This window comes from Schistocerca gregaria, chromosome 5 (genome assembly GCF_023897955.1).
Source record: "Schistocerca gregaria isolate iqSchGreg1 chromosome 5, iqSchGreg1.2, whole genome shotgun sequence".
Taxonomy (NCBI): Eukaryota; Metazoa; Arthropoda; class Insecta; order Orthoptera; family Acrididae; genus Schistocerca; species Schistocerca gregaria.
In genome coordinates this window covers 284,386,635-284,446,526 of record NC_064924.1, presented here as the reverse complement: position 1 = coordinate 284,446,526, position 59,892 = coordinate 284,386,635, and the positions used below count along the sequence as shown (strand labels likewise).

The 59,892-nt window shown below is 42.7% G+C and overlaps 1 protein-coding gene across 3 annotated transcripts; it reads right to left on the bottom strand.

Moving 5' to 3' along the window:
* Nucleotides 1-1,650: 1,650 nt before the first annotated feature.
* On the bottom strand, nt 1,651-55,120 carry LOC126272426 (uncharacterized). Of its 3 annotated transcripts, none has more exons than XM_049975278.1 (9): nt 54,956-55,120; nt 52,015-52,115; nt 44,223-44,273; nt 31,979-32,263; nt 24,842-24,969; nt 23,547-23,636; nt 22,036-22,128; nt 9,302-9,421; nt 1,651-2,264 (listed from the first exon to the last, which is right to left on the bottom strand). In XM_049975278.1, exons 2-9 carry the CDS (start codon nt 52,109-52,111, stop codon nt 1,962-1,964), a joined length of 1,167 nt encoding a protein of 388 aa, XP_049831235.1. In that variant the 5' UTR covers nt 52,112-52,115; nt 54,956-55,120; the 3' UTR covers nt 1,651-1,961. The 3 variants fall into 3 exon arrangements, with proteins under 3 accessions (XP_049831235.1, XP_049831236.1, XP_049831237.1); XM_049975279.1 differs by lacking the exon at nt 54,956-55,120 and adding an exon at nt 54,873-54,932; XM_049975280.1 differs by lacking the exon at nt 54,956-55,120 and adding an exon at nt 54,308-54,407.
* Nucleotides 55,121-59,892: the final 4,772 nt, after the last annotated feature.

The following is a 59,892-nucleotide window of genomic DNA, read 5'->3' as shown; positions in this document are numbered from 1 at the left end:
TATCGATATATCGAAATATATCGACTGGGTTACAAAATGTCGGCTGCACATTTTAAATAAACTGCCTGTTTTAGGGCTGTATGTTTAAGTATTCAATTATTATTGGGTATTGTATACATCAAACCAGTAGACTGCCTATCCTCTTTAGAGCAAGAATTTAAAAGACAATGCACGTTCACGCTTGGCGGTAGCGACGTTGCGGTAGCTGTACGTGGGTGGCCCAATGAAATATGTCTGATGGTTCCGTCGTTCGGTTACGCCACATACCTCATCCGTCCGAAACACTTCGTATCAGCTTTCCTCTTTCTTTCCTGTTAACGCCAGCAAACTAGCAGTTTTAGGGTCAAAACTACGTTATGAAGTTCTAGGTTCAAGTTACTGTTGATAGCACGTGGTGCCGATTACGTCGGCATTTCCACCTCGCAGGTGTCCGCCTACCGCAAAGACCAATCTTGTTATTTAAATTTCGGTTGCTCATTTCCAGTAACTTTTGAAGAATGCCGATGCGAGGAAATAGCACAGTAGTTGTGTTAATTATTTTTTAAACAAATCTGGCGTGCCATGTCTTCCCCCGCTCAGTGCAATCTGGCCACTGCTTTGTGCTAGTAGTAAGTATCCTTCACACATTGAAAGTAAAATTACGTTCTACGACGTAAGAGCAGTTTCAAATATTTACCCGAATTTGCGAAAAATATATTCAATAAAAATGTCGACACTATATTGCATTCGATAACGTTCTATCGATATGCCGCTGAAAGCAATATCGCGAATACATATAATGGTTCAAATGGCTCTAAGCTCTGAGGTGATCAGTCGCCTAGAACATAGAACTAATTTAACCTAACTGAAGGACATCACACACATTCATGCCGAGGCAGGATTCGAACCTGTGACCGTAGTGGAATACGTATAGATACCTTTTGGAAGAAGTCGCTATATCGATATTTTGTCAGCCACATTAGAATACAGTATATTTTATTTACAATGAGGGTCGAATTTGCCTTAGTTTGTCTACAGTGAACGCCGTCACTTGCTATTTAGCAGTTATGTTTTTACCGTTGTGCTGTGAAACCTGTGCAGCTAAGTGCACTTTTTCAATTTATCGTTCTCCATCTATAAAATAATTCTTTTCAGCGCAAGTAAAGAATTTTACAGAAAATCCTCAGAATAGGCGTGGACGTAAGAAGAAATTACTTCCTGTTGAAGGTTAATTTTCGTGTAATTACGCTGAAAATATGTTTCTGAATGAACGATAAATTGAAAAATGCACTTATCTACACAAGTTTCGACACGGAATGGAAGAAAGATGCAAAGTGACCGACGGTCACTGCTGAAGGCCAGGGCACGGACTGACTAGACTCCGCTCCCTCACAGTAAACAAAGCGGACCAGACCAGACTTGACCCGCCTACCGTTCCCCGAACTACAGCGCCTGGAGACTCCGGGGCACCGAATGTGTTAGTCGGCTTAACCCCACCAAGTTTCATTCATTGTGCGTCAGGAGTTTATTTTAGTGTAGAGGATACACAAAGCGGATTCTAACAGGACATACCGTATGTAACCTTGGTGCACGTGATATTCGAAAAGTTCACACCAGACACTAAATGTCTGCGTGGGGTGGGGGGAGGATAAAATGGTTTAAGCCCTCAGATTTGCTCCTGGGACTAGAGTTTATTTATTGACTGCCGATTTTAACAGGAAAACTGCAATACATCAAATGCGTACTGCACAATAAAAGTATTTTAAAATTTACATTTCCTTGGTTTACCCAAATTCGAAATCTAGCTTGCGTATGAAACTACAATATCCAAGCATAGACATTTCTGAACATGTATTTGGTATATTAAAATTTATTTCCATAAACCTTAAGATTATTATTTCTGAATATTGTGTTCTAGTCGGAAGCTATTACAATCTTATTTACACTTTCCCACTAACACCGGCATAATTGTATACAAAGATTTAAAATATCTTTGGCCCGAACAGATTGAAGAGAAGCGACGCCTTCGGGGCTTTGGAGCTTGCTTTCCTCCTCTTTCTCCTGCTCACGCCAGGCTCGGACGCAGAATCGCCCTCGGCAGCCAGCAGCTCCACTGAGGACACAGATGGGACCGCTGGTTGTGGTGCAGGAACCACGGCCATGACCGCCCTCTCCGATACCTCAGCAGACAGCAGGTGTTCCGGAGGGGCCGACGGCTGTGGCTGTACTGCGGTCCTCGCTGCCCGTTCTGCTTCCTCTGCAGCGATCGCTGGCGGTTCTTCAGCCTGAAGACAGTTTTACATCACGTATGGCTTAATGTCTCAGAGCTAAAGTGTCAGTTAAAGCAGCTCTTCTGCGTTCAGAAGTAATTTGTGCAAACAGCCATTATCTGGTTGCGATGTAGCTCAAGAAAAGCTTTACTGTAGTTCTGAAATGATGAATGAATTTTAACATGCCTGTAATTATGATTGCTCTTCAACACTTAAGTGCCAAAGAAACTGGTGTAGGCAAGCGTATTCAAATACAGTGATGTAGAAACGGCAAAATAAAGCGCTGCGGCCGGCTAACGCCCCTGCAGGATTCATGGTGGCTTTCCCTCCAGCACTACTTCAGACATTAGTCGAGTCCATGCCACGTCTTGCTCGCGGAAGTCTTACACGATACTATGCAGGTGTACCAGTTTCTTTGGCTTTTTAGTGTTTACAGTTTCTAAAATTTTCAAACGCTAGCATCTGGAATTATTGGAGCCTCAGCTCATCAAAACCATGCCGAGCTACGAAATTTACATGGAGACTTATGTCTGTTCAGTCATCAAATGACCAAATAGTCGAGCGTTGGCGATTATCATTTATTCTGACACGCTGAACTTTATCAAGAAGCTTTGTAAATGAAATAACAATGACAGAACTTGTCGGAGAATGGAAGCTAGTATAATGTAGAGCCACCTGTACCGGATCATCGTGTATCTACACTCCCAGAAATTGAAATAAGAACACCGTGAATTCATTGTCCCAGGAAAGGGAAACTGACACATTCCTGGGGTCAGATACATCACATGATCACACTAACAGAACCACAGGCACATAGACACAGGCAACAGAGCATGCACAATGTCGGCACTAGTACAGTGTATATCCACCTTTCGCAGCAATGCAGGCCACTATTCTCCCATGGAGACGATCGTTGAGATGCTGGATGTAGTCCTGTGGAACGGCTTGCCATGCCATTTCCACCTGGCGCCTCAGTTGGACCAGCGTTCGTGCTGGACGTGCAGACCGCGTAAGACGACGCTTCATCCAGTCCCAAACATGCTCAATGGAGGACAGATCCGGAGATCTTGCTGGCCAGGGTAGTTGACATACACCTAGAGCACGTTGGGTGGCGCGGGATACATGCGGACGTGCATTGTCCTGTTGGAACAGCAAGTTCCCTTGCCGGTCTAAGAATGGTAGAACGATGGGTTCGATGACGGTTTGGATGTACCGTCCACTATTCAGTGTCCCCTCGACGATCACCAGAGGTGTACGGCCAGTGTAAGAGATCGCTCCCCACACCATGATGCCGGGTGTTGGCCCTGTGTGCCTCGGTCGTATGCAGTCCTGATTGTGGCGCTCACCTGCACGGCGCCAAACACGCATACGACCATCATTGGCACCAAGGCAGAAGCGACTCTCATCGCTGAAGACGACACGTCTCCATTTGTCCCTCCATTCACGCCTGTCGCGACACCACTGGAGGCGGGCTGCACGATGTTGGGGCGTGAGCGGAAGACGGCCTAACGGTGTGCGGGACCGTAGCCCAGCTTCATGGAGACGGTTGCGATTGGTCCTCGCCGATACCTCAGGAATAACAGTGTCCCTAATTTGCTGGGAAGTGGCGGTGCGGTCTCCTACGGCACTGCGTAGGATCCTACGGTTTTTGCGTGCATCCGTGCGTCGCTGCGGTCCGGTCCCAGGTCGACGGGCACGTGCACCTTCCGCCGACCATTGGCGACATCATCGATGTACTGTGGACACCTCACGCCCCACGTGTTGAGCAATTCGGCGGTACGTCCACCCGGCCTCCCGCATGCCCACTATACGCCCTCGCTCAAAGTCCGTCAACTGCACATACGGTTCACGTCCACGCTGTCGCGGCATGCTATCAGTGTTAGACTGCGATGGAGCTCCGTATGCCACGGCAAACTGGCCGACACTGACGGCGGCGGTGCAGAAATGCTGCGCAGCTAGCGCCATTCGACGGCCAACACCGCGGTTCCTGGTGTGTCCGCTGTGCCGTGCGTGTGATCATTGCTTGTACAGCCCTCTCGCAATGTCCGGAGCAAGTATGGTGGGTCCGACACACCGGTGTCAATGTGTTCTTTTTCCATTTCCAGGAGTGTAAATTCACAGGCAACTGTGGGCATAAAATGGCAGCCTAACAGTGACGAGCGTGTTAATGCTACTAACTAGCAACTGTCGAACAGTGGAGGTACTGCTTTAAGTGTTTTTAAAATGAAACTGGTTAGAGCTAGGCTGTGTAATATCTACAGCCTCTTACGTTAGGCACGGTTTTCTTGTGACTTACCTGGCAAAGTGTGGCCAGATGGAAACACTAGTTAAGTATCTTAGTTTAACTGATTTGTTAATATGTAATGCAATAAAAAAAATTAGGACTGCAGTAAAAAGTCGACCCGTACGGGAGTCAAGTTTGCAGTTTTTAATAATTAAATCTGAATACAATTCTTTGTCACTAAGGTAAGAAGATACTGTTTATATTGCCAGGTCAGTAAAGTAACATTCACTAAATAATTTGAAAGATTTTGTTGCTGAAATAGAAAATACTCTGTTGAAAAGCTCGCTAGAATGTACACGACCACGAAACGTAGTGCACTAGCTCTTTAAGTGTGTACTTTGCCACATTTGTACAACTGGCTGCCATTTTACACAGGCCCATAATATTGCTTTTCCAGCCTACAGTGAGACTGATTTTGCTCGGGTCACGTTACTTCTCTGCATCTTCGTGAAAACAAAAAATAATTTTGAAACTTCTCTCTGAAGAAAATAAATTCCTTGTGTCTGTAACACGTATTTTAGAATGCACCATATTCTGTCATAGCTGAACAGCCATCGTCTATAAACCTGTCTATTGTATAATCACTTTTCTATAATTTTATCTAGAACCTTCACTCTAAATGACTCAATGTAAAATGTCTTTCCACGTTGGGGGTGAGTAATTTTTGCAATTGTGCATTACAGTATTTTTAGCTGTGAAGTTGACCTGCTCTACAAAATCCGAAAGCTATCTGGACCTGACCTCGCTCAGCCATACACTGATGAACCGAAACGTCATGACCGCTGCCTACAGCGAGGTTGAATGCCTCCTGATCGTGTTGAGGGCACGTGACGCAGCAAGGAAAGAAGGTAAGTGGAAGACAGAGGAATGAGTCATAGCGAAAATATGGGCCGCAAACGTGGAAATTCACTGATATAATCGTGTTTGACAAAGGGCACGGTGTCATGGCCCTGCGACTGGAAACGAGAATCAAACGGCGAAGCTGGTCGCCCGGTAGCTTACTGCTGTCGTGAGCAGCTACAGATATTGAAGGATGGTGAAATACTCCTTAAGCCGTATGGTATTTGACGACTATGTCATTTCAAAACGTGTAGGTCGGACAGTCCCCTGCTGCGTAATGCAGGATAGGCAGATATCTGTTTTGTTTTAGGGCGCAAAAGCAACTAAGGTCATACGCGCCCATGACAGAACCTTAGAACAGAAATAAGAAAAAGAGTTGAAAACGATTACTCGTCAAGGCCAGAAGATGGGAGGAAAGAGACCTAAGAACAAGGATTTCCTCTTTGAGAAAAGAGTCCATAAAATACGTCATATTGACGACGGACGCTCCGAAGATTAAATGTCCTTAGCCGTGTTACTACGACGTATAGAGTGGAACTTATGTAATAGTTCACTAAAACGGACGATAACTCAGATGGCAAACATACATTAGAATGAAAGTGGTAAGGGGACTGTTAGGTGACTACGAACCCTCAAAGGTTAATATTGGGCACAAAAAAAGGTAGCGATCACCATTTAACAAATGGCAGTTGTTAAACGACAGCGCCCAATGCGCGACCTAGCTAAACTGATCTCGCGGCGAGAGGGCCGAGAGGAGGTCGGGCCAAGACGCTGAGAGGTTTAATTCCCTGAGGTTGTTCCTATGAAGTCAAGACCAGTGGAGATGGCAAAGTGACACCACCTGCTGGCAGACGGCAACAGAGAGATCAGAGGGAACGTAAGAACTGGCGAGACGGGGTAGGACTACTGCAGCCTTGGCAGCTGCGTTGAAATGAAATGTCGACGACGGCCTCCCGTTCGCCTGCTGCAAGTCTTTCGATTTGACGCCACTTCGGCGACTTGCGCGTCGATGGGGATGAAATGATGATGATGATTAGGACAACGCAATACCCAGTCCCTGAGCGGAGAAAATTTCCGAGCCAGCCGGGAATCGAACCCGGGCCCTTTGGATTGACAATGTCGCGCTGACCACTCAGCTACCGGGGACGGACAAGCAGCTGTGGTAACAACCTCGTTTAACATCAGACCGACGCGACCAGGAACCCACGAACATTACAGTGGCTCCCTCAGAACTGAGCAAGTGGAAGCTTTATTGGGCCCGTTGCATTAAGGGCTCTGACGAAGTCTGAGCAGATGACAATTTAAAAGCCTGTGTCGCCAGATGTACTTCGTGGCCTTGTACAGGCGAAAGAGCTCCACTGTAAATACTGAGCAGTGTCCTGGAATCCAAACCGGAAATAGGTTGTGCCAATTTTTAACTACCACTTAATGTTCGGATTTTTATTTCATATTACAAATGGATTTACAACAAATTATATAATGAACCCTTCAACTCAATTGTTTAGATGAAAGAACCACAGCCTTTTCCCTACCTTAGGCAAACCACAGTGGTGTGTTATCAGCGAGAGTGGTTTGCAGCTCACTTGAAATAACGATTTAACCGTTTGCTTGAAAATTCGGCCACAGAAGTATTAATTGGTTGCTTCTACATTAGTACAAACCGTCCATTAATGGGACCTATCTTGATATTCAGCAGAATTTTAGGAAGAGAAGTTGTGTAGAGTTGTTGGTCATCAAAAAGGAGATGATTGATACCTCCCTATATGGAGGTACGAACCCATTAACTTGACGTAACATTCTAGATTTACAGTAACCACTAAAATTACTCCAAAATTTTAAGCTCGGCACTGAAACGTGTTTCGTGCAGCTATTAGAACAACACCTCTAAGTCATTACAACTCACACTGTTGGCTTCAGAACTGACTTTTTGAAGCATATTCTACATTTCCACTTATCAATGGACTGGTTTGCTGAAATTATGAACAGAGGCAGAGTATTATTACGCTACTCCGTCAGCACATTGTGAGCACCGTCCTGCTGTCGGTATAAACCAGTCCAGGCGATAGCAGCCTCACCTAGACAGGGTTGATTACTAGCTACACACACGCATTGTGTAAGTGCTATCAGAGATAGTGCTGACCATGTGTAGAACGGGAAAGGCGCACGATCTGAACTTAACTGAGGGTAGATTATCATGGCCCCGAGGCTCGGCACTATAATTTCAAAAACTGCACGACTTGTCGGGTGTTGGAGAAGTACTATGGGGTGTAACATGCTCCGGAACCAGGGTGAATCCACGTCCAGGCATTGGGCGGCCACCTCTCATTACCGATGTGTGACGTCGTAGGCTAGGCAGACTGCTAAAACAGACACTGCGAACCACGGCGAAACTAACAGACTAATGCTCGGCAGAGCACAAATGTGTCTCAACACAAAGGGCACCCAACACTCCTAACGACTGGGCTACGCAGCCGACGGCCCACGCATGTGGCGACGTTAACACCACATCGGTAACTACAACTGAAATGGTCACGTGACCGTAGGCACTGGACGTCGGCGCAGTGGTAGAGCGTTGCATGGGCTGATGAATCTCAATACTGTTTTCATCAAGCCGATGGAAGGACACAAATTCGTCTTCCAAGGGAACAGCTCCTTGACACCTGTACTGCGGGTCTGAGAATCTGCCGGCAGTTCCATTGTGTTCTGCAGAATATTCTCATGGGCATCCGTGGGTCCAGTGAAGCTCGTGCAAGGCACCGTGAAGGCCAAGGAGTATGACGATCATGTTTCACGACGGCAGTGGCGCTTTTCAACAAGATAATGAGCTATGTCAAAAGTCTTTAGTGTTGGAGAATGGTTCAAGGAACATTGTGGCGTGTTACAATTGATGTGCTGGCTCCCAACTCGCCAGATCTGAACCCGACCGAAGACATCTAGGGTGCGATTGAACGTGGCATCTGAATTCATCGCGCACTCCCAGATTTTACATAAAGTAGGTGGCGCGAGCGCTTTGTGTGTGTGTGTGTGTGTGTGTGTGTGTGTGTGTGTGTGTGTGTGTGTGTGTGTTTGTTTTTTTGCCAGTTTCCTCCAGCGACCCACCGAAGTCTCATTGCTTCCATGCCAGTCTGCGTAGCCTCTTGCTATCCATGCCAAAGGCGGACATACCTGCTATTAGGTAAGTGTTCATTACGTTCTGGATGATCAGTGCATTTACTATACTGGCAATTTTAAATGCACACTATAACGGCTTTTTTCTTAACACTCAGCCATTCACTGTTTGGTGTAAGAACTTTGCCATCGAAACGTATAATTCTCTTGTATATAGGATCACTGACTTAGATGCCAGTGAGCAAAGACATCAGGATGGGTGACATCGTGTATGGGTAAGTGGTAATTTAGTTATTTACCATCTATTCAGAGATGGTGCTGAGACAGGGCACATAAATACTAAATATGAATTATAAACTTACTATTTAAAGGTATGATACTATCCACGAGAATGGATGCAGATAAATGAAATGAAATGAACTTCGTAATAATTCACGTGGCCGTTTTTTGGTCTTCGGGACTGTCGGATTTCACAGAATATAAGGCTTTCTTCAAGCCTACTACCTCGTTAGAGTTTCCTATATAATGGAAGCCAGGTGTGGATAAGCATCCAAACAGTAATTACTTGTTACACTTGTTACCTCTACTAACAAGCTAGAGAATGTTACACGGTTAATAAATGAGTTACTTCCTGCTTAAATCTTTATAATGAGCATTTAATGTATAAAGAAGACAAACAGTCCCGAAGGATATTACAGCCCAAGTGTCTCCCTATTTTTAGGTTGGTTTTACTGTGCTACTCATTTATTGCTGATGGAACTGATTTTTACTCAATTTCTTTCTAGAAATAGTTATCCTGGCAATAAGAATCTGTACTAACCTCGCTAGAGCTGGGTGCTGCGTGTTCCTCTGTCTTAATATGGGTCAACGTATGTGACCGGGAACAGCTCTCTACAGGTTCCTGAGGAGGCACAGGTGTTGATTCGGCTTCCGAAGGTTGCTGGAACATACATGCAGAAAGTTCAGTCTGGAACCTTTGATTTGTATTTTCCCCTTAAGTAATTTATGGTAAGTACATGTTACACTGCAAACTATCTTTAAGGTTTCTCCAGTCAGTCCTAAGCCAAGTGCAACTAGGGTCATTTGCCGTGTACCGATCAGAATTACAGAGAGGGAGAGGATCCTGTCAACACTATGGCACACCCCCTTGAGAACTCAGCAGTATGACTTCTCCGAGGAGAGGTAACATTGTTCTGACAACATACCAAGATGTTGCAAGATTGAGTAGATATTCCATAAGAACGCGTTTCAGCCCAGTGACTAGGTGGAACACCGAGCTGAAGCGCTGAAAGCTACTGTTCTGACACCTAAGTGTGACGAAGGATGCTGGCAAGACTAGAAAATGGAACAAATGCCCTCATCCCCATTAAAACATAACGTTATTGCCTCGGATGGACAAGCTTCAAAGCCCATATCCGTTTCTGTTACAATAAACCAGCGACGATGCCAGCCAACACAGGGTGATTTACTGCGTATCATTCGGTAGGTGTCTACTTCCAAGATTGTTGCTTGCCCTGTATGTTGAACCTTGTCGCTGTGAGCTGCCAACATCTCATCCATTCATGTTAAGTCTTCAGAGCTTGTATCTATGGCTTGCTGAGAGCCGAGGTCATGGTGTGTGTACTGTCAACCTGTTGCTGTATCCATGATGTACAGTAAAGGCTGCTGACGTCGATTTGCATCTCTGAGCAGGTACCAGCACCATAGCCTATCTCTGGTGGAGAGGTCGTGACGTAACTGTTCCTAACTATCTGACTCACGTGCAGAGTTACTGGAGTTTGCCATATCACACCCCTTTATCATTCATGAGAGTGCCTGCCCTAGCAATAAGCACTGTACAAGTCATGTCTGACCTGTATGGATTAGCTTTATTAGGTGAGCATTTGCTGTGGAGATAACGGCCTTGAAACCCGTATAGTACGAGTCAGCATGTTCCAAGGCTGTGTGCTGCATACACTGTCTTGCCTTGGGTGCAGAGAAGATTTAGCTGTAACATGTATGTCCTATTAATGCTGTTTCATTAGTGCGCAGAGTGCCAACTGGCCTTCACCACCATACTTCAAGCTTTGCTGTCCCGAAACCTTAAGGGTGTTACCCCAGACTCCAGTAGCTGAATGGTCAGCATGACAATGTCAATCTTAAGGGGACGGGTTCGATTCCGGGCTGGTTTGGAGATTTTCTCCGCTCAGGGACTGGGTGTTCTGTTGCCCTAATCATCATTTCACCCTATCGACGCGCAAGTCTTCGAAGTGGCGTCAAATCGAAAGACTTGCACCCGGCGAACGGTATACCGAGAGGAGGCCCTAGTCACACGACTTTACGTCAGACCATTATCTATGGAGAAAGGTATGAACTTTAGTAATTTCTGAAGTAGTTAGGAACAGTATCTACCAAATGCTATTCCAGATTTTACCCTCTGCATGTCAAGAGGCTTACCTGGGCCATGGCGACGGATCCTTATCGCTTCTTCGCAGCTTTCTGTAGTCATGTGCGCATGGCTCCAATTTCCTCTGTGTATCGATTCTCCGTGCGAAAACGTCTGGCGCCAGGACTACCAGTGGCAGCTGCATTTCTCAGGTGCTTGTTTTGGTCACGCCCTTAGCATTTCTCGCCTGCTGCAATTCTGGGGGGGGGGGGGGGAGGGGGGGGAGGGCGACCGATTATATCAGTTCTATCAGTCTTTACGTCTCTTGGTCTGACACGCTCCACATCATTACGAAGTGTCGCATTCATGATCAGTGGAACAAGTATTAATCTAATTCAGGCGATTCAATGATGCGTGTGACTGGGTATTTAATGCTGTCCTGACAATATTCAACTTGCCTTTGCGTTTTGCACCTCTAATACGCAGTGGTCTTACTACGAGAGCTTCTGCCTTTGCTTGCTCTTGGTGGTTTCCTGATGGGCTGGATTTAATGTGATTCTAATTGAGCTCCACTTTTTATTTATTAATTTTTTAAAATTGTGTTTTTGTGCCTTTCAGTGCCACTCTAAGGACCGTTTTCTGCGTTATTTATTGCATGTGTAATTTGGTCGCTTAAGTCCAACTACAGGAGATTTAAACATTTTATGTTAATACATACGCAGTGAAGGCAGTTATGTAATGTTATCTTTTTACAGTATGATTACTTTCAAGATTGCCCTGCTTTATTTGAATGTTGGTAGCCAACATTTTTTAATACGAGTTTCGTTAATTTAATTTTAGTCCAATATTCTTTAAACAATTTTGTGATGTAATTGGACAGCTTTCTTATGCCCCAGATTGAGAGCTTCGGTAAAGATGGAAGGTAGGAGACGAGATACTGGTAGAAGTAAAGCTGTGACGACGGGGCGTGAGTCGCTTGGGTAGCTAAGATGGTAGAGAACTTGCCCACCAAGAGCGAAGGTCCCGAGTTCGAGTCTCTATCCAGGACAGAGTTTTAATCAGCCAGGAAGTTTTAGTTTGCTTATGGATGCCTACGTGAAATTCTGACTGAAATGTTAAGTTTTATTAGCCACATGAACACCTGAGTAAAGTGAATCAAATTTACTAGTTGTATTTTCTGCTGCTGGTTATCTTAGCAGTTGCTTCTATTTTTTATTGTGGGAGTGGATTTAAACCGGATGTGTCTAATATATATGCAAATTGTGTTATAGATTTCCTTGTTTAAAGTGTTGCGTAAGCAGCTAATGGGGTGAGAATCTGGTTAATTGCAATTCTGGAGAGGTAAGCTCGTTCGTTCTCGCGTTATTTATAATATACGCAAGAAAAGGGGCTTGGTGGCCTGACAGTTATCAGCTGTATTTGTGTCTGTGCCTCTGATGACAATTTTGACTAGTAAGCTGATTAAGCTTGAGGCTGCCTTCAATTCTGATGTTCCTATTTCTCGAATGGAGTTATTTGTTACGAGCGTGAAAGGTAAGTTGCTTCTCTTTGGTATATTCTTGTAAGGGTTCCATTAATAATTGTTAAACCACTTTTTTGGCACTCATGCATGTCTCTTGTTAACAGCACTAAGCAAACTCAGCTTGCGGCTGACTTCTTTGAGCCTAACGGGCGCGGGGACCCGTTGAGGTTACGCGCCGCCGCCTTGTTAACTTGTGTCGTCGTGTGGACGGTTGACCCGGACGTACGAATTTAGGCCGTCTGTAGGAGCGGCGTAAGTTCTTATATTTTACGCCATGTATTCTTATTCGAAGTTTTATCCCTTCTCTCGCAACATTTTGCTTATCAGAATTTTATATTTAAGTAACAGCTTTCTCTCAACCATTAGTGATTCATAATTAATTTGAAGGAGTTTCTCTTAAATGGCTTTATCCAGAGCTGCCATTGCATTGCTTTCACCTATCTTCTAAAGGTGCTGTAGTGTAATTTTAAAAAGTTACAAGATGGGGAAACATTCTGCTCGAGCAGTATGTTCGCTTCTTTTCTTGGTGTAAGGCACTGTTAATGCTACTATGAAATTACCTGTGGCCGTATATGAAATTACCTATTGTACTATAAATTTCAGGAGTTTCTGCGATTAGCGACTCAGCTTGGATGATTGCAGAAAATGCCGAAATAGGCCCCCAGGCCTCATTTTTACCGATTTTTTAAACGTGAAATGCTACTCTTTACTTTGTGTAAATGTCTGTTACACATTTTCGTCCTTTGGCTGTTACGAGGGAGTGATCGTTTTGTTAGTATGATTTTATTTGTAGAAATGTAATCAAACGACAAATGACATTTATACTCCGGGTTGCCCCCTCTTTTCATATTGTGTGAACGGGTAAAAACGATCTATATATTTTTTAACAAAAATAGCATCCACACAATCCTGAAAACAGCGAGGGCATTTGTTAAGCTCAGTTTGACGGCTGAAGTGTACAGGTTGCTGACAAAGAATACGCAGAAGTACGAAAAAGAAAAATATAGGAGTGGCGAGGTTATCTTTCCTAAATGTAAGCTGATAGGCACGGAGTAATAGGCAGTTCTTACGTCATTCTTGCTAGTAGAAACGAACTTGAAGGAACGTCTAGACTCGTTCATAGGGTTTACTCATCTCGAAACAGCGTTGTAAAAGGCAGAATGGTGCTAGATATTCGAAATTATGACGAAAGGAGTGAGTCATAGGGAAAGACGTAATACACTATGTTCAAGAACCAAGAGGAAACATTAAGAATGGAAGACCAAGAATTAAGTGCTTATTAACGGGGAGGACGGAGTTGGGTTGGAAAAAAATTGTCTTCATTTACAGAGTAATCTGTTGTGTATAAATTATCTTGATCGCAGCGTTATAAATAAAATATGGAAATTATTAAATCTGCACTGTCAGCTACATCCACCTTTCAGATGTTTAGGGAAGTCGCAATGGGAACTTCTTTCAGAGTTGTAATAGATAATCCAGGTAATTAAAGATGAAGATAATCAAGTAATAAATAATCCAACAGTTAAGTCGGCTGTATCCAAAAAGAGACTTGGTGGTAGGCTTCATTGCTTGCCGAAGAGGAAATAAACTCTTTAGGATGGAAAACGACTGGGAGGAAAAGGCAACCTTACTCTTAAATTCATTCTCTTCAGTTTTATTGTTGGAGAGAGAATGAGGTGTGCTGTGCTGGCAAAATTACTTTCACAAGCTATCCACCACCAAGAAAGGCATCGTCTGCGACTGGAAGAGGATTGATTTAAGTCCATTGGAAGAAATGCAACACTCTCGCAGAACGTGTTACGAATGTTATTGAGACGACATTCAGATTTTTGCAAACCATGAACTACTTACGAATTGTAGTCATGGAAAAGTAGGGAGTGAAAGGTATCCTCAATTTACTAGAAATGTTTGTATTAAATGTTAAAGTACATCGTGCAGATTTAAAGTACTAAAAATTGATGCAGTTTTATATTTCACGGAGGGAAATCCTAGCAGAACTGAAGTGCTAAAGAGTTGGTGTAAAATGCTTCTGCAGTAAACATTTGCAGTTACACAATCGGTCGGAGCGATATTATCGCTGGATCTATGAATAAAGCCCAGATGAGTAGAAAGGTAGAGATGAGATACGTTGAGGATAAGTGTCAGTATGAAGGATTTTGAAACACAAAGGTTTTAAAATGCTGAAATATATTATCTGAATCTTTGAACTACATTTATGGTTTACATTCTTTAAATTAGTACTAATAGAGTTGCATTGATAAAATTCGTAAACCCAAAGTTTACTTAGATGCCGGTGTCCAAATGTAACACCGGATGTTTTCCGCAGTAAGCGTATCAGTCGACCATAATATTATTGCACCTGGGAATTAGAAGGCATCAGTCAGCTTATACTGATTTAGTACGTAATCGGGATTGACAGTATTATGCGCATCTTATCTGAAACCATTAACAGTTCGATTCGTTTTTCTTAGTCACCACTGTACTTATTTACCCTAAAATCACAGAGTGCTTCCGGTAATGGTCAAGTTCAATAATATCGAGGTTGAGTAGTTACAGTTAACTGGTGTTGACATAAACGAATCACATACGATTTTGCTGTTTTAGATTGTCCGTTAACTGCTCTTGTGTACATTTAGGTGCCTTTGTTGGACGACAGTAAGGATACTCGTGTTTTTGTAGTAAACGGCAGCTCTAAAATTTCGATAAATTCAGTGCAATGCTTATACTGACCAGAAAACACAGTATCTGGCTACAATAGTTGAGGACGAATATAGGATCACGTCATTTAAGACTATAGGACAATGGAGGAACTACGCTGAATTTTTGGAAGAGTCCTGGGAAATACCTAAGTATCTCAAGGAACTAGTATGACGAATTTCTAATTATTTCTGTGTTCAGAGAATGATTATTCAGAGAATGATTATTCAGATTGTGGGGCGCCCAACGGCGTGATTATCGGCGCCCGTACAAATTCCGAATCTCTTCACTTTTCAGTCTCGCCAGTTCCTGAATGATGAAATGATGGCAACACCCAGTTTCTGGGAGACGAAAATCCCAACCCTGCCGGGAATTGATCCGGTACCCCTCGATTCGGAGGCGACAACATTACCACTAGACCACGAGCTGAGGACTTGTTCAGAGTCCTTATCAAGTACACATACCAGTAGACGCACTTCCCAGATTTCAGCCAGTGTAAGCCTGTGCGCCCTACAAACGTTCAGCATACTTACAATGTCTGTTCAAAAAATACCGGAACTTTGAGCACAAATTTTTTCTGCTCTTATTTATTGTACATGGTCTCCTTCCAAATACTCTTTTCCTCAATTGATACATCGCTCGCAACACCGTTTCCATTTCTGCAAGTAGTCTGTACGTCTGTTGCTGGATTGCGCGAAGCGTCGTCAGAGTTTTCTTTTATCTAATAAATCTTCACAAATTACGTCTTTTCAACGGGATTTTCAACTTTGGAAATCAAGGTGGTCTGCAGGTGCCAGGTACTGTCGAGTATAGACGATGAGGCAGCAGTGATTTCGATTGTTGTGCAGTAGTCTCGCACCAACAGGGATTAATCTGCGGGTACGTTATCGTAATGCAAGAACCATGAACTGCCTCGCCACATTTCAGGCCGATTCCTTCTCATTTTCTCATATGGGTCTCGATAGTACCGTAGATTAACCGTCTGTCCCTGTGGAACGAATTCAAGGTGAAACTGATCCTTCGAAGTCAAACTATCAGCATGGCTTTGACATGTGATCTGACCTGACGAGCTTTCCCGACACATTGAGAAGATTGGTCTCATCATAACCGTAGACCCACGTCTTGTCACCAGTTATGATTGTCGTAAGGAACATCTCGTTCTTATTTGCGCGTGCCAAAAGCTCTTCTCAGATTGGGAGGCGAAGGTCTTTCTAGTCTTGAATCGCGAGCCATGGGACGAAACTAGCCACAACACGATGCGTTCCAATACGCTGCGTCACATTTAACGACAAGATCCAACTGAAATCTTACATTCTTGTGAAACTTGACAGTCTTCGATTGGCACTCAATTTCGTTAATTTTCCTAAAATGAACGTCGTTAAACGTCGAAGGGCGACGATTATCTGTAACTTCCGTCTGGCCATTTTTAAACTGTGTTAACCGATCGCAATACCGAGAACGGCTTAGTCGCTCATCACCGTATACGTCCTGCCTCATTTGATATATCTCTATGGGTTTTCTTGAGTTTTACGCGAAATTTAATGCTGACGCGGTAGTATCACTTCATAACGTGTAATGCGAACTCTGACATCTAAATACTGAGAGCTACGACTGCCCGAAAAACATTTTCTAACAAAATTTTGTTTACCTACCACTGTAATACTGTACAATTGTCGACTTGGTAGAAAAGAAGTATGTTATTGTATTATGAAACATTATGAAACGGAAGTATCGGAGAAAGTTGTAAACAAATGAAATTATCGCTTCCGCCTGCTAGAGCGAAGCATTGTAAGTAACATTGTTGGCTTGTTAGCGTTCCGTGATTAACAAACTTGTTTATTCCGTGACTACTAATGTTTTCTTATAGTAGGCACGAATAAGGAAGGACGTATTTTAAAAGGAGGTGTACTATTGTTAAATGAACTATAGCCGCAATTTCTGAGAAATATCAAAATATTTTTGCCAATGTTGTTGTGGTCTTCAGCTTTGAGACTGGTTTGATGCAGCTCTCAATGATACTCAACTGTGCAAGCTTCATTATCTCCCAGTACCTACTGCAGTCTACATCCTTCTGAATCTGCTTAGTGTATTCAACTCTTGGTCTACCTCTACGATTTTTACCATCCACGCTGCCCTCCAGTAGTAAATTGGTGATCATTGCTGCTCCAGAGTATGTCCTACCAACCGATTCCTTCTTCTAGTCAAGTTGTGCCAAAAACTCTTTTCCCAGTTCTATTCAATACCTCATTAGTTATGTGATCTACCCATCTGATTTTCAGCATTCTGTAGCACCACATTTCGAAAGCTTCTATTCTCTTGTCTAAACTATTTATCGTCCGTGTTTCACTTCCATACATGGCTACACTCAATACAAATACTTTCAGAAACGACTTCCTGACACTTAAATCTATACTCTATGTTTAATTTCTCTTCAGAAACGCTTTCCTTGCCATTGCCAGTCTACATTCTGTATCTTCTATTTCGACCATCGTCAGCTATTTTGCTCCCCAAATAGCAAAACTCGTTTATTACTTTAAGTGATATTTCCTGATCTAATTCCTCAGCATCACCCGATTTGACTACATTTAATTATCCTCGTTTTGCTTTTGTTGGTTATCTTATATCCTCCTTCCAAGACACTGTCCATTCCGTTCAACTGCTCGTTTAAGTCCTTTGGTGTCTGACAATTACTATGTCATCGGCGAACCTTAAAGTTTTATTTCTTCTCCATGGATTTTAGTACCTACTCCGAATTTTTCTTCTGTTTCCTTCACTGCTTGCTCAATATGCAGATTGAATAACATCGGGGAGAGGCTACAACCCTGTCTCACTCCCTTCCCAACCGGTGCTTCCCTTTTATGTCCCTCGACTATTGTAACTGCCATCTCATTTCTGTACAATTTGTAAATAGCCTTTCGCTCCCTGTATTTTACCCCCGACACCTTTAGAATTTGAAAGTATTCCAGTCAACGTTGTCAAAAGCTTTCTCTAAGTCTACAAATGCTAGAAACATAGGTTTGCCCTTCTTTAATTTAGCTTCTAAGATAAGTCGTAGGGTCAGTATTGCCTCACGTGTTCCAACATTTCTATGGAGTCCAAACTGATCTTCCCCGAGGTTGGCTTCTACCAGTTTTTCCATTCGTCTGTACGGAATTCACGTTAGTATTTTGCAGCTGTGACAAACTGATAGTTCGGTAATTTTCACATCAGTGAACAACTGCTTTCTTTGGGCTTTATTATGTTGTTCTTGAAGCCTGAGGGAATTTCGCCTGTTTCACATCTTGCTCACCAGATGGTAGAGTTTTGTCAGGACTGGCTCTCCCAAGGCTGTCAGTAGTTCTAATGGAATATTGTCTACTCCCGGGGCCTTGTTTCGACTTAAATTTTTCAGTGCTCTGTCGAACTCTTCACACAGTATCTTATCTCCCATTTGATCTACCTCTTCCATTTCCAGAATATTGTCCAAGAACATCGACCCTGTATAGACAATCTATATACTCCTTCCACCTTTCTGCTTTCCCTTCTTTGCTTAGAACTGGGTTTTCATCTGAGCTCTTGATATTCATGGAAATGGTTCTCTTTTCTCCAAGGAGTCCTTAATTTTCCTGTAGGCAGTATATCTCACCCCTCATGAGATAAGCCTCTACATGCTTGCATTTGTCTTCTAGCCATCCCTGCTTAGCCATTTTGCACTTCCTGCCGATCTCATTTTTGAGACGTTTGTATTCCGTTTTGCCTGCTTCACTTACATTTTTGTATTTTCTCCTTTCATCAATTAAATTCAGTATTTCTTCTGTTACCCAAGAATTTTTACTAGCCCTCTTCTTTACCTACTTGATCCTCTGCTGCCTTCACTACTTCATCCCTCAAAGGTACCCATTCTTCTTCTTCTGTATTTCTTTCCCCCTTTTCCTGTCAATTGTTCTCTTATGCTCTCCCTGAAACTGTACAACCCCTGGTTCTTTCAGTTTATCAATGTCCCATCTCCTTAAATTCCCACCTTTTTGCAGTTTTTTCAGTTTTAATCTGCAGGTCATAACCAATAGATTGTGGTCAGAGTCCACATCTGCCCCTGGTAATGTCTTACAATTTAAAACCTGGTTCCTAAATCTGTCACCGTTCTATAATCTTTCTGAAACCTTTTAGTATCTCCAGGGTTCTTCCATGTATACAACCTTCCTTGGTGATTCTTGAACCCAGTGTTAGCTATGGTTAAGTTACGCTCTGTGCAACATTCTACCAGGCGGCTTCCTCTCATTTTTTTGCCCCAATCCCTAATCACCTATGTTTCCTTCTCTCCCTTTTCCTACACTCTAATTCCAGTCACCCATGACTATTACATTTTCGTCTCCCTTCACTACCTGAATAATTTCTTTTATTTTATCATGCATTTCATCAATTTCTTTATGTGCAGAGCCAGTTGGCATATAAACTTTTACTACTGTAGTAGCTTTGGGCTTTGTGTTTATCTTGGCCAAAATAATGCGTTCACTGTGCTGTTTGTAGTAGCTTACCCGCACTCCTATTTTTTATTTGTTATTAAACCTACTCCTGCATTACCCCTATTTGATTTTGTATTTATAACCCTGTATTCACCTGATCAAAAGTCGGGTTCCTCCTGCCACCGAACTTCTAATTTCCACTAACTTTAACCTATCCAGTTCCCTTTTTAAATTTTCTAGCCTACCTGCCCGATTCAGGGATCTGGCATTCCACGCTCCGACCCGTAGAACGCCAGTTTTCTTTCTCCTGATAACCACATCCTCTTGAGTAACCCGAATGGGGACTATTTTACCTCCGGAATATTTTAGCCAAGAGGACGCCATCATTTCATCATACAGTAAAGCTGCATGCCCTCGGGAAAAATTACCGCTGTAGTTTCCCCTTGCATTCAGCCGTTCGCAGTACCACAACAGCAAGGCCGTTTTGGTTAGTGTTGTAGGGTCAGATCAGTCAAAAATCCTGACTTGCCCTTGCAACCACTGAAATGGCTGCTGCCCCTCTTCAGGAACCACACGTTTGTCTGGCCTCTTAACAGATACCCCTCCGTTGTGGTAGCACCTACGGTACGGCTATCTGTATCGTTGAGGCACGCATGCGCCTCCAACGTCAAGGTCCATGGTTTGTGTTTTTTTTGCTAATATACGCTCTTATAAGAAGCTGAATATATACTATAATAGTTTAACACAGAACAATGTTTTTATGAAAACTTATCTTAAAAGGTAAAATTGCTCTCATTTTTTAAGTGAATGTTATGCTCATCTTTCCTCTCCTAGTAATTATGATACAAAATGCAAGCGAGCAGAAGAATTGAATGCTAAGTAGTGTTATGCGATGCCTGTTTAATAACACGGTCTTTTTGAATGATAGGGTTTTACTTTGTGAAAAGCAAAAATTTGTGGAACTTGCCCTACCGATCAGACTCTCATAGTTGTTCAGAATCTTATCTGACTCTCTCCAGTAACAGCGTCAAGAATTTTTTTAGAGCTACATTACGACGCAGATCTAGGAAAGCTGTTTCTTACGCTGGCTGGTAAGGAGAACTAATCTCGGGTGCGCTCAATTGCACTCTGGAGAAGCCACGCATTACTGCAAAATTAATAATTTTCCTCTATTCAGCCAAGACTAAGATCCACAGCACGAAGTATTTTACTTTTGATGAAATCAATTTCAATTTTCATATTCAAAAGTAACACCACAGGACAGATTTATTTATATCATTTAGAATTAGGAAGGATAGAGTACCTGGTAAGAGTAGGAAATAGTAGTTACAATCAATGTTGCAGCGGAAAGTTTCAGGGCTGCCTACCTGTTTTTGCTCTGACCAGGAATAGTTTTTCCAGTGGCCAAGGGAGGGCCATTGGAACGCGTTGCTCCTGTAACTCTACCATCTCTTAATTCGCCTACTGTGCGACACAGCATTCTACCAAATTCAGCGTTGACTAATAACCGACAGACGTACAATGAAACTTCGGGCAGTTACAAATTAAACATCGGCTTGTGCAGGGGTGCCAATTGTATTTCGCTCCAACACACCATTGGCGCTATTTCCCATAGTCCCGACAGTTACGTTATACATTGTAATGCTGCACGCTACAATTGTGTCCTGCAGTGGGGGAGGATTGCAACTTGAGTCAGGAAGCTGGAAAGTCTACCGAGTAATATGCGTGTCATTTAATACCTCAACCGATATTACAGAATAGAAAATTCGGAATCACTGGTTTTTCATCATGGACTTTCACTATCAAGAGTTATTAGGACGCCTACCAAGAGACAAATTTCTCCTAAACCATCATATCAACAGACGAAGACCGGAAATTGCTAATATTATGGAGTACACTTTCAGGGTCTGTACAGCAGCTTGCTGTGAATGTACATGGTTTTTAGCTCCGTTACATTCTTCGAGTCTGTGTCTTTCTTTCAAGGGGTGGCGGGATGCCCTTCCTGCCGCCACCCATACCCCTAGGACGCAGGTAGTTTACCCCAGCTGTCTGCGTTTAGTGTAAATCGTGAAGTAGTGTGAATGTGTTTCAAATGTCTGCGAGTCGTGTAACTGAGGCGGGACGTGGGGACCAGCCCGGTATTCACCTAGTACGATGCGGAAAACCACAGAAACCACATCCAGGCTGACGGGCACATCTGCCGTGTCCTTAATCTGCCGGGCGGATTCTACACGGGGCCGGCGCGCCTACCCGAGTCCAGAAAGCAGCGCATTAGCGCTCTCTGCTACCCTGGCGGGTTTTCAACGAACACTAATAACAGTAATTTTTATTCGACATCTGACGAGAGCACTATACTTGGGAACTGAATCAGTTTTTTGCTGAATTCGTTCCCTTAAAACTTGTCTAGAACCTTGGCACGCAGCGCCATATTTGTACGTCCCAAGGTGTTACCACCAACTGAAACGCCATTGTGTTGGAAGCACGTATTTTTGGAAGGGGCTGTTTTTTAGTAGGGTTACGGTACCTACCTGATCAGCTCTCACCGGTACGATTCCAAGTAGATGCGCTGCGCTGTTTACGATGTTAAAGGGCCACGTGTTCATCAAACTCTGCTCGGGGACCTGCAGCAGAAATTTAACATTTGTGTCATACAGAATGACTTCAGTAGTTCATATACCAGAAACCGTTTTAGTGTTGACTACATAAAAACCTGGCGAGAGTATGTAAGTTACCTAGAAGCCGTTTCTCAGCACATTTGAGCGCTGACGTAATCATCCTGACGCATACTGAACACACCTGCAATATTGGCAGGTACCGAGACTGCAGTCGCTTGACTTGTCATCGAGGTCTTGGGGGTAGAGTATTCAACTAATTAGAATGTCATAGGTCCTAGGTTACATATCGGCCACTGCTCATCTTATCAATAAAAACGATCAATGACGGCCGAAGGTTTCTGCTTAACTACTGCTTCTGCCAGCGGCCTTGTCTGGGAGGGTGGAGGAGCAGGAGGCGGCTCAGGGCACTGTAGCCCTTGGCGTGGGAAACTGCCCCTAGACTGGGGTATGCAGGAGGCAACGGAAAATGATACCTAATTAAATTATTTTCAGATTCCAAATTAAGACATCTGTTCCACAGCAGCGTATTTAAATCGTCGCACCATTAGCGAACATGTTTGTTATTGATTACACACTTTCATTTCCATATGTGAATGTAAAATCAGAGTAAGTGATGCATGCAACCATGTATTCTCAGATGCATCTGTGTACAATGAAATAATGAATACATATGAATAATGACAGCGAACATTATACTCTAAATCGTTGTACAGTGCAGGGAAGCTGAGTCAGACGTTCTATTTACAGTTCCACTGGAGACACTAGTAACGTCCAATATTTATTGTACCTTTGAAAAGATCTGATGCAAGACCTTTCTTTTGACAATTCGGTGCATACTATTCTCTCTTGTGTGGTGGAATAATGTTAGTATCGCACTCCTGAGGATAACCTTGTGAGGCAGTTTTCACCTCTTTCTTCTAACCCATGTGTGGCATACAGCAAACCAGTGCTTAACATTATCAGTTAAAAAGTCTCGGTTGCAATTTTAGTTTATTTTTCAACGACGCGTTTCGCCTTATTTAGGCATCTTCAGGTTATCTTTTCTCGATGGATGCCGGAGGCACCAAGATTTGCATAACGCGTTCCCTTTCACAGGAGCGAGTAACAGAGTGAGATAGGGTTCAAATGGTTCAAATGGCTCTGAGCAGTAAGGGACTTTACTTCTGAGGCCATCAGTCCCATAGAACTTAGAACTACTTAAACCTAACTAATCTAAGAACATCACACAACACCCAGCCATCACAAGGCAGAGAAAATCCCTGACCCCGCCGGGAATCGAACCCGGGAACGCTACCGCACGACCAACCATTTCATATCTCGCAGTTTTAGTTACGTGATACTCCACCCCAGCAGGTTACAGCTTTCCACGACAGTTACACAATTTCAGGAAGTTGTTCGTGGATACTGCTAGAGGAGTAACTTACACCTTCGTTGACGCACTGGGTGCGAATGTTCCCCATTGTTGAAGTCTGAAGTTGTTCCAGGTGGTTGCGCTGTGTTTCAAGCCAGATCACCTGTGGAATAGAAAATTCAGGCATTTAACATTAACAATCATTCGATTATCAAACCGTGCTGTTTTTACCCTCCGTTGCTCCTAGTGCCAAAGCTAACGTCTAAATATATACCACCCGACATACAGCCTGTATTACTACACACACATTTAAATGGAAATATTTGATTCTATCGATAACATTTGGAAAATAATCTGTTGCCTAGTAAATCAGAAATCGTGTAAAAATATCCACTGATGTATTTAGACTAATATTTTCTAGGACGAAACTATCTCTAATCCAAGGAAATCTAAATACTCAACACGACTAGAAAAGTTGGCGAACGCTAAAGATCTTAATCTTAATGCATTACTATCTACCAAAATACATAAGAAACGTAGGAATACAGGTGTGTCTTAATTTCTGAAAGATTTTCTTACTGACCACAGAGTGCTGCGCAGTCAAAATTGCTTCATACAGTAATATTTTCGACACTGTTGGCTCCCTAAGAGACACTCATTCGGCTGATGAGTCAAGCCTCCGAATCGTGTTACTAATGAAACTTCACTGGCTGGGTACGCTACGCTACGTGTATTTTAACCAGCCATCACGGAAATATCTTGAACATGCTTACATGTAAACCTTTATACCTGTATGCCTTGCAGATATCCCACAACTTTTCTCCCTCGTAAGGGTCTTCAACATACTTCTTGCACCTTCATTACTTCACATAGTACTGTCATATGACTGCAGTGTATGGTGCTACTGTGATTGGGGTATAGATGAATGCTCTCCAACACATTACAACAGAATCTATTGGAAATTACTGAACAGAAACTAAGGCACGTAGTACTGTTACGATCCCGCACGTAATTGAAGCGCAACAAACTTTAGGTGAGAGGCATCCGTCAATGGCAAGTCTTATGGGAGGTGCAAGTGTTGAACAAACAGAAACCAAGTTAGAATATGCTACTTAAGTGACAATGTTTTAAATATTTTCATCTCTTTAATGTATACATTTGAGACGTTAGCGAACATAAACTTCCAATGTTTAAGAACCCAGCAGCACTTTTGATAATTAGTTCCTTCAAAAATCAATTTTGAATCAATTCTTTACTCAAACTCTCGAAAATACTTAGCAGAAAATTAAGCTTCATTGGGGCAGAACCTTGAATGAGCCTCTACTTTGCACAAGTCAGTAGAAAGTGTGTGGGCGTTTACAGCCTTACCAGTGCCCTGTTGTCCGGAATCTGGACGTCGAGGTACCTTTCTGCGACGGAAGCTCCGGTCCTGATGACAACCAGCATCGTAACTATAGGCATCATGAGGTACCACGCGAAAGGTACTGGCTGACGATCTGAAACAATTTGTGACATTGCGTTTTGTTTTATTTTTGAAGTTTGTAATTTTAGATTAACCCCACAACATGGGGCACAATGCAGAGCTGATACATGAAATAAGTTACTAGGTCTGTGGTCATAATGTTATGACTGATCAGTGTATGCAGATGTAGCTATAGATGTACACTTTTAGGCCATGATAATATAACCGTTTAACAAAAGCACATACCGAACTCTAATGCTGAACATTGACAGGCTGATATCTTTATAAAATTTTATTTTTATGGTATGATACATTCTATTTCTTAAGAAACCGAAAACTAGGGAGCACGTTGGGAACCACAAGACATTTTCAGTCACTTGTCAAATGACATGGCGAATGGTTTCATTTGTAATATATAGGTACTTCCGAAGTGGTGCTGCGGTTGGGGCCTGACTGCATAGTCGAGATTCAGGTGGACGTTCTGATATGCTGCATTTTGAAATCTAAGTATCTTTTGCAAGTAGTGATGTTCATCGAGAGCAATTCCCTTACTGGTTCTGTAGTCTTTTGGGTCATTCATTGGTAACTGCAATCCTGTAATTAGCATTGCTTAAATCAGTTTTTATGCATGTACGTACGTACCGTTATAGATCTAGAAAGTACGCTGAAAGTTGACTTAACTGTATATCAAATTACACGATATGAAACAATAACGACACATACGCAAGGAATTATTACGTTTCGCTTTAAGGCATTTGTTTCGCAGTAATTTGCCCAAGCCCCGTGTGTCATTAGCGGAAGTCATAATGCCGCCTGGGAAACAGGACTCTACTAATCAGTCAGTTCCCAACTACAGCAATACTCCACTCGTCACTGAAATGTGCGGGATACGGTATTTCTCCCTGTATCCTACCTTTCTTCCTGTTCCATTCGCATATGGACCACTGAAAAATGATTACTTGCAGCCAATGTCCAGGCTGGAACTAGACTTACCTTGTCCTCGCAGTCACTATGAGTATGTTACCTAGGACTTCAGCACACGCATGTAACCTCAGTACTGGCCCTTTAAGGGAGACGTTTAACAAAACACGTGCTGCCATTTAAACATAGATATTTACTACATACAAATGTCTTAAATCTTGACACTTGTACAAAATAGTGCACATGATATTCTATGTGGTTTTTGTTTATGTTAACACATTTTATAAGGATTTGAATTTTTAATTACGAATGTACATATTATCAACACTTTCTCGAACTGAGAATTAAAGCTGAAAATTTATAGCTTACACCTGCATAAAAGGATGGTGAAACCTATGCAACCGATTTTTGTTTAAACTCAGTTACTTTCAAATTAACTTTTTCCGTTTTATGCTAACCCTAGCTGCTTTAATTCTTCTGTCAAAAAAAAAAAAGACTACGTGCTGCACAGGATTATTCAGAAAGTGAGAAGAATTCTGCCAAATTTCAGGACGTTATCTTTTATAGTTCCTGAGAAAAGGTACATTATTTTCGCCAAATCTTATTTGTCATTTCTATTTTTAACAGTATTGCCATACCGCTGGTGATTACTACTGTCAATATCCACAACCTCCATGATGATCTTTGTCTTCCTGGAGTATTCCCTTCGCCTGTCTGCCTAGCCAACTTTCCGATGTTCTCGTATTATCTTCCTCTGGGATTTGTCAAGATGTGCTTCATCCATGCTTCTCAGTATCCTCAGTGCGAATGCACTTGGATGGAAGTCTAATCTCTGAAGACACTTTATCCTGACTACATTTCCACTGTTAAACGCTAGACAGCTGGCATGCACAGATATCTTCAAAATATTTGACGACACGCTGTGTTCGGACAACGCATCCATATGAAGTGATTGTAGCTCTAATTCATGTTTCATGTTTTCACATGTACACATTTTTCAGCGGTTTAGGGTTGGCTAGGTATCAGTGTTGGCTTCATATTTGAAACACTAAGTGGCAAACCATTTTATGGGTTTATGACTTAACACTGGCTTCTGCCTGGAGACATTTGCACCACGATGTGTCACAATGGAAGTGACGAGGGTTCTCATCTGTGGAAAGATTATACAACACTATCTGCCACACTGCTTGCTTCATTTTCGCACTATGTACATTGTCCCTAATGGATTTTCCGTTATGTATTGGCAGAGTGTGGGTTTTTAGTGATCTGTTAGCAGCTCCTAGTGATTTTTCCATCTTCTGATTCCTTGCCCTTCATTCCTTTCTGAGACTACTACACACATCTGCAGTCGTTTCGATGTGAGACTGAAAATTAACACAAAATAATGTCTGATGTAGAGTAGGTGTATGGCAGATGGAAAGGCAGGCGCGGAGGCAAAAGAAAATTTTTGAAACAAATATTTCTAAGCATATTTCAATAGTGAAATTGATGTCTTTCTTAAAGTATGAGTCTAATAAATTAAGCATTAAAAATTAATGTTTTTTGTTCTTTTGCGCTAGATCTGCCCTTTACTTTGAAAGTTTCCGTGCCCTAAGTGGCGTCTATGCCTCTGCCAGTTCAGGTTTCCAGAGTCTCCATGACAGTTTCAATAAACTTTTTACTACGGCTGCTACCCCTTCTCGCAGTGATTCCCTTTTGGTATAGGGTCTCTCACCCTTAAGCAATATTCTATTATTTGTCATGAAGTTTACTTTTAAGTAATATCCTTCATAAAATTTCACCTCATTATTACAGTTGACCCATTCCAATTCGACTAAGTGGCGACTAAGTGGCATTATAGTCGTAATGTACTTTTCGCATTGTGAAGTTGACATTTTTATGTTTCTGAAGATTTGAAGCTAGCAGCCAATCTGTGCACGACTTATGAAGATTGGAAAGTATTTGGGTAGTTTTTTCTGGCTATACTTCATTATAGGCAACCGCATTATCTTCAGGAAGTTAAGGGTATTAATACTATGGAAGTCTGCAGGTTCTCGTGACTTGTTGATAAAATCTGGGTCTTTAGGTCAAATTTTGTTCCTTATGAAACAACAGAACGTTCTGATCTCGCTATCAGGACCATCACGACTCTTCTGGTGTATTTGGCTGACCACTTGGTACATCCGAGGCGAAACCATTCATGTCGTTCAAGAACCCACAATATTTTACCTACTACTAATGTCGCCTGCCCAGTTAATTTATCGTAAGCTCGGCAAGACTGCAGTTGAATCTCACCGCCTGCCAAAGGAGCATGTTGGCTAAGTACCTTTGAGCCAAGCAAAAACCATTGACTCTTGCGGATGACGAAAACTGGGGTCAAACATCATACGCTTAACTGCAGGAACTATCGTAGAAGGGCGTTAAGTGAATCACAAGAATAGACGTTTCGGACTGCATGCTATATACTTGGTGTAGCTGGGTCAAAAGTAAGACGTGTGCCCCGTACTGAAAGAAGCCAAAGGAAGGAGAACTGTCGCGCGACACCCTACTCTTCCGCATTCAAACAACGTTTTTGCTGGAATGGCGGAGGTGCCGTCACTGGGTACAACACGCACTATCAAGTAAGAAAAATTAGTAGTCTAAGCACACTCAGTCCCGACGCTGACGAAGCAGAAGTAGTGCGACAACGCCTCTACCAAATTGAGCAATACTACAGCTCTGGCAAGGCTCCTTTAGGAGCTGGCTAACGAGAGAGTTTATTTTGGTCATCAGTCTACTGACTGGTTTGATGCGGCCCGCCACGAATTCCTTTCCTGTGCTAACCTCTTCATCTCAGAGTAGCACTTGCAACCTACGTCCTCAATTATTTGCTTGACGTATTCCAATCTCTGTCTTCCTCTACAGTTTTTGCCCTCTACAGCTCCCTCTAGTACCATGGAAGTAATTCCCTCGTGTCTTAGATGTCCTATCATCCTGTCCCTTCTCCTTATCAGTGTTTTCCACATATTCCTTTCCTCTCCGACTGCGTAGAACCTCATTCCTTACCTCATCAGTCCACCTAATTTTCAACATTCGTCTGTAGCACCACATCTCAAATGCTTCGATTCTCTTCTGTTCCGGTTTTCCCACAGTCCATGTTTCACTACCATACAATGCTGTCCTCTAGACGTACATCCTCAGAAATTTCTTCCTCAAATTGAGGCCGGTATTTGATATTAGTAGACTTCTCTTGGCCAGAAATGCCTTTTTTGCCATAGCGAGTCTGCTTTTGATGTCCTCCTTGCTCCGTCCGTCATTGGTTATTTTACTGCCTAGGTAGCAGAATTCCTTAACTTCATTGACTTCGTTACCATCAATCCTGATGTTAAGTTTCTCGCTGTTCTCATTTCTACTACTTCTCATTACCTTCGTCTTTCTCCGATTTACTCTCAAACCATACTGTGTACTCATTAGACTTCATTCCGTACAGCAGATCATTTAATTCTTCTTCACTTTCACTCAGGATAGCAATATCAGCGAATCGTATCATTGATATCCTTTCACCTTGTATTTTAATTCCACTCCTGAACCTTTCTTTTATTTCCATCATTGCTTCCTCGATGTACTGATTGAAGAGTAGGGGCGAAAGGCCACAGCCTTGTCTTACACCCTTCTTAATACGAGCACTTCGTTCTTGATCGTCCACTCTTATTATTCCCTCTTGGAGGTTGTACATATTGTATATGACCCGTCTCTCCTTATAGATTACCCCTACTTTTCTCAGAATCTTTAACAGCTTGCACCATTTTATATTGTCTAACGCTTTTTCCAAGTCGACAAACCCCATGAAGGTGTCTTTATTTTTCTTTAGCCTTGCTTCCATTATCAGCCGTATCGTCAGAATTGCCTCTCGTCCCTTTACTTTTCCTAAAGCCAAACTGATCGTCACCTAGCGCATTCTCAATTTCCTTTTCCATTTTTCTGTATATTATTCTTGTAACCAGCCTCGATGCATGAACTGTCAAGCTGATTGTGCGATAATTATCGCACTTGTCAGGTCTTGCCGTCTTCGGAATTGTGTGGATGATGCTTTTCCGAATGTCAGATGGTATGTCGCCAGACTCATTCTACACACCAACGTGAATAGTCGTTTTGTTGCCACTTCCCCTAATGATTTTAGAAATTCTGATGGAATGTTATCTATCCCTTCTGCCTTATTTGACCGTTAAGTCCTCCAAAGCTCAAATTCCGATTCTAATACTGGATCCCTATCTCTTCTAAATCGACTCCTGTTTCTTCTATCACATCAGCCAAATCTTCTTCACCCTCAGAGGCTTTCAATGTATTCTTTCCACCTATCTGCTCTCTCCTCTGCATTTAACAGTGGAATTCCCGTTGCACTCTTAATGTTACCATCGTTGCTTTTAATGTCAGCAAAGGTTGTTTTGACTTTCCTGTATGCTGAGTCTGTCCTTCCGACAATCATATCTTTCGATGTCTTCACATTTTTCCTGCAGAAATTTCGTCTTACCTTCCCTGAACTTCCTATCTATTTCATTCCTCAGCGACTTTTATTTCTGTATTCCTGATTTCACCCGGAACATGTTTGTACTTCCTCCTTTCATCAATGAACTGCAGTATTTCTTGTTACCCATGGTTTCTTCGCAGCTACCTTCTTTGTATCTGTGTTTTCCTTCCCAACTTCTGTGACGGCCCTTTTTAGAGACGTCAATTCCTCTTCAACTGTGTTGCCTACTGCGCTATTCCTTATTGCTGTATCTATAGCGTTAGAGAACTTCAAACGTATCTCGTAGAATTAATGAAGTCATCGCAGAGCAATCGGTATACCCTACTACCAGTAAATGTTTTACATAATGTGGATGCTGTCTAGGTACAGGCAAATCGACTCGTCTGAACCAGTGCTACAGACGAATGTTGAAAATTATGTGGACTGATAAGGTAAGGAATGAGGAGGTTCTACGCAGAATCATAGAGGAAAGGAATACGTGAAAAAACTGATGAGAAGGGACAGGCTGACAGGACATCTGTTAAGACGTCAGGGACTGACTTCCATGGTACCAGAGAGATGGAGAGGGCAAATACTGTAGAGAAAGATTGGAACACTTGGAGCCGACAATTGAGGACTGTTTGCAACTGCTACTCAGAGATGAAGAGGTTGGCACTGGAGGGAAATTCGTGGAAGGCCAGCCTCAAGGATGATGGAATAGGAAAGAAAAAGAGTCACATGGACGCTATTCTGCAAAGTTTTGAAGATGGAAGAGGTATGAAGTCAAATGAGCACAATTTTTTTCATTACCACCTCCGGTTTCAGTTACCAATGTCGGTATCTAAGGAACTCTTCGAAATTAAGTACCATAGAATAATACATGAAAACAAGATTAATGAAATACTGTCGTATAACTCTTCCGCCAAGCTCATGAAAGTAGCACGATTAATATTCTACACTAACTTTACCGCAAAACATTATGAGTTTAGACAGTTTTACAGCCATGTTTTGATGCTCGTTGCTTCTTTCTTTCACATTGAACTTCCACAGTACGTACCTTGTTTTGAATATTGTTCAGGTAACTAATGGAAAATGGTCTTGGCCGAAAGCAGTCATAATGAAGAATAAGTAAGTGGATTTGATGCTGTCATTTCGTTCCAAATAATACTATAGTGAGGGAACTTTCACCATTGTCCCATACACACGAGAAAAAATTCGAGTGAAGATAGTTCTCCCAATACTAAGTTATTTGCTGTATCGTGGTAAAACATTTCGCTCACTGAGGGGATTCCTGGCAAAAAAGTGACAGCTGACTAACACCTGATCTAGCCCCTTCGTATTTTCTCCTCGTCCCAATACTAAATTAAAGTGGCAGCGTTTTTGACTCCATAGAAGAGTGTCATGTGTAATCTTAGGAAATTTTGAAACTGTTCAGCAAGCAAGCGCTGGAAGCAGCGCTAGAAGTATTGCGTATCAACTTTAGGGGACTGCTTTGAATGAGACTGGAAATTTAGAAATAAGCTAAATATTCCGATTATGGGATGATTCTCTGAATTTTTGTATTACCTGATTCACTGAAGGGCATGAGATATCTCCGTGACTGTAGCAGGCACGTCCCAGCACAGGAACGTCACAGTGGTACGGAACGGAGCCTCACCTGCGAAGTCAGCCGTGGCAGAGCCAGCCCAGATGGTGGCCCGTTCAGCAGCCCACATAGCGTTGCCCACAGCGTGCAGCGCTCGCTGCCCCAGCGGCCGCTCGGCGAACATCTCTAGCAGCCTGGCCACCATGCGCCGGCACAGCCGCAGCGCCCGCAGGCTCACCCGACGCATGGGGGGCGGCGACAGTTGGAGGCGGTGGGGGCGGCGGCGATGGAGGCGGTGGGGGCGGAGCCTCTCCTGTGGGGAGGCTCGCGCCGTCTGCTGCTGCTCCTGGACCGAAGCTGCAACGACTGTACCAGTTAGACTCGTTTCACACTTTCAGGATCCGTAACTAGTGAAACTGCGTTTAAAGTACCTTACTGTTACACTCGTTTCTGATAAAGAATTTGTTGACATCGAGTATATATTTAAGTGTCAGGAAGTCGTTTCTGAAAGTTTTTGTATGGAGTTTAGCCAAGTATGGAAGCGAAACATGGACAATAAATAGTTTAGGTAAGAAAAGAATAGACACTTCCGAAATGTGGTGCTACAGAAGAATGCTGAAGATTAGATGGGTAGATCACGTAACTAATGAGGTATTCAATAGAATTGGGGAGAAGAGTGTCGCACAACTTGACTAGAAGAAGGGATCGGCTGGTAGGACACGTTCTGAGGCATCAAGGGAATACCAATTTAGTATTAGAGGGCAGCGTGGAGGGTAAAAATCTTAGAGGGAGACCAAGAGGTGATTAAGCAGATTCACAAGGATGTACGTTGCAGCAGCTGGCTTACTCGTTCGACCTATACTTTAGTATTGCTCACCAGTGTGGAATCCGTACCAGGTCTGGTTGACAGAGGAAATAGAGAAGATGCAAAGAAGAGCGGCGCGTTGTCACGGGGTTATTTGGTAACCGTGATAGTGTTACGGAGATTTTTAGCAAACTCAAGTGGCAGACTCCGCAAGAGAGGCACTCTGCATCGCAGTTTAGCTTGCTGTCCAGGTTTCGAGAGGGTGCGTTTCTGGATGAGGTATCGAATACATTGCTTCCCCCTAAATTATACCTCCCGAGGAGATCACGAATGTAAAATTAGAGAGATTCGAGCGAGCACCGAGGCTTTCTGGCTGTCTTTCTTCCCGCGAACCATACGCGACTGGAATAGGAAAGGGAGGTAATGACAGTGGCACGTGAAGTGCCCTCCGCCACACACCGTTGGGTGGCTTGCGGAGTATAAATGTAGATGTAGATATGAAGCAGCTTTAACATGATAGAATAGCATGGAGAGCTTCATCAAACCAGTCTCAGGACTGAAGACCTCAACAACTACTGTTACACTGCTACATGTTAAATGCTAAACCTGGTCAATTTTATTCCACTGCCAACTACAGTAAAGTCGAGACAACGTTTTAAAATGAATTATTTCAGACTTTCAGTGACTGTTTTACACATCATAATGAAACAGTCTGACATGAACACAGTGGCATCGAATTACCTGTCACTCTGGTATGATGTAGTTCGGGAAATCATCAAAGTTCATTAATGCTATGTAGCACTAAAACTTACAGTACTGGATCATATTTTCACATCAAGTTGGATAATATGCACGGGGGTTCTAGTACTTTAACAGAGGCTCAATGTTTTCTACAGTGTTTTCAAAATTTAGGATTTTATTAGCATTGTTGAAGTAGTAAGCATTCCGTTAACATTTCTTGCTGAACTGTAGTTTATTATAAATAATGTGTTAATATGTATCATCACGGTTTTACTGAATTCTTTTATTTCAAAAACACGTGAGGCCACAGTTATACTACGTATGCTTTAACTGTTTTGTTTAACACTAAACTTTGTGCGCTGTCAGCCGGAAATCAATACTCTGTACTTAAGAAATTCTATGAACTTTAGAAGCCACGACGTGCTGCATCCAACGCCAGACTGATGATATTCATATACAACGTTTAACTTACGCAATATAACATTTGAACTAGACGGTCAGCCATCATTTTCAGTTCCAGCACTTAGCACATACGAGAGGGAGCGTGGGGGGGGGGGGGCAAGTTTCTCCCTGAAGATTTTTTATTGAAAAAGTCTACTGGGGCACCCGAATACGATAATATTCATGTAAACTAAAATGGAACTAGTAAATGATATTGTAGACGATGTATGTCTCCGATAGGTTTTTCGGCTGGAAGCATAGTTGTAGGTAGCTGTGAGCTAAAGACGATGGAGAAGGCAGTTTTTGTAATGTGCTTTGTGAAGCCACCATCTGTTATATTAATGAAGGAATTACGAGAGCATGGAAGCAGAGGTCTTCACACAACAAGGTAAAGATGTTAATTAGGACTTTCCGTTTTGCCATCTATACAGATGAATTGGCTGATCATTTATAATTTTTGAGTAACCCAAAATGTTCCTAAACTGATTTGATGAAGTCACTAGTTCGATATTTCGCTTTTGTAATGTTTCTAAGATTTGCTAAGAGAGCTCTATGTAATTTGATGATTTACATTTATCCTGGTATAGTGACGTTAGATAATACTTGCTGTATAAATCTCATTGTTCGTGAATCAGTAAATATGATTTATTTCTTTGAATAATGCAACTGACATGCTTATTAAAAGAAATTTAGCTTGCAATGTAATCACCAAAAATCTCAGTGCTACTAATTCACCACAATCAGTACCGCCTCTGTCCAGGTCACACATTTTCCGAAATAATTTCATTTTCTTAAATGTTCTCGTTTATCAGCCAAAGGATTTTTATTTGTATTTTAAGTATTATGGCCAGTATTGGACACTGCTGAGCCTGTAGCTAGCTTTTTTATTTTTCATGAAGGACCAGAATATATCGCGTTCCACTGTTGCTGCTTTAGAGGTCATATAATTTGTTGTTCTGTGCACTGGAACCAAAGGTATCAGTTTTCAACAGGGGCAGAGGATTCAGTGCCTAAGGGGGCTGAATGTATTTTGCAGTAACTATATTGGGAGTTGCATTGCCCAAACTGTGCATATAAAGTTTTGCTAACAGTGACAACACTTGCAGTTAGAACATGCTACACGGTAAGCCCAGTTATGTATCCAGTCTACATCCACGCAATCTTTCAGAGTTGTTTTAAAAAGAACATTACCTTACTTTTATTACAATGGCTTTCTTACAAAAACACCTCTACATTTGAATGATTTGGACAGCCATCTTTACAGTTTTTCAGTGTTTTTATTGCATCCATTAATATCAACACATTCTTCAAAGTGGGTGCCAGAACTCTTCATGAGCACTGCTGTCTCTCAGGGGTGAGATTTTTACCTCCTGAAAATCTGCAGTGAGTTGGTCTCTGTTGCGAGACCAAGGTTGTTTGGTGACTATCCTGTGTTATTGCCTACAGATATTCAATAGGGTTTATGTCTGGTCTGTTTTCAGACCTCTTTCCTTCTCGGTTGGCATCACAGGAGTCGCCAGACATTCTTTAATGAAATACTTTATGAACATTGATTTTTTTCTGACAGTGCGTTTTGTTGGTCGGACATAAGCAAGTTTTCCAAAGAACTGTCTATTCCAATGGCCATCTGTCTTCATCAGTAGTCGTATGAGAAACGCAGGCGTTTGCGAACTACGTGAGTACCGACGCGAGTTTCATCGTTTACCATATGTGTGGATTTGATTTGTTTAGTGTTGTGCGAATTGTTGGTTGTCAGCTGTTAATAACATTAGTACGACATTAATATAAGTGGAGTGGTGTGGTGCTTAACACCCAATCTTTGGCCAATTTTGATGCTCGGGATTCCACTCACATTTCGGCCCTGTTTGTTAATGATACCCTTCAAGACGTAAAACGTAACCACAGAGGAGAATATAGATAATGTTTAATTTAATTTCAATAAGCAGTTGTAAACCCATTAAATTGAAAATTAAACTTTTAAAACACTATTTCCCAATTAAAAACCGGGAAAACATTGTTATTTTTCTGTTCTTTCGTTGGGTGGAAAGACTTCGTAAAATAGTTCTAAATGGCCCACTTTCATTCATTTACCTGATCAGGGTATGAAATTCGGGAAATTATCTGGTTAGAAGTAATGCTCCACAACACTTGACTGAATGATTGGTTTTGGTTATGGGACCAAACTGCTAGATCACCAGACCCACTGTTATTCACAGAAGAAAGAGGATCGGCCAAGAGTGGACAGATCTAGTCAGGGAGTCAAATTATAAAATAATGAACATTAAACATCCGTGAAAGCATAAAAGGTGAGATCAAATCTAAAAACTGGATAGAAAGGGGGGGGGGGGGGGGGCGGTCACGGGGTTGCAGACCGAGGAGACTAAAAGAAGTCCTAACAACAACCAACCTGCCCCTACTCCAAGACTGAAGTAGAACTTTATATCCGGAAATAAAAGCACTTTCACAGAGGAAACAGGACCAGAGCAATCATCCATGAATCTTTCTGCTAATTAAATTAACGAATCGAAAGGGCCAAAAGAAGGCAACATTCCAGTAAGGTGTGCAATACAGTCGATCTGGCTCCACAGCCACATTGTGGTGGCGGGTCATTACGTAGGAGGAAACAATGAGACTGGTATGACCAATACGTAGACAGAATAAGACAGACTCCTTCCGAGAGGGGGGGGGGGAGGAAGAGTGGGAGTTTATTACTATGAGCAGTAGCACATCATATGTCTCTTCATTTTTCAGTAAAGAGATTTGACTAAGATCCGCATATCCACAGCTCGAATCATTAAAATTGGGCGGAGGGGGGGGGGGGGAGGAGGGAGGGGAGGAGTATCTGCTTCTCTAGCGAAACTGTCAGCCAGTTCATTCCTCTGATGTCCACATGACTTGGGACCCAGAGAAAGACAATTGAACAGGTGGGACAGCCAAGGGCAGGGAGAAGGTCATGGATAGCAGAGACCAAAGGATGACTAGAGTAGCATTGGTCGATAGCCTGCAGGCTGCTCATTGAGTCTAAAATTAAAACGCTGTTTATGAAGGCCTGAGAAACGGACAGGCATGTCAATTACTAGAAGCCCTGCTGTGAACACTGCGTGATCATGGCAGTAAATGGTGTTCTAAGCCAGTAGGAGATGTGAAAGCGTATCCCACCCTATCGATTGCCGTAGATCCATCAGTGTAAAAAAATGGTGTCGCCCTGGAACTCTGCGATGACATATACAAGGCGCAGAAAACCTCTGTAGGGGCGACAGAGATCTTAGGACGCTGGAATGGATCTGTCCTAATCTGTGGTGTAGGCAACGTCCAATGGGTGTATGCGAGGAAAGAAACGGCGCAGTACAATGAGTGGAGATCGATAAACTACGCCCCGCTGAGAATTCCTCACTGCTCCATTCCAACCGAGCGACCGACTCGACAGAGCAGGTACGCCCACATTTAAAATAACTTGTCAGTCAAAATCACACAAACCACACAGTTTCACGAACACTTGCACGAAGAACTAGACAATGCTAACAGCAGGGCCTGTACAGTAACAGGGACGAATCAAGAGTCGGCTCACACAGCCAACCCATACGTGATCGCCGGCCAAATACACGTCGTCCGGCAAGATGATCGACCGATGACCAACCAAAGTCGTCCCCACTCCAATTGTGTGTGACGGCAACCATCGGACGAGTCATGGCGGTCCGGACCTCACTGCCGCCGCGCCCCAACTGAACTTGTGCCACGTGCCAACTGGAACACTGGCAGGTCCGGACTAACTGCTGGCACGTTACAACTGACTGGCATATCCGAACTACGAACATACTATAACCAACAAGTAATAACAGTCAGCAAAGGTAATACGCCAGGGTTTATATCGATGAGTGCTGCTGCATCCGCTCACAGGCAGGCAAACCAGCAACTCCGTGAAAAGTAATTGAAACTAACATAACGAGATGGCAGTACGGCACGGACATGAGCCACACACGGCTCAGCCACACTGAAATGTGGAGGCACCTGTATTTAAGAGGCAGAGGTTGAGTTGTGACAGTAAATTTTCCACCTCCTTACCTTAGTCTGTAAGCATGGCGCCACCCCACGAGAAGTTTGCGTTAAAATCTCTAAAAAGTAGGAAAGGTTTAGGGAGTTGATCAATCAGTTCAGCAAATATGTTCAGGGGTACTGCACCATCTGGAGGAGGGTATACATTGCCGACAGTTATTTCCTGCGTAGTCATCCTGGCAGCCACAGCTTCAAGAGGGGTTTGAAGGGGGCAGAGGTTCACTACATACTGAGTTCAGGACTGACATTACACTATTATAGTCGCTACAGTTTCTGTAATCTCATAACCACAGAGGGTAGGGGGCCCACATTGCCAGGAACCATGTTTCCTGGAGGTCAATGCAGAAAGCAGGTGTGAAGCTTAACAATGGCCTTAGCTTAGCCAGGTGGTGGAGAAACAGACGAAATTCCACTGGAGGATTACGTGATCGTGAGACTGGGAAGGCATGAAATAATGACGCTGTTTACGCCTCAGGGTCACCTGCGGCCACCAGGTGAGTACCTGTGACATCGACATCCATTGTCTTAGAGCCTAGCGAGCTCAACGTCCTCAATGGATACCAGTATCTCCACCACATCCTCAGACACAGCTTGCAGGTAGTGGTAGTGGTGGTGGTGTGGGTGCCACTGCAGTGCCTTGGTTCTTTGGAGTCTTTATTTTTAGGTTTCTGTCGCTGCTCCTTAGGTTTGTCTGGTTGGCAGGGCTTCACTGAATCAGTCTCGGGGACTGAGGAGGACCATGAAGCCCACATACCAGCTACCTGTGGTTGCTTTAGCCACTTTTGGGTATCAGCTTTGCCACTGGTAGGTACCTGGGAAGGGAGTAACCCAAAGGATTCCTTCCTGCCGATAGGAGCCGAAGAAGACTTACGCTTCTCTGGCTGAGAAGTGGGGACTGACGTCCCCAATGGTTGAGAGGGGCAGGGGTGTTGCTCCTTAAGTATGTTGTGCAGGAGCAACAGGGAGGGGAGTGTTTCACCATCAAGGGGGCAGATAGAGTGACAGCTCAGACCTGACTATGTGGTGGACTGGAAGATGGTAGAACCGTTGTAGTAGCGATGGCACAGGTCGATGTCATATGCACAGGATGTAGCCACTTGTATTATCTCTTAGCCTCAGTGTAGGTCAGTCAGTCCAGTGTCTTAGTCCATGGTTTTTCTTTCTTTCTTGAAAATTCTGCAGTCTGGGGAGGAAGGTGTATGGTGTTCTCCGCAGTTGACGCTGCTGGGAGTTGGGGCATATGGAGTATTGGCGTGAAAAGTCCATAATCTCTACGTGTGATGCCAGAAGTACTGCAGGAAGACATATGACCTAACTTCTAGCACTTAAAGCACCACATTGAGGGAGGGGTATGTGATTTGACATTACAACAGTAAAGCATCACCTTGACCATCTCGAGTAATGTGTCACCTAAGTCTACAATGAAGGCACTGGTGGCAACCTGATAAGCCCTCCGACGCCGATGGATGCCCCAGACGAATAACTCCTCGTCACTAAGTCGGAGCGCAGTTCGTCGTCAGACTGTGAAAGAAGGTCGCTGCGGAATGTGATACCCTGCACCACATTTAAGCTCTAATGAGGTGTAATAGTAACGAAAACGTCCCCCACTGTTTCAAGCGAGTAATGTCGGTGACTGGGCAGAGGATGCCATTTTATGAAGACTGGCCCTGACCGCAGTTTGGAGAAGCCCTCCACTTCCCCAAACTTGTCATCTAACTGCTCTACAAAAAGCTCAGGCTTCATCAAGACGAAGTCACCAACTCTCGTACATTTGAGGTACCGGGGCGAATAAGGTTTGCTGCTATCCTTAGCCTGGCGTTCCTCCTATCGTGCGGCCAGGGAAGGTAACTATTTAGGATCATACTTCGTCTCATTGTACTGAGACTTGCAACGTGTAGAGAGTCCTGACGTCGGATCACCAGCAAGTGATGACGTGGTATGCTTATTCACGCATCGTCTACCCTGATGTCTTCCACTCCGACAAGGAGCCCTCCCTACAGGCACCACCCAGCTGCAGCAAAGGCAACCTGGCAGGATGGTCATTTCCAGCAGTCCCGTTGCCCCAGGGTGATGGGCATCTACCACTTGGCATACGTGGGGAGTTAATGGCGAAAGCATCAGCAGAGCCATCTCCATGTAGTCGGGGAGCTACAATCAACAGGGTACGTGAGAGCCCCACCACAACGGACTGACTACTGTGCTGGATTTAAGTTCCACAGAATTCCATGGTCATCGTCGGTGCAGGAAACGACACTGCATAGTGGGTGGAGGAAAACTCACCCAGGAACGTGTGCTCGCCGAAGAGATGGAGGATGAGTGGGATGTCAATGCTACGACGAGAAATTGCATTGAACATCTCTATGCACAATGGACATGATGCACCATGTAAGGCACCCTTCCCCAATTGCCTCGCTTTTAGGGAAAAATTTGAAAAATGGAAGTAAAACCCTACAGGGGACCATCACAAAGATCGAAAGGTGAGAGATTCCTTTTAGTCGCCTCTTACGACAGGCAGGAGTACCTCAGGCCTTTTCTAACTCCCGGACCTGTAGGGAAGGGAAAAAAGGAGCGGATTGAAAGCTGATGCAGGAGAGTATCAAGGAAGGGATTCACTCCTGATATTGCTGTCTGAGTTAAAGTGAATAACAAATACACAACAGTGTAAAATCCAATGAACATTTATCAGTACACAGAATGGATTTAGTGTAAAACGAAGGAAGCAGCCATGAGATTAGCGGGAAGCCTATCAAGAATGGGGACAAAGTAGATGAAAGAGTTCTACCCTGTAAGGAAAAGAGCACAAGATTAAACAAGAACAATGTAGAACTATAGTCTCACTGGGCTGAGTTTTGTAAAACCGTCTCATTGGTGCAGAATTCACTTCTCTCCCGCCAGCCGAACAGAATGGAACACTTCACTGAAAGCAGGCGAAAGCTGACGCATAGCAGATCATAGCTTAGCTCAACAAGCAGTGTCTGGTAAGTTAACATTAATGTAGGCAAACAGCTGGAGACCGCGAGGGTACTGGGATGTGCAATGTTAGGATTTAGCAATAATTTCAAATATTAATCTTATTGAGAGTTTGAGGGCATGTCCAGTTTATTTCTTGATGCAGCATTCATGATTTAGTTGATCATTTGGGGTAATCACGAATTCGCTGATTAAGCATCGGCAGCTAATAAGATGACAACCTCCTATATTCACATTCGCTATTATTTGCCAAGACTTTAGCATCATTCGTGTTAACTCAATATATCTTCCTGACCCTCAGGATTTTATAATTATGTTCATTTTAGTATTTTTCAACAAAGTTCTGTAATAATTGAACTTTGCAGCCGATATTTTGTATTAGATGACCCCCTTGGCGCTGATATATGTTACATGGTCAATGCAAGTTCAATTTAATCATGACAATCCTTTTTAAATCATACCCTAAAATAAAAGGGCCATCACTGCTATCAGTTGCAACAAGATATTTTTAAATCAGTTTTGTATATTGCACACAGTTCAATTTCATGAGCTTGGAATGTTTTTGATTTTAAAAATAACTACTAGGAGGAGGAACATGTGGAAAACTGATTTGCAGATGTGAGACAACGTTTGTCACGTAAAGAACTTCCATGGTACTGGAGGAAGTCTAAGGACAGAACAGGAAATATCCATCGAATAACTGACGAAGTTTGCCACAAGTGGTATTCGGATGAGATTGGCGGACAAGGCGACAGCTCCACTAACCAAGCCGTAAGTGCTGTATGACAACCCTTCTACTGTAGAGGCGGCATACTGTTTCTGCAGGTAGCCTCGATCATGTGACGCAACTTGAAGGAAGGGCTGCAGGTTGTGATTGTTAAACGAGGAAGAAATAGGTTACCAGCTTTAGTAGAATTTAGTGGTGGTTAAATTGCATTAGATATGACAGTTATGATGGGACTGAGAATGCCTCCAAAATGGCGGGTGACAACGCACCAATGTAGCCCACTATCCTTATGTGGCTGTACGGTCTTCAGGAAACACGGTCAACGACTGTAAGCTCTAATACCAGTAAATCTACGTGCACGCAGCGTATTCCTGGAGTCCCGCCGTATCTACTAAGTTTCGTATCCAGCTGATTGTGCCTGAACGGCATTTCGCAAAGCGGTTAGAAATGTATTTCTAGAGAATTCGTGTCGTGGATGAACTGTCAACTAAAGACAGTGGAAAACATAGCTGTCATTGGTTCATGTCATTAACGTTACATAGTGATGGACGAGTTGATAATATGATAAGGTGTCTCAAACTTTTGTATATATTAATGCTCCCAAACCACGCACTGAGGCTACTCAAAATCTACATCGGTTACAGAAATCCCTTTACGCGTAGGAGACCTCTGTGTGATTTATATCATGCATTGAGACTAGGCGTCGAAGACGAGCGTTTGCTGGAGAGCACGGCTGCGGTTCATACAGAGAATACCATAACTTTGTTGAACTACTGTTTTATCGTAAAAGTAATTTCGAGAAGTTTGTTCGTCCATAGTATGATATAAAGGGGTTCCCAAAAATGCCTCCAAATTTCAGGCAAACTGAAATATTAGTGACTTCTCTTGCACGACTATTCAAAAACATTAACACATTTCATTATGTTAATAGTATAATTGAAGGCACTTTTAACAATATTTGTACCATAAAGTCGCGTCTTTTCTAATTTTTGAAGTTTAAATATCTTTTGAGGGATGTAATAGGACGTGTTGCTACATCAGCAGCCGTAGAAGGACTCGGGGTAATGTAGAGATTAAGAGGGTAAGTAGATCGATTTAACACTTATGATTACAAAATCCGTTTCAAAGTCGGAAAGGTAGAGCGTTATGTAATTCCTAGCGGTCCGTTTCCGAGTTGGTAATCACCACCTCCGCCATGAAAGTAATTAGCAACACTTTCGTGTTCGAAGAGCAAATTATGAAGGGAGTAAATTTGCAGAGTAATGGAAGAAAAAACATTTCTTACAGTTGAATTGAGCGGTATGTTGTGAAGAATGCAGTCTCGCTTCACATTACGGAAGGAACACCATATAAAACTATGAAGTCGTTACATATTAATACTCTGTGGGGAAGGACAGGCGACACTAACGGTATTGAACTTAGCTCACCCGATTCCTAGGGCTTGAATAAAATAACTGAAAATGTGACAGTTTACTGGCGTTCATTCAGTCAAGCTTAAGAAGGCTATGCATGCAACTACAAAACATTTAACACAGCGAGGACGCAGCGATCGAGAAAGAACAGTTTATATGGTGGGTGGCCGCTACCACTAGTCGCTGAAACGTCACCCTTTTTAAGAATATGGAGTTAAGTCTTTGGATTACATGTGATTGAAGGGTGTTTCATATCGTGTAGTCCAGACATGTATATAGTTATAGGGACTTCACCAGCAGACAGGATGTCAATCTATATTATTAAAATCTGAGAAGCTGGACTCGAACCGGGGGTCCCATTAAATTAACGTTATACGTTTGGCTATTGGGATACCACCAGCTGTGTCAACCACCTATTACAATCTATTTCTGTATAATTAGTTGATGCTGTATATATAGGACAAAGAAGTATTTGCAGTGGAACATACTAAAAAATTAGAGTCAAAAATTAGGGTAAAAATTGTGTCCACGATGAGGACGTTAAGAGACTTAACACAAGCTCTTATTTTTAATTATGGGGAAACTAAGTACCCTGTTTCCTCAACACAATTATCCCAGCGTTCAATTCAGGCATGTTAGTAGTATTGCTGAAATATGGAACATGGATGGTCTGGTGGGATTTGGAACCTGATCCTCCCGACTGGAAGTGGTGTAACCATTGCATCATCTCACTTGGTCTTATGACACATCAATAAAATTAACGAAACGATCTGAAATGAAATGATATGGTTACCTCCTTTGTTTAGTGTAAATCTGGAAAATGACACCTTTTTAATGGCGTTAATACTGCAGAGGAGGTGCCTGCAACTTCCTGACCATTAAGGAAATCAAGCGACCAATGATAACCAAAGTTTCCATGTGAGAGATTCACATGAAATCTTATTACTGGTATTTATTAATGAGTTAACAAAGATGTCTCGGTAATCTGATACAAAACGCCAGGCAGTTGTTTATATCAACCAAGGCAATCAGTCCAAACGTTTTTCGGTTAAGCACCAGTGGTGGAAGCCAACATTAATTACAGTATCTGGTTCTTCGCGGATGGTGCAGCTCTGAACAAATTCTAGTTAAGAATTTATTGTATCCAGTAAGATGTGGTGTAATTACCTGCTGCCTGCTGCGAAGGTCCCGCTGCCTCCTGTGAAGGCTGCCTCAGACCTGCAACATAGCAAAACAACAGGTGTTCTTATTTCCATCTCACTGCTTATCCTACAGGTTTGGGGGAGAGGTTGAGACGGTGAGGGACCAACAACATTTGTGCACTGCAGGACCCCATTCAGGAGTTATTTGACCATAGGAATAATATGTCCAACTGGGTGAGCTGTGTTCTAGGGGCAGTGTCTTTGACTAGTAATCGAAACATCCTCTCTCCTGGATTCGAACAGTACCACTACTTAAATTTTGCAATTGCAGCTGAAGACTTTTGGCTTAAAGTGCAGAGGAGCCGACACGAGGGTGAGATGGGGTGGGTAACAGCCGCTTCAAGGCTGAAGAACCAGTAATGAATGACCAGTGGCATGAGGATGCAGTAGCCAGTGGAAACCACTACATTAAGGACAGGAAATCTGTAATTTGTAAAGTGTGATTATCCCTCCATTGGCGAAAGGTTCTGAGCTAGAACCCATTCGGATTTCAGGGAGGTGACTGCCAAGGCGGAGGTGAACATAAGATAGAATAATCAACGAAGGCATAACGTTCTACAGGTGAGGGCGTTGAATGGAAGGAGTTTCACCGTATTGGGAAGCTAGAAAAACTGGAAAGGGAAATACTGAAGATCAATCTAGATATAGTGGGGTCAGTGAAGTGAAATGCGAAGATAGGAATTTCTTGTCAGTCAAATACCCGGTAATGTCACCAACACTGACAACAGTAGTTCAGGTATGCATGATATCGCAAGCAGATAAAGAGTGAAAGACTAAGGATGTTGAACGGATAATTCAGTACATAAATGGAAAAGAAAATCTGATGGTAATGGGAGATTGTGATTCGGTTGTGAAGGGTGGGGGAGGAGTGGAAAGGGAGCCACGAGAAAAATGGGATTGATAGCAGAAACGAGATAGACAGTCCTGATATTGGTTAGTAACAGCAAATACTGTGTTCAAGAATCACAGGAGTAGATACACTTGGAAAAGCAGGGAGATATGGGAAAATTTCGGTTAGATTACAGCATGGTAATCAAAATCAAATAGTGGACTGTAAGGAGTACCCCAGACCAGATACAGACTCAGATCAGAATGTAGTAGTCATGAACTTTAACAGACTAATCAAGAAGAGTTAATGCACAAAGAAGTGGGCTATTGAAATACTGAAGAATGAATACTGAATAGTACACAGTTCTGAGGCTGTAGATACTGCGGTAATAGCTCAGAAGGACATGACTAATTAGGCAGTCATGGAAGTTGGGCAGAAAAAACATAGGTGTAAGAAAGGTAATGACAAAAATCTTAAATTAGGAAGGAATACTAAAATTTACATGTAAGATAGGAATACAGCAGTCTGATTCACTTAGAAATGAAATACAAAGTTCAGGGAAGCTAAGACAAAATTACACTGACTCAGCATATACCAACGTCAAAACAAATTTTGGTACAATTATGAGCAAGGATAAGAGAAACTGGAATTTCACTTTTAAGTGCACAACAAACGGTGGATGGATGGAAAGAAGATAAAAGGCCTCTGCAGTTGGGGGGGGGGGGGGGGGGGGCGGCGGCGGTGGCGGCAAGATTTACGAGAGTCAGAACCCGAAAAAGTTCAAGACCAAATAAGGCAGAAAGGATGGACAACATACCATCAGAAGTTCTAAGCTCATTGGCGGAAATGGCAACAAAACAACTTCACATCTGCATGTAGAATGTGGAACTTCCGATATACCATCAGATTTTCGGAAAAACACTATCCATCTAAGATAGCACGTGCTGAAAAATCGTGCTTAACAGATCATGCATCAAAGTTGCTAGTAAGATTAATACCCAGAAGAATGGAAAAAGAGACTGAGGATCTATTAGATGACACTCAGTTTGGCTTTAGGAAAGAAAGGCACCAGAGAGGCATTTCTGATGATGGTTAAGAAATTCAGCAAGACTCAAGAACTATCATGCTCATATGATTTATCGACCTAGAAAAAGCGTTAGAGAGTAAAAAGATGTGCAAGATGTCTGAAATTCTGAGAATTGTGTAAGCCACAGGGAAAGGTGGTTAATATTAAACACGTGGAAGAACAAAGGGGAAACAATACGAGTTGAAGACCACAAATTAAGTGTTCCGATTAGAAAGGGTGTTCTGGAGTAGGGGAACAACGACAGAATCAGAGCATTTTGTTACTGCAGGTTGTCTATGTCATGGGTGAGTATATCTTCAGGGTTAGACCTTATCTCTTGATTGACTCATTATGACCCCTTGAGGATAACATCAGTTTTATTGACAGGTCCTTAACCTATTCATCCTGCATCCCCTCCTTCCCCCGACCCTTCAGGAAACCAACCCTCCCTTCACTTATACAGGTACACTTTCAGGCCAGAGTTATTCAAATAGGCCCTCTCACTCTTATCAATTTGATGACTAAATTAAATTGATCAGTTAATTAACCCCTCCCCTCTGGTGAAACCCTAACACTACTCTCTTCCCCTCCCCTGTGCAGAAATTCACGGCTCTACTGGAGGGGAAGGATGTCTTAACAAAAAATTCAGTTAAATAGAGGATATATTTATAAAAAGTGTGATCTGTAGGGCTTGGATCTCATTTTTCTCTGCTGTTTGGGAAGATGCAGGTCATGTATAGTAGTAATAAAATTGATCGCTTTTCTTTATTCAGATCACGAAAGGAATACCATTATGAAACACCATCACACGTAATTACAATGTTAAAAATCTTCTGATCGCAAAGCACACACCGTCTGCCATCCCTTTCCACTGGATAGCACAGACCGCCTACCACTAAGTCTGCCCTAGTCAGCGAACATCTCTGAACAAAATCATCTGAGAAATTACTGTCGATACACATGCTCTCTCTCTCTCTCTCTCTCTCTCTCTCTCTCTCTCTCTCTCTCTCTCTCCTCATGTCCTGCCAGGCATGCACACTTTCGGTTATGGATGAACCGAACTGGAAATAAAACCGTTTGCCCAGTAAACGCATGTGGAATACGAACACATGCTCCAGCTCCTGTCTTCAAAGGCAAACGCCTGTGAGAATAACTTACACCATGGACTGTGCTGTCATCTGTGCTAGAGATAAAGGATCTCAAGAAATTCAATTATAGAGCACAGGATATGCTGTTCATTTATAAAATTCAGCTTGCAGAGGCTGGGTATCATTTATTTGGTTGGAAAAGCTCACTTCCAGCAACTACATGTCCTAATTATGTAATTACACTGTGGGAGATTGAAGGCATCGTCTCATTGAGAAATTTTCCTGTGTTCATTCAACTTGACATGCAGGGATCTACTGAGCTGGTGCACAGTCGAACCATCAGACGATGTTCCTCCTCCGATTCCCTCCCTCCCAGAAAAAATCATAGGAAAAAGACTGCCGAAGGAGGATGATCTCACGACACGAAATTGAAATCAAAGCCAATAATATATTCATACATATTCTTTATTTAGTCACAATGCAGGAGACAGGATTCCCACTTGGGCAGACATCGTCACTGCACCTCCCCACCCTTGCTCGCATGACAACTAATCACAAGAGAATGGAATGAAGTGCGATATAGTAGCCACTTTAAGGGCTCTACCGTATGTGTGTGTATCGTCAGGGTGCCGCCACGAAAGAAAATAGCCCAATATCCTAATTACTGTCACGCTACTAAATTCCTTCGAACTCTTAGCCTCCAAAAAGCAAGCATTAAGTAGCAGCATTCTTTTGATTAGCAAATTCCAGGCTCGCTTCTTGTCCGTGTCGCCCGCAAGAACCCACTCCATGCTTGTCTGTGTCAACCAACGTCTCCAAACACGACGTTTTCATCTCTCCTCAGAATGCTGTAATCCTATTGGCAAATGCTGGAGATAAGAGAAAAGCTAACAAAATGTCGATATCAAGAACAGAATTAAATAATCGCTTTGCACTACCATGTCAAACTAATTAACATCTTACAGGAGTCAAATAGATCGCTTAAAACACTTCCACCTTACAATGATCCTTCTTGCTAAAGGAACTTTTTCCAGAGTAAGTATTACATGCATTTATGCAAATCAAGTAATGAAATTTCCATCACAAACAAATCGTAGCACTAAATACATCCGAGGTCTTGCTCACGCTCTCCTCCACTAAAAGCAGCTGCTAAAAATGCTGAAGATCTCAAGCTAGTGACTGCGAGGCACGCCCGTTCAGTCGACTGCAGGGTAGCCCCTGTGTGCACGAGGGACCCATACCTGCGCCAGCCAAGCCCACCCGCACCGAACACATGGATGCACGCAACTCAACCATCTGGAACAAATTGATCAACTTTGAATTCTCCATCGCAATTGGGTTTTTAGAAGTGCTATAGACTTCCTAAATTGAGTCTCTCCTCTACATTCGGAAGGAGGGAGGAAGATTGAACTGCATTATAGAATAACATATCACTGCAAGACAGCCCACTGCAATGTACTGAGAAGGACTAAATTTGATACAATTAAACCACGATGCAGTCCATAGCAAGAAGATTCCAGGGCTAGATGTCAGACAGCTACACACACACACACACACACACACACACACACACACACACACACACACACACACACACACACCCCCGAGGTCCCCACGTTACGCCGCCCCCCTCCCTCCCCATCCCCATGTACACCGCCAGCCCCGACAAAGAGGACAGTGATCATTTCTGCCGCGGTCGCATTCACAGTTTTGGACAAGCGTTTATGTCCGAGTGCACCAGCCCCAGCTATGTAGGGCATCGGGGGATGATTGGAGTGGTAAGAATTCGGGTATTAATACACACAGCGCAAAGGTCCATTTATAATCTTCTCACGTAACACGTCCGCTTCTGAAGCGCTCATCCAACACACCGGTCACTTCATCAGCCCTCGCTGCTGCGGGCAAGATCAGAGAGGTAAGCATATTCTTTGTACACATTGAAGGCTGAGCTAATGCGCTACCTTCAGTTGCAGACGTCTTATGACTGCTCTCACAGGCAGTCACAGTGCACTGTGAAACAAGCAGCTGCAGTTTGGATGTACACAGTATTTCCAAAGAACCTCGCCCCACAGCCCACCAGCTTAAAAACCGCACTTTACCTGATCCGAGGCAGCGATGTTGACCATATTCCTCGAATTTCTCACGCGAAGTGTGGATTCCTCCGTGTTTTGTGTTTTATTTGGTTTTGATGTTTGATGGGGGCTAAACAGCGAAGTCATTAGTACCTTGTTCCAAACATACTTGCAAAAGGCCTATACAGTAAAAGCGTAACCTCTGCACGCAGAGGGAGGGAAGACCAATGGGTACAGAGCTAAAAGGAACACCGCAATAACAGAAAATAGAGGACACTTAAAAGGAGCAGAGAAAATAGTTTACTAGAGTAAAAGACTACAACGGTTGATCAGGTAAAAAGTCAACCACTTAACTTCAAACTAAGAACCTCCAGCTGGAAAGCTTTGATAGAGGTACTAACAACTTGTTACCATAAAACACACTATTTTGGCGTCCACGTCACAGAAGTCGCTGGAGTGGGTGTAGCCTGAGAAATCTTGCTAGAGTGCCCACACTAGAGTGAGCGACAAAACCTAGCTGCACGGATAAAACTTAAAACTGAGTCAGCTATAGAGGCATTGTCACCTAGCATTAAAGGAAGTGCAGCTGGTAAATTAAAGGACTGGAGCAAGGAGACTAAAAGGGGGCAGTCCAGCAGAAGATGAACCACTGTCAGCCCTGCATCACAGCGACACTTGGGCAGGTTCTCACGGCGAAGGAGATAGCTGTGGGTCAACCGCGTATGTCCAATTCGGAGACGGCAGAGATCAACTGAGTCAATACGCGTGCTCTTCAAGGATGAGTTCCATACGGCCGTGGACGACTTTACCATGCGGAGCTTATTTCGCGTGTCCAAGACGGACCAGTCATAGCTTGAGACATCGAGGACCTTGTGATGTAGGGCTGACCGGAGGTCTCTTTCCACGAGACCGAGGTCCAGGGGTGGTAAAGTGGTGGCCTGCTTGGCCAACCAATCGACACGTTCGTTTCCTGGAATGCCGATGTGGCCCGGGGTCCACACAAACGTCGCCGAACGACGGCGCGCGCGCGCGCGTGCAAGTAACATGCTATCAATAACGTATGTGGCACGTTTAACCTTATTCAGTGAAACGTGTCTAAGATCGCCACTTGACCAAAGGTGGGCGTGTGTATAAACATGGATTAAAACAGCTTTTGGTGCTTTCATGACGCTGTTTAAATACTTTGAAATTGTGCAACACTGTCTACAGTAGGTGTTTCTGGTCAGAATAGCAAAGAGCAGCTCTAGTCCCCGCAGATCGGTAATCAAGCGGCCTAACCCTGTTTCCAGTAGCCCAATCGTCAACCACGGGGAATAAACGTAAAACAAGTCATCCAGTGGGCAGCTCCCACTAACATTTCATATGTTCAGTGAAATTCCATAAAATTTTACGTTGACGCTGACGCTGACTAGACATGCGAGAATCTCTAATCTGAATCTAATTTGAAAAAGAAACGATTAAAAATATTTTGAGGGCTGAGATTCCTAACCATGACTAGAGTATTTCAACGTGGTTTCTTAGTTAGGGAGCGGGAACCACAGCCCCGGCCACAGGATAAGGTCTCTCCGGATACTACATAAGGAAGGGAAAAGAACCGGCACATTAACGTGTTAATTCTCAGAAACCACTACTCGTCTGTAACATTTATCCCAGTTAATCTTTATGCCAGTTAAAGGCAAACTGAAGTCGGCGGGGAAGAAATTGCGCGCGCACACACACACACACACACACACACACACACACACACACACACACACACACACTGGAGGATTCGAACCTCCGCCGGGACCAGCCGCTCAGTCCATGACTGCCAAACAACGAATTCATCGGTCCCGTCAATTCGGTGATGGACGTTGCCCTTGTCAATTCAAAGGAACCATCCAGGCATTTGCCTGAAGTAGTTTAGGGAAATCACGGGAAACCTAAATCAGGATGGCCAGGCGCGGGTTTGAACTACGGTCCTCCTGAATGAGTTCAGTGTGCTAACCATTGCGCCATCTCTCGTCAACTGTTTTATGATCGATGAAGAAAATTACGTGAAAGTGAACACAGCGTCTGCGGCCTTTGTGTTGCCTGCCGACGTGACCACTCTCCTATGGATAATGTGGATTTAATACGACTTTCACGTAATCGGTAGTGCCTCAAAATAATTGATCTTAAAATTGTAATAACCAAATCAGTCATTCTAGCATTCCCCATAGAGAAAACAGATGTCAGTCCGTATCTTCCGGCGAAAGGAGTCAGTAGATTCACCGATTCTCACTGGCTACGATATACTATCGTCCGATTGGGTTGTCAACGAACTGCCAACTTCTCCACACGAAGCAAGAGCCGCTGTCAACTTCATTGTAGCCGAAAATTCAGCATTATTTACCTGCGCTACTCAAACTCCCTAGAATTAGTTCAGACCTATACCCTATCGAAACAATATTGTACACAACGCCGACTAAACTTTATTTCATTACTTACAGAAAGTATTGTATTACCGGAAACAGAAGCAACTGTTGGACAACTTCGAACATGATACAGTTGTAATTTCCCTATTCCATGGTTTCTCACTTTCCTCAGTTAATGGACAGTTGCTTTTCATTGCTTTAAATCTCAAGAATTCATATGTTACGGACTGAACTGGTGCGAGGCAAGGTGCAGTAATGGCTGCCACCACTCATACGTTTGTGAACTACTGCTCGCTTATAACGTACCTCCAGCATAGCGCGGCGGTTGGTCTCCAGGAAACTCAGTCCCACCCATGGCGACCTCCTCCTGCTGTTTATTTCCATCGCCTGCTGGAGCCGCCATTGATCTGCACAGATACAATATTACATTACTTTCCATACTCGCTACAATAGAAATATTTCACACATTTTCACTTCATCACCAACAGATAAAACAGAAAAATGCTTCCAATTTTATTTGTGCCGCCGAGTACTCTAGTTCATATGGTTCAAAGGGCTCTGAACACTGTGGGACTTAACATTTGCTGTCATCAGTCTCCTCGAACTTAGAGCTACTTAAACCTAACCAACCCTAAGCAGCTTAAATCACTTCATAAAGGCAAGTCCTCCAAAATGTATACCAAGTAGGTTCCTCGCAGAGTATGCTGATAAAATAGCTCCATATATACCAATTATATACAACCACTCCCCCACAAAGATCCGTATCTGAAGACTGCAAAATGGCTGAAGTCACCAATACCCAAAAAGCGAAGTACGAGAAATCCGCTGAATTACAGGCCTATATCACTAACGTCGATTTGCAGTAGGGTTTTTGGAACATTCTGTATACGCACATTATGAATTACCTCTAAGAAAACAATTTATCGACACTGTCACCACGTTTTCAGAAAATATCGTTCTTTTGATACACAACCAGCTCTTTATACTCATGAAGTAATAAGTGCTATCGAAAAAGGATGTCAAACTGACTCCAGATTTTTAGATTTCCAGAAGGCGCTCGACACCGTTTCCCACAAGCGTCTTCTAATCAAACTACGTGCCTACGTAGTACCTCAGTTGTGCGAGTGGATTCATGATTTCCTGTCAAAGGTCATAGTTCGTAGTAACAGACGGGAAGTCATCGAGTAAAACAGAACTAATATCCGGCGTTCCCCAAGGAAGTGTTGTAGGTCCTCTATTGTTCCTGATCTATATTAACGACATAGGATACAATCTGAGTAGCCGTCTGTTTGCAGATGATGCTGTCATTTACCGTCTCGTAAAGTCATCAGATGATCAAAACGACTTGCAAAATGATTTAGATAAGATATCTGTATGGTGCGAAAAGTGGCAATTGACCATGAGTAAGGGAAAGTGTGAAGTTATTCACATGAGTACTAAATGAAATCGGCTGAATTTCGTTTACGCGAGAAGTCACAAATCTCAAGGCTGTAAATTCAATTAAATACTTGGGGATTACAATCACAAATAACTTAAATTGGAACTATCACATAGATAATACTGTGGGTAGAGCAAACGCAAGACAGCGATTCATTGGCAGAACACTTAGAAGGTGCAACGTGTCTACTAAAGAGACTGCTTACACCACGCTTGTCCGCCCCATTCTGGAGTACTGCTGTGCGGTGTGGGATCCGCATCACATGGGACTGACGGATGACATCGAGAAGGTGCAAAGAAGGGCAGCTCTTTTTGTATTATCTTGAAATAAGGGAGATAGTGTCACAGACATGATACGTGAATTGGAGTGGCGATTATTAAAACAAATGCGATGTTCGTTGCGACGGGATCTTCTCATGAAATTTCAGTCATAAGTTTTCTCCTCCGATTGCGAAAAAATTGTTGGCACCCACCTACATAGGGAGAAATGATCACGATAAAATAGGAGAAATCAGGACTCGCACAGAAAAATTTAAGCGCTCCTTTTTCCCGCGTGCCGTTCCAGAGTGGAACGGCAGAGACAGCTTGAAGGTAGTTAATTTCACCCTCTGTCAGGCACTTTATTGTGAATAACAGTAATCACGTAGATGCAGAGAACCTAAGGACATCACACACATTCATGCCTGAGGCAGGATTCGAACCTGCGACCGTAGCGGTCGCGTGGTTCCCGACAAGCTCCTAGCACCACACGGCCACAGCGGCCGGCTACACTCTTGTCATAACCTACGAACTATTTCAGTCTCAGTAATACCCATCAATAACGGCTCCATACTTTAGAAGTACTAGTACACCGTTATTAACTGCTGCTGAAACCACAGAAACTAAATGCCGGCTAGTTTACAGCATTTTCTACTGCTTAATTTGACGTTAGCTTAGGATGGGAACTTTGTACGAAAGACAATAAGTTAAAAGAGATGCTCCCGTTTACCTCGTTTTGGTGGCTATTCTAAATTCAAGTCATTTGGTTAAGACCACTACCACCACTAAATTAGAATACTTTCTATTCTACGGTTATGAATAAGAGTTGGGGATGTTACCCGTTTCAAGTCTTTTCTTTTTCCATTAGTTAAATGTCTGCTATAAGAAAAACATAATATCGTACCTTCACGTCACATTTAGGTGAGCAGCCAGTAGTTACGCAGCTCAAATTTGCCAAACTAGCAACGTATGAAGGGCTACAGCGTAATACTTCCGTGCTATCACTTTAAAAACGAGGGACAAATATGGTCGAAAGAATAACAAATGTATAATGTAGATAAAGGGTAGCACTATGGTTACTTACAATCAAATACCGCAAGGGCAAGGATAACTGACAACTAAGTGTCCGATGAAATCTTTCCAAGACTACAAAAAGAAAATCCGTAACGGACACCTAAAGAAACATTCCGGAATAAGTGTGCTGGGTAACCTAAAATTAGTCTGCAGGAGAAAATACGTAAATCTAATTCTGAAAACTGCTCTTGGATTAGAAATTAGCTAACACCTTTGCTTCAGCCACACAATACCAACCAGAGACAAAGATTGCATACAATACATAAAAATTTAAGCAATAGTAGAATTCACGTATGATAGAGGGAATTCTGTAGCGTATATATGAAACCGGGCTAGGAAAGATAGAAAAATAACGATATACGATGTAATAGCAGTAACAATTATGAAACTAGTACCAGTTTCCAAAGCCAGAAAATACCAAACGTCCTCTACGCTATAATCCAACACTTCAAGTTAAAGAGGAGGAGCAGTTACTTACCTGTTGACGATATACCGGGTACGGCCGCCGAACTTCGGAGGAGAAGTGACTCTCGATGTGGCAGCCCCCTATAACATAACACAGCATCAGTCGCGCCCTCTGAGGGCAGGCGGCGCTAACCTGTAGCACAGCTAGCGGTTGAGGCCCGTGTCTAGAGGTGTCCGTATCACGAGGCACGGATACGAGGAAGAGCGGACTTCGTTTCTCTTGGGGAGCTCATTAAGTGTAGGCCGTGTTTTCTCTGCCTCTGAAATTTTGACTGTTTCACGACATTGTACTGCTGCGGGATGTAGCTATCAATTTTTTTTTCTTTTTCTTTAATTTATTTCTATACCACAGACGGGGCGGGATGGCAGCAGCACAGGCACCGCTATTCATCTGTAGCTTACTATGATTCTAATGATTCATATAATAAAGTACTGAACGATGCGTTTCAGGTATTTATTCCCTGTCTCAAGTGCTGTGGGAGTGTGAATGTGACGGACAGATATGTGACGTTCTGCCTCTATCCCGGCAGTCGTTTTCTATTTTCTCACTACAATCATGTTTTTGCGGTCTTCAGTCTTGAGGTTGGTTTGATGCAGCTCTCCCTGCTAATCTGTCCTGTGTAAGCTTCATCTCCCAGTACCTACTGCAACCGACATCCTTCTGAATCTGTTTAGTGTATTCATCTCTTAGTCTCCCTCTACGATTTTTACCCTCCACGCTGCCCTCCAATACTAAATTGGTGATCCCTTGATGCCTCAGAATATGCCCTACAAACCAATCCCTTCTTCTACTCAAGTTGTGCCACAAATTTCTCTTCTCTAAAATTCTATTCACTACCTCATTAGTTACGTGATATACCCATTTAATCTTCAGCATTCTTCTGTAGCACCACATTTCGAAAGCTTCTACTCTCTTATTGTCTAAACTATTTATCGTCCACGATTTACTTCCATACCTGGCTACACTCCATACAAATACTTTCAGAAACGACTTCCTGACACTAAAATCTATACTCGATGTTAACAAATTTCTCTTCTTCTGAAACATTTTCCTTGCCATTGCCAGTCTACATTTCATATTCTCTCTACTTCGACCATCATCAGTAATTTTGCTCCGCAAATATCAAAACTCGTTTACTACTTTCTGTGTCTCATTTCCTAATCTAATTCCCGCAGCATCACCCGATTTAATTCGACTACATTCCATTATCCTCGTTTTGCTTTTATTGATGTTCATCTTATATCCTCCTTTCAAGGCACTGTCCATTCCGTTCAACTGCTCTTCCAGGTCCTTTGTAGTCTCTGACAGATTTACAATGTCATCGGCGAACCTTAAAGTTTTTATTTCTTCTCCATGGATTTTAATACCTAATCCGAATTTTTCTTTTGTTTTCTCTACTGCTTGCTCAATATACACATTGAATAACATCGGGGATAGTCTACAACCCTGTCTCGCTCCCTTTCCAACCACTGCTTCCCTTTCATGTCCCTCGACTCTTATAATTGCCTTCTGGTTTCTGTACAAATTGTAAATAGCCATTCGCTCCCTATATTTTACCCCTGCCACATTCAAAATTTGAAAGGGAGAATTTCCAGCATCATTGTCAAAAGCTTTCTCTAAGTCTACAAATGCTAGAAACGTAGGTTGGCCCCTCCTTAATATATTTTCTAAGATATGTCGTAGGATCAGTATTGCCTCACGTGTTCCAGCATTTCTACGGAATCCAAACTGATCTTCCCCGAGGTCGGTTTCTACCAGTTTTTCCATCAGTCTGTAAAGACTTCGTGGTAGTATTTTGCAGCCCTGTCTTATTAAACTGATAGTTCGGTAATTTTCACATCTGTCAACGCCTGTTTTCTTTGGGATTGGAATTATAATATTCTTCTTGAAGTCTGAGGGTATTTCGCCTGTCTCATACATCTTTCTCACCAGGTGGTAGAGTTTTGTTAGGCCTGGCTCCCAAGGCCGTCAGTAGTTCTAATGGAATGTTGTCTACTCCCGGGGCCTTGTTTCGCCTCAGGTCTTTCAGTGCTCTGTCAAACTCTTCACGCAGTATCATATCTCCTGTGTCATCTTCATCTACATTCTCTTCCATTTCCATAATGTTGTCCTCAAGAACATCGCCCTTGTATAGACCCTGTATATACTCCCTCCACCTTTCTGCTTTCCCTTCTTTGCTTAGAACTAGGTTTCCATCTGAGCTCTTGATATTCATGCAAGTGGTTCTCTTTTCTACAAAGGTCTCTTTAATTTTCCTGTAAGCTGAATCTATCTTACCCCTAGTGAGATAAGCCTCTACATCCTTACATTTGTCTTCTAGCCATCCCTGCTTAGCCGTTTTGCCCTCCCTGTCGATCTCATTTTTGAGACGTTTGTATTCCTTTTTGCCTGTTTCATTTACTGAATTTTTATATTTTCTCCCTTGATCAATTCAATTCAATACCTCTTCTGTTACCCAAGGAAGGATTTCTATTAGCCCTCGTCTTTTTACCTACGTGATCCTCTGCTGCCTTCGCTATTGCATCTCTCAAAGCTACCCATTCTTCTTCTACGGTATTTCTTTTCCCCATTCTTGTCAATCGTTCCCTAATGTTCTTCCTGAAACACTCTACAACGCCTGGTTCTTTCGGTTTATCCAGGTCCCATGTCCTCAAATTCCCACCTTTTTGCAGTCTCTTCAGTTTCAATTTACAGTTCATAACCAATAGATTGTGGTCAGAGTCTACAATTTAAAACCTGGATCCTGAATCTCTGTCTTACCTTTATATAATCTATCTGAAACCTTCTAGTATCTCCAGGCTTCTTCCATGTATACAACCTTCTTTCATGATTCTTGAACCACTGCAATCATAAGGCTGCAAATTAGCGCTCATAATATTTTAGATGTGGTAGTAGTTTATTTTCGTGTATCTACTTATAGGTAAGATGCTTCCTTCATACACATACACAAAAAAACATTATCAATTTTTCTTCACACTAGATTACAGTATGGTAGACAGATAAATTGAAAATAGGTAATTACGTTGTTTGTTGGCAAAGTTGCAAGCTTAAAAAAATCTTTTATTATGGATGAGATGAAGTCATGTATGACCGGTTGAATCATTTCAGCTCACAGTGGGAGACAATAAAGGCGCAGGTTTTATTTTATTTAATTAAAAAACAGCGATTCTGAATTCGGGCCAAGCCGTCTACAGATTAACCACAAAATTAGGAAACGTCTAACAGCTTAAAACAGTCACTTGACCAAACGTCTTCAATTCGTGACCAGCGTACAGAGTTCACTCGTGTATTCAAGATTTTTCTTTAACTGTTTTAAGCTGTTGAAATTTTTTGAGATTGTCCAATTTTGTGGTTACTCTGAAGACGTCATTCATGTAAATGCTTCATTTCTACGTAAAATAAAATTCAAATAGCGATAAAAATCTTCATATTTATCATTAAGGAAAACATGGTTACAAACCTTAACAAGGCATTTATTTCTCTTATAAAGCTGAGCCTTGGCTTTGTTGTTATATATCTTAGAAACCTGTCCGTCAGGACAGTTCTGTCACGTACCAAACTTATATTACCTGGATTTATATTAGGAGTGGGATCATATGAGTTTTATCAAAGGATTCATTTTTAACAAAATAAAAATCAATAATATGGCTAGTATTACAAACTCACGAAGTTCGTTTCTCAGAAATGCATGGCAAGAGGTGATTTTATTAAAAAATTAAAAATAGCTCGTTGTAACAATGAGAGAATACAAATAAGGACAGCACGAATGTTAGCCTAGCAGGATAGTAACGAATGTATTAGAAAATTTCGGGTCGCAAACTTTCGCAGAAGGAAAAACAGCAAAGACTAAGTGAAATGTAAATTCGGACATTTTAAAACCCATTTTTCTCTCGATATGTGTTGATATTGCTCAGCTCATCACCACGTGATGATAAATTTAATTAATATCAGCGAGCACAGAAATACATGGGCAGTCATTTCTGCCCCTCTCCGATCATGAGCGGAAGGTTACGAACCGTTAACGTTATGAAAAAAATGTCTCTGCTATACTCTTTATAGTGACTGGCAGATTTTAGATGGTGGTACGTGGTACAGTTCATGTTCTGCTACCACCCTTTTGATTTGACTACTTGGTCCGAAATAATGTACCAATGTGAAGTTGCGAGACATATAGTGAAATTTCAGATTGTGGCCTGAAATTATCAAGTTATGGTATGTTTGAAGGTGTTAATACCAAGAGTATCCTCGTACAAAAACCCTACATTCCCGCGGTTGCCCCAGTACATACGAAATTAAAATAGGTGTGATTGTATGACGGCAAAGACGACACTGGTCGTTGGTGACGAGTTGTACTAGTGTCGTATTCTTCGACATATACTGGCGCCCAATCACTAAATTAGTGGTTGATGCTGTCTCCAAGGGTTTTCCGCAGTCCGTCACGTTAACAGTCTGTCAGTAAGGGCGATATTGGACTGTAAGAGACCTTTGTAAATTTTTCTGATAATAGGCGTTTTGGCGAAATCTTTAACTGAGAACTGGTGTAATTTCATCACATCTTTTATAAAAGTTAGCTCGTGATCCTAACTTGTATTGGCTTGTAAACAAAAGTTTCAGTTTGAGACACATGCTAAGGTCGTGCATTAGCATTCCTTCTGACAGCTATCATGTAACTGAAATCTAGATCTAGTAAGTTCATATTGAATCGCAACAGATTGCTGACTTCCTGACTATTTCTTTCGTCAAAGGTTTCTCAAACAATTTAGACAGTAACATTGGCCTAAAACAAGTGACAGTTGAGCTCAACAGGATCCGTGACCACTAAAGAAATGCACGAAATACATGAAATGTATTCGCAGGTACGAAACGAGACTACCATCAGCGGTATAATGGAATGACGATACTGAAAATTTGTGCCGGACCGGGACTCGAACCCGGATTTTCCACTTATC

Excerpts from the sequence above, each read along its gene's own strand:
- LOC126272426 (XM_049975278.1), bottom strand. The coding sequence starts at position 52,111 with ATGGCGGCTCCAGCAGGCGATGGAAATAAACAGCAGGAGGAGGTCGCC. Across the intron at positions 32,264-44,222 it reads ACCTTCGCAGCAGGCAGCAG|CTTCGGTCCAGGAGCAGCAG; the intron begins GTAATTACACCA and ends CAGTCGTTGCAG. Across the intron at positions 2,265-9,301 it reads CAGCACCCAGCTCTAGCGAG|GCTGAAGAACCGCCAGCGAT; the intron begins GTTAGTACAGAT and ends AACTGTCTTCAG.